At 39.3% G+C, this 62,424-nt stretch overlaps 2 protein-coding genes across 3 annotated transcripts; both read left to right on the top strand.

Moving 5' to 3' along the window:
- The first annotated feature begins 3,748 nt into the window (after window positions 1-3,748).
- On the top strand, window positions 3,749-10,267 carry LOC116035984 (cysteine-rich venom protein). Its single transcript, XM_031279383.2, has 9 exons — window positions 3,749-3,918; window positions 4,308-4,371; window positions 4,842-4,845; window positions 5,137-5,237; window positions 6,051-6,141; window positions 7,120-7,262; window positions 9,172-9,260; window positions 9,414-9,496; window positions 9,622-10,267. The coding sequence occupies exons 2-9, from the start codon at window positions 4,312-4,314 to the stop codon at window positions 9,756-9,758; spliced, it is 708 nt and encodes a 235-aa protein (XP_031135243.1). The 5' UTR covers window positions 3,749-3,918; window positions 4,308-4,311; the 3' UTR covers window positions 9,759-10,267.
- Window positions 10,268-12,309: 2,042 nt separating this feature from the next.
- Window positions 12,310-50,849, top strand: LOC116035974 (inactive phospholipase C-like protein 2). 2 transcript variants are annotated; one of them, XM_031279360.2, is made up of 7 exons: window positions 12,313-12,732; window positions 13,236-13,680; window positions 33,959-36,442; window positions 37,673-37,876; window positions 42,799-42,874; window positions 47,775-47,884; window positions 49,782-50,849. In XM_031279360.2, the coding sequence occupies exons 2-7, from the start codon at window positions 13,429-13,431 to the stop codon at window positions 49,983-49,985; spliced, it is 3,330 nt and encodes a 1,109-aa protein (XP_031135220.1). In that variant the 5' UTR covers window positions 12,313-12,732; window positions 13,236-13,428; the 3' UTR covers window positions 49,986-50,849. The 2 variants fall into 2 exon arrangements, with proteins under 2 accessions (XP_031135221.1, XP_031135220.1); XM_031279361.2 differs by lacking the exons at window positions 42,799-42,874; window positions 47,775-47,884; window positions 49,782-50,849 and adding an exon at window positions 41,427-41,623 and having other exon boundaries at window positions 12,310-12,732.
- Window positions 50,850-62,424: the final 11,575 nt, after the last annotated feature.

Raw genomic sequence — 62,424 nt, 5'->3', positions numbered from 1 at the left:
GTCATCTTAACATCTTACTGTCCAAACGAGGTGTGTTTACTGGTTTGTTACTTAGTTTGACCCTACTGGTAAAACAGCCACAAAGCGCACGCTGCTGCACGTCCCACTGGAGAACTGTTGGACAAGCGAAATGGGACAAATAATGTAAGAGGAGTTGTAAAGATGGCCGGCCAAGCATAATGTTTGTGCAAGTGTTGTGATGTGGAACCATCAGTCTTACATGAGTGGCTGAGGACTCAGACAGACAGCTGATTGGACGGGAGTGTGAGTGGGACAAAAGACATTCCTAAATGAGGCTCCTCGTCCAGCTGTAAAATTATAAAGTTGTTCAATCACAGCATCTATAATATTCAAGGTTTCATACAAAGAGAACAGTCCAGTTCTGTCATTGGACCTCACTGCTTCCACAGCTCCTCTGTGAGTAAAGATGTGACAGTGCCCCCTGGTGTTTAAGGCGGAAAGTAAGTATTTTAAATGGTGTGAACATGTCTTTCATTGTGGCCTTGCTTTTATTGTGCCAGAGTGATTGTGTCTCATTTGCTTCTGTGTTGCATGTTTGAATTAGTACCTGATAATAAAGCAAAATGATGTTATGTGTGATACATATATATCCTCTTAATATCCCCATGTTATAATTCCTCTGCATGCATATTTACTATTTCAATAACCGTTTTGATTTACTTTTCTTTTTTTTAGGGTGACTACTGTATGTAACATCTACCGATAGGAAAACGGCATCCTGGCTAACTCTGGTGCATTTACAGCAATGTTTATTAATGTTTGTAATGCCTGTCCCTGTTAAATAAACCAACAAATAATAATTGTAATTCTCGATTTTGTTTAAGTGTGCAAAAATGTGTGTATGTATATCTGCTGTGTAATGCTTCGATAGATATAAACATTATAGTTCTGTGACACTGACAGTGATGACGCAAAATGACAATTATGCCCGTAATGCTTGAATGAATGAGAAAGTGGTTTTGGACAAAGCACAAGTAGATTCAAATCTCAAATCTTAAAGTTTGTTTGTAAAACATAGTGTTTGGTTACATAATTATGAAAGTACGAAGCTAAAAAAGCTACTTCATAATTTGAGTGCTAGAAATGTATCAATGCACATTATGGACTCTTAGGCAGTGTGCATGCATTCAGCAGTATCTTTCTCTTTTTCTGATGATTAGATACCTAAGTTGAGCAACAGGAATGAACAAGAACAGGTTTTAAACAAAAGACTTCAACCTTCCTCGCATAATGTCCACAGAGCCACGCTGCATTAGGCTGTCAGTGTTCTGCCCCTGGGTGTCTGCCTGTAGCTGCACTCAGGGTTGTCTGGCATCCTGTTCTATAATTGCTACTATTACTTTAAATGGTGTGCCTTTATTCTTACCTCATGGGAAGAATTTTTGTTCCAAGAAAACCATATCTGAGAGTATACAATGCCATTGGTACATAAAGCACTACATCCATGACATCCATCATCTCAGGGAACGTTTAACACTGTTGACAGTGGAGAGCAGGCTGACGTGTGGTTTACATTTTGTATTGTACTGCTAATTTATTGGTACATGTCTGTATAGAGAGTTAACACCTACCAAAGTCAAATTCCTTGTGTATGTAAGTATACTTGGTCAATAAAACTGATTCTGATTCTGATTTACAGTAGCTGGCTTCATTCATATTGTAGCTTCATCAGCTTCATTTTTTAGCCACATTAGCGGTGTAGCTCTGTCCGTCGGTCAGAGCACTACTTAGGCATTTCTTCCGGAAGGATTGCCATGGAATTATGTACAGAAGTTCATGTTCCCCATGTCCTCCACCAGCTCACTCAGGCTGATGTGGTCCACGCTGCAGGAGTAGATGTCGTTCTCCTGCGGAGTGAAGTCCAGGTAGGAGGAGATGCAGAAGGTGAAGTCGCTGTTGGAGTAGTACTGAGTCTGACTGACCTCACTCTGGTCCACCAGCTGGCCATTCCTGGTCCAGGTGATGGTGACTGTAGGCGGATGGAAGTTTTCAATAACCATTAAAATATCTCAACATCTACCTGATGGATTAGCATAAAATGGTTGGAATGGAAATTCATGGTTCCCAGGAGATGAATCCCTATTATTTTGGTGATCCCCTGACTTTACCTTTAGCACCATGAGGTTCACATTCTTGGTTTTGAGTAAAATATCTCAGCAGCTGTTGGATGGATTGCCATCCATTACATTACTTTTTTTTGGCAGACCCTTTTGTCCAAAGTGACTTACAATAAGCGCATTCAAACTAAAAGGGAACTAGAGCTAGATGTCATCAAAAAATTTGGAAGGCATGTAAAAGGCTAAAAGACTGTTAGAGAGATACGTCACAAGTGCTTTTTCAAACTTCTGTCTGGATATTGAAGTCTGTGACAAGGATGAGTGCAGGGCCATTGTCTGGGAAGTGTGAGACGGGTGTGTCCAACTGAAACCTTCATTGCCCTTTGGGGATCTCATAAAACTTGTTTGTAGTTTCTTTTCAAATACCTGCAAAACTAATGACATTCCCATCAGCCTCAGCTTTACTTTGTGTTTAGCACCTATTAGCATGCAAACACACTAAACTAAGATGGTAAACAACTAATCTAGTCTCACAGAGCTGCGGAAGTCACTGTAATAGAGTTGAAAAGTTTTACTGGGACAGAACTTTTCCTTAAGGTAAATAAACCTGGAGTCAATTACAGATGAAATATTGAGCAATGAATTCATTTTCTGATGTAGCAGCATAAGGAGCATTAACACAGGTGCAATTAGAGTCTTATTCTTATATAAAAGGAATCTATATATAAAAACATGACAAAACATGACAAAACAAGACTCACGATTCCACGTGTAAGCATACTCCAAATAGCCGGCTCAAGTAGAACTTATTTTTGACCACTAAGACTGTTTGACTCCTGCTGCCCATTGTACTGTATGACAAATGACACAGTAATGCGTTAAGCAAACAGACAATAGCAGCATAATGCTTATTGTGCATTAAGACACATAATCAAGAGTCAACAGAGAGGAATGTGAACATGCAGCATGCACCAGGAAATAAAAACCAAAATATTTATTCAGAGGAAAGCTATGTTTAATTCTTCCTCAGTCAAAATATTCATTGTGTTGGATCAGTCATATTTTTAAAATAACCTTTTCCAACGTAAGCAACAAGTCCTACCTTTCATTTTGATTATATAACCTTTAAGACACATATATATTATATTTCACCTCCAAGCTTGTGCTGCTATTTCAAAAACAATCTTTCTGCATCTTTTAGCAAACAGGCAACAGCCACACACACACGCACAGACCTACTACACTGGCTGTTCACAATGATACACATCACGAAAAAAGAAAGAAATGTTCTATACATTTCTTTCATTTTTCGTGATGTGTATCATCATTTATGAAACATTCAGCTGTCCCATCCTGTTCTCCATTGTCCTGGTCAGAATTACCTTTCTGATATGCTGCATTTTGAGCCAAACAATGGGTGTGTCTTCAGTCCACATGAGCTGTATGACTTCAATCTATTTACATACAGGACCACACGGATCTCTCTTGTAATCTACCAATGCTCCTTTTCTTTTCTTTTATTTACCTTTACCTCATGCGCTTATCCATTCTATGCTGTGCAAACTTGAGCCAATGCATCAGAAAGTCGCTACACCCTTGGGCTTTACAATTTCTTGTTTACTCTCTGTCAGTTACAATCTTTAAAGAAAAAGCCGTTTCAGTGCTGCATGATTGACTTGTTTTTGTCCAGTATCCATTGTGTAAAGCCTTGCATACTGCTGCATCATTAGCGGCCAAAGGGGGATGCCTTAAATCTAAGCGTTAGCAACTGAGCTGGGTCTATAAAAGGAGGGAGAGGAAAGCGCCAACTCACCTCCACCTCCTGACGACCCAGCAGCAGGTATATGCCTCTCACTTCAGAGGTTTTTCTTAACATATTTTCAGCATTATTTTTTTTTTAATCTTTTGAAAAGGTTCGTTTAAGAAAATGATCAAGCACTATCAGAATCCATGTCACTTGAACAGCAACGTGTTCTTTATGTAAACTTTAGTTTTCTGTTTATTGCTTTTTTCTCTTTGTGTCTTTTTCATCTGTTTGATCCACATTCAATTTCAAACGGAAAGATCAATTCAAATAAAAATAAGAACACAGTTATTCTATTAATAAAGCTGAATAATATGCAAGAACAACATGAAACAAATGTCTTAGTAAGTCTTTTTCAGTAGTCTTCCTTTTTTTTTTTTTTAACCTTCCCTGTGAATAGTGAATACATCTTCCTTTTTGTCCAGAAAAATGTTTGCATTCCTGATTTGCGTCTTGACTCTGCAGCAAGTGCACTCTGCCTGCGTCGTGGTGAGTAGAATGTTACCAAGTTTTTTAATGTTATACGTTGTTAATATAATACTTTATTTTTATTACAAGTGTTTTCCTTAGTCTAGAAAGTTTACTCAAGTACAGTACTTGAATACAGTTTTAATGTACCAATACTGCACTGGAGTATTTTGATTTTGTAAGACTTTAGTACATTTTGGGCAGACATATTATTGGTTGCTTAATTGAGTAATTTGCCGAATAAGGTTTTGCATGCAAACTCAATGGTGAGCAAGTCAAACTTGATCCATTGCGACAACACCAGAATTGTGTATTCACAATATATTTTTTAAATAAATACCACTATTCCAGAAACTAATATCCTATATCACTGTGAAACACTTCTAAAAAGGTTAAGATTTGATTATTTCTTACTTTCCTGATGTCCTAATACCTTTACATTTCTTCTCCTTTTCAACTGTACCTTTCCGCATGCCATGGTGTGTCCACAGCAAGGTAAGCACAACCTTTACTGCATCGGGTTTGTTTAACTTTACAGAGGGATTTTAATTTTCCAGCATCAAGACCCTGCCAATAAGTCCCCCAATACGATTATGGGATTTGGTACAATCCTCTCTGTGTGTTCTTTTGTTATGCCAAGCCATTTCAGAGTAATTAAATCAGGATTTGTTTGTGATTCATATCATAGATATTAAGCCACCAGAGTAAATATCACTCTGTATTTTATCTTTAATATATTGTTTGCCCAATGGTTTTAAGTGTGTGTGTTTCTGTGTGTGCCTGCAGACATTTGCCCAGAAAATACAAAGGTTCAGACTGAGATCGTTGACCAACACAATGCCTTCAGGAGAGCGGTTCAGCCTACTGCTTCTGACATGCTGATAATGGTCGGTCCTGTTTTCTACTCGCACAAAAGTGGCTCCGATAACATTTGCTAATATATCCCAGCATTTGTTTTCCCTCGCTTATGGAAAGAAAAAGAAAAAAACAATAAAGCCGGCAAAGTTTTCTGCACGACGCCTGCAAATCATAAAAGTCTTTTGAAAATCAGAGATGTATAGTTTGATGATGAAGAGCTGACTCAACCTTAATTGTTCTGATGAAGTGAACTCCCGCTGATAGTTAAAGGTCAAAACCATTTACTGTTTACCGTACAAAGACGTATGAATGCTACGTGAAATGTGAAAATACATTTTGACTGTGGTCTAACATAGATAAATGTTACTCTAAAATGTCATTTTATGTTTAATACAGTTGAGTAATGTCAACAGCTTCTATTCAAAGCAGGAAGCCAAGCCCAACTACTACAATTTCATTGTACAAAGTTGAAAATCTGTCAGTCAACAAGAGTAAAGATGTTTTATTTCCTTACCAAAAAAAATGGATGGCAGGAGGTGTAAGGTTTCTGCACAAAAGAAGAAAAAAAAAGGAAAAAAACTTGTGTTTATATTGGAACTCAGTTTTGGCTTTGGGCTGTATAAGAAAAGCACACCAGCGGGTCTCAAAAGGGGAAGCGCCCATCAATCACAACCTTTTATTATCTGGGCTAGTCTGGTCTTTCAAATAACAAATGATCCCATTTTCAAAACCAATATTTTGCGTGAGAATGGATCATTTTCCCGCATTGTGGTTGTGGGTATTTTGAAATGAAACTCTTGATTTGTCATGTTGTTTATTTATTTTATTTTATTTTTTTACAGAACTATAGTCAGGAGGTAGCAGACAGTGCTCAGGCCTGGGTTGACAAATGTATTTTGGCTCATGGAGAACCCAGCACCCGCATGCTCAATGGTATATTTTTTCTTCCTTTATTCTTTCTCTTTCTTTTTATCCTTTTTAACCTGCCCCACATGTTGCTCCATCTTAAAGTTCTCATATTATGCTCATTTTCAGGTTCATAATTGTATCTAGAGGTTGTACCAGAATAGGTTTACATGGTTTAATTTTCAAAAAACACCATCTTTTTGTTGTACTGCACATTGCTGCAGCTCCTCTTTTCACCCTGTGTGTTGAGCTCTATGTTTTAGCTATTCCATCTTTGTTGAGAGTCGCACTTGCGCAGTACCTAGGTAAAGACTACTAGCCAGTCAGAAGCAGAGCAAGGTGGGCCCTGACAAGCAGGCTAGTGTGATCCAAAACAAACACGCGAGTCTGATCCCGAAACACAGGCAGAACAACCCAAACCAGATTTGCTGGAGCAAGATGTTTCAGAGTAGCTTGGTTTGAGGGCGTGCCACACTAGCAGCTAGGTGAGCATTATAACGTGTGTTAGGCTACAAAGTGACGCAAAATGACACACGTTTGTCTCTGAAGTAAAGGCTGGACTACAATAGAGCTGTTTGGAGCAGTTTGTGAACAGTGTTTTCTGTTGGAGATGGTAACTCCCTTTGTGGTGGACTTTGGGCTTTTTCACTTTGTAAACCTATAACAAGCACAAAAAAGATATATAACATAATAAAGGAAAAGGAAAAAGGCCAAAAAGCATAATATGAGCACTTTAAATAATACCTCAGATGTGCATTCAGTGTAAAGGTTCCCTGTGAACTGACTGACCTTATCAGAGTCACAGTGAACATTATCTTATCTCCGATCTCTATACCTTCTTTTATTAACAAATAGAGTAGGAAATGTTATCATTAAGGAGATTATAATCAACAGGCCTTCTAATGAACCCTGTTTTATCTAAATAACTTCTGGGATATGGAAATAAAACTGTGTTTGCAGGCACCCATTAATCAGTGCTGCCATGTGTTTCTCACCAACGAGCAGGATATCAATTGGGTGAGAATCTGTTCTATTCATCCTCACCTTACCCGTGGACGGATGTCATTAATGCCTGGCACAGTGAGGTGTCACACTACCTGTATCCCAACGGTTCCACCAACGGCCAATCTATTGGTCACTACACACAGGTAACACTTAGCTGTTGCCCGGGTAACAGTAATGTGTTGACGAAGATAATAGTGGAAAAGAAATTGCAACGGCAGCAATAACGACAGGTCATGTTGCTGCTTTATTAATGGATGGTTACTTTTAATTAAAGCATCTATAATCAATATTTTTATATTAAAAAATGAATCAAATGTAAAGCAATAGTGGCTCTGCAGTTCCCTTCAGCTCTACGGAGCGTTTTAGCGTCTTTCAGCTTACCGTTATGTTTTTTTTCAACCCACAACTTTACCGTTTTGGTTCACTCTTAAGGCCCTGACACACCAGCCAGACGGGCCGACCGTCGGCAGAAAAGCCAGTCGGACTGATCAGTCGAGTCCCGAGGTCCAAAAAATGCCTCAGAACACACTGAGGTGACGCCGACTTGAGCGTACGCTCTGCGCGTGCGCGAAACGTAATACGTCTCCATAGCAGCAGGCGGCGCTGCTCTGTATTGTTTCCATTAACAGTCTGATTATTTACCAGAAAATGAAGACCGGCAGCTGATTGGACGAACGCGTCACGTGGTTATTTTTTCTCCGGAAATTCACAGACAGACTGTCATGGCGACTTGTTCTGAATACGATCTCATATTGTACTAAAATAGTTCACCGAAATGTGTTTCTGAAAACATTTTAAGCGAGAAATAGGCCGTGCAGTTGCTGAATCTGTCTTCATTTCAGATTGACAAAGGTCAGTTTAAAAGATTTTCGTCAGATTTTGAGCAGCTCATCCGCTCGCCATTTCCGGGTGAGTCCCGACTGCCCTGTCCCCGACTGAACATGTTGGGTCGGCCCAAATGAATGCCGACGGCTCCTCGGACGGCCGACGGCACGGGACACACGGAACAGACTCGAGTCACGGACCTCGCCAGACGGCCCGACGCCCGATTATCGGGCTGGTGTGTCTTCTCTCTTACTGATCTCATGAGGTGTATATTATAACCTTTAAATTGCCTACTTGACTCCCCTGCTTGCGTCCCTTCCTAGCGTCTTAGTCCCTCCCACCGAGGAGGTATGGGAGAGACGAGAGGGAATCACGGGAGGAGATTGGAATCGAGGAAATGTGCTTTTAGAGGAATGAGACGTCCTTTCCTCTGAAGTATCACATGAATTTGCAGCTGTATGGGCAGAGTTAGCAACTCTTTCAGCTGCACGAAGGCTGCTCACGTGTATCCTCGCTCATGGCTCCTCAGTGATCCTTCCTCAATGCGCTCGCTCCTCGGGGCAGAAATAAGAGCTTTGAGACAGCCTTCACCGAGGAGGGACAAAACAACTTCCGGTTCAGCCGAGGACTGAGGAGTCGAGGAGCTAACAAATAAGGGTTATGAGATGCACCTATAGCTTCGTTTTCAGCCACATCAGGCAAAAAAGAGCATTTAGCAGTTAAAGAGACAGACAATTCCCTCAGGAGTTGGTAGAGCCCAAACACAGAGTTAACCCTTGTGTTGTCTTCCTGTCGACCATGAACTTGTTGTCCTTCCAGGTCAAAATTGAGTTTTTATTGCTTTTTTTCTATGTTTTTGTCGCTTTTTTTCTGTGCTTTTGACACTTTAAAAAAACGTTTTTGTCATTTATTTTAACGCTTTTTTCATGTCAAAGTTTAGTCAGGACACTGTTTTGATACCATTTAAAAAAAACATTTTCAAATGCTATTAAATTTAATAAAACACCCAAAATGCAATGAAAGTAATCATTAATTTTACCAGCGAAGAACGTTCACCCATGCATCCATGTTATTTTTGGGCAATTTCGGTTGAAATGAACCCATATTTCTGATATAAAAAACATTGAAAACGGGTCAAATTTGACCCGAGGAAAACACAAGGGTTAAAAGAAGATAGAACATTGGACTTACATTCCATCAGGTGACCACTTTTTTTGTTGTTGTCAGGTGGTGTGGAACAGCTCCTACAAAGTTGGCTGTGGAATGACACTGTGCCCGAACAACATCTATTTCTACGGCTGCCATTATTATCGAGCGTATGTGACCCTAATTCACCCTCCATACCCATAAAACCCCTGACATTGTTTCGCATGCAAAGCTTAACAGTGGTAGAAAGAAACAAATTATGAAACTGTCTATGTATTTAATGAGAAGTTAGTTGAAAATCAAGTTTCTGATTTGTTTTACAGAGGAAACTTCAAGGGATGGCCACCTTATAAGGCTGGACCCCCATGTGCTTCCTGCCCCAATGACTGTGAAGACAAACTCTGCAGTAAGTAACAGATATTATGACAATTACACACGGTTCTTTGTATGGAAATATATATATTACAAGGAATATTGTCTACTGAGGGGAAAAAAAGATTTTGAGCTAACCTCTTCATTGTTTCATTTCAGCCAACCCCTGTCCTCACATAAACAAATACATCAACTGTCCTACCTTGAGCGTCACGACTGGATGCGGCAATAAGCTGGTGAATGCCTGGTGTCCTGCTTCATGCAACTGCACCAATCAAATCATTCCAATAGGCTAAACACAAGCCCTTGAGTCTGCAAATTGTACTCAATCTACACATGTACATCTTTGTTGATTCTCTGTCTTAGCTACTTTAACTGTACTTTCCTGAAAGCTTATAATAATATACTCATCAAAATAATGTGGTTTAGTACTGATTGCCTTAAGTTAAAGGGATGTTTTGGGAGTGTTTTAAATGTTGTATCTCTAACCAACACTTCGTCAGAGTTTTGTGAAATAGTCCCAGTGCACATCATGTTGGATTTCACTCAACCTGCAGTGCCATGCATGATGTCATATGGGGATTTCTCCCACTCAGCGTTCAGAATTACAAGAAATGTGTCAACACGAAAGCAAGAAATACAGTTTTACTGTTAATCCACCCAAGCTCAAGATAATATAAACCACAAATATTAATTCTACACAATCATACAAAAAAAGACTACATTGGATATCAAGTGGTGTATGCTGTAATTGTGTTATGGTTGATAAGAGTTAAACATCTCATGGCTTTAGTTGTAGCATTTTAATGATATTCTGATATATATATATATGACATGAATGTGACAATGTCCAGTGGCCATTTAGTTTTTTTTCTTTTAAATTAAATTTAGTACAAATACATTATAAGTAACTCTTTCATTTGTATTGACATATATCTGAAGGGTCCAAAGTCACTTTAGTACAATGTTAACATTCAATTTCAACTGTCAGCTAGATCTTCTACATTGAAGGTTAAAAACAGTTAGTCAATTGATTCTGAATATTATTGTTAGACATTCCAATACCCAATACGACTGCAATCTATAAATGTTTGCACATTCAAACTCTAGCAAATATGTCTTTCTGGAGCCCTGCGTACACACACACACCATGTCCCATCTTAAATATGATCACAAGGTAGACCAAAGATAAGAGATTTTTGATCAAGAGGAGGACTTCTTAAACTCATAATCATTCCTTTAACATCAGCTTACATTAGCAAGATGGTTTGTCCTTCCTGCTTGGATGAAGTACAATTTGACAATACAATTCATACCTTTTTTTTGATACTCTGTGATATTGGCTACAGTATATCTAGAAACATAACTTGCTATCGTCATATATGACATTAACGATGCATAGATGTAAATAGGGTAAATGTAATTACAGCATTGGTAACTTTATCAGCTGTCAAGACTGCAATGTGTATTTCTTTAAATCTCACCTTGAATAAATGAGCAGCTATGCCATGTCATTGTGTCACAAACTATAGACTAACTCTACATCAGTGGTTCCAAGCCTGGGGGAGAGACCCCCACAAGGGGTTGCGCAATAAATCTGAGGAGTTGCAAGATAGACTCTCCTGCCTTTTTTTTTTAGAGAGAATAATTGGATAGTTTAACCTCTTCAGGCCTCTAAAATAAAATACAGAAAACTCTTTAGTTGATGTTTTCAGTTCACAGCCAGGAGATATGCGGGCAACAAGGGGGCACAAGTAGACGGGTCAAAAAGGCTGGAAGTCACTGGCCTAGATTTTAAAATGCAGCTAAAAAAAGAAACTTTTGACTAGCAGTGCATTGTTAGAAGAATAAATACAGAGGATAATAAGGAAATCTGCACCGCACAATAACCAAAAAGTCAATAACCCTTGTAAACCAGCAGAGGGGTCTGTTGTACAACTCACTACACCTCCTGCTATTGGATCCCAGTGTTCAGTTTATCTGCCTTCATCTGAACCAGTGGTCTATGAATAACATGCATTAAATCATGTATCAACAATGTTATGCCTCATCACTCACACTGTCTCATAGGCCTACACGAGGCTATAGTTTCAGGCTATATGAGCTACATGTAAGATATGTGTTTTACCATGTGTGACTAATATTTTAAAGCTCTTGTTAATCTCCACGAATTAATGATTTGTAATGATTCTGTTTGGTTAATGTGCAGGTTTCACAAGAAGCTGTTATTAAGTGAAGGCTATTTCTTCACCATTGAGATGTGTCCATCACAATGCACTGTCCACATAAAGAGGAAGACCTGACACAATGTGACTGAAACAAAGAAAAAAAAAGTCATGTGAGCCTTTCTGGGAGATAATGGCCGTCCTTACGAGATGCCATAGCTTATGAATAAAGCTGACATCAAGAGCAACAATATGATACAGAAAAGAAGATATTCCCTTTATTTAGTCGGGTATAGTGATTTAAAACTACAATGACCATCCTGATTTAGACCCAGTGAGGTCGACATTTTAACCTAATACAGGCTTTTAGTATAATTGTTCTTTTTTCTCTGTTTAATAGCGCTTGAATAAAATCTTTTCTGTGATCAGCTTTCTTATCTTCAAAAGCACCTTAGTTTCCTGGACTCAAGTCCAAGTGACCAAGCAGTTGGTCTCTTTTAATATGAATCACTTCTTTCGTCTACAATCAAAATAGGCTACGTAGCCTACTGAATAAAACAAAACTACAGAAGACATATTCAGTGATCAAATTGAAACATGTATTTGTGGGTCTATTTGCTTTTCGGAACAGTAAAAGGGGGCGTTTCTTGCTTCTCGGTGAAAAAATAATTAGGTTTGATTGACAACACAGCCTGTTATGCCTGTCATTCGTGCACGAAACATACACAACTTTGTTCCCTGGAAACGACTTCTCTGAGTGAAGGTCTGTCAAGATTCTGTGCGAGACACCTAACAGCAAATTAACGTTCAAGTGTTTAAAATGTAAACGGAATATCCACTGGCTGTCGAGATTGACTGGCGGTGGAGGGTATTTCTTCCTTTGTTTGCTAAACCGGCTAACAACAGAGGTTGTATTGACTGGACTTTGAGTTGGCTGTGAAAACTAACTTCACCGAGCTAGCTAGGGAGTTAGCTAGTTAGCTAACTAGCCCAGCCCAGCACACAGCAGCACATACAGCAAGCGGTAGTCTGTTTGCTCAGTTCCAGCAACTAAGGAAGACCGTACACACCGTCATTCCCATGGAAACACAAGGCAGTTCGAAAGGCAAGTAACGTTAACTATAGCTAGATAAAGCTACCGTACGTTACAGTAAGCGGACCATGCGTTTTGTGAGTTGATTGAACTGATAACTTAACATGCTTTTAATATAATTAACTTAACATACCCACCACTGATAAACTGAAGAGGGTTGGTTTACTACGGTAAAAAAAAAAAAAAAAAAAACACAGGGTGGTATGTGTGATGAAAACGTGCTCAAATCTGTCAACTTATTGAAAAATGCAACAAAGCCCTTGACGTGACATGTGAATATGTGAAGCAAGTCAGTTGTATGTGTTTTATCATGTTGCATTTGCGATGACAGCGTTCTCTGATTGTAACTTAACATCCGCTTTCAGTGAACACGAAATGTCAGTAACGTTAACGTTACGCTTCAGCTTCTTCTTCGTATGGCTTTAAAACGCTAAATAGCTGCTACTATTATCGTTATTGCTGCTACTAATGTCATGTTGACTAATTGTGCGAATCGCTGTGATTTCTCTTTACAGAGCACAGTGCACGGAGAAAGCCCCTCTGTCTGTAGGAACCTGACAGATATGCACCGAGAGATGATATGGCAGAATTGCGTGCACATGGCAATAGGCCAGGCAGGAAATTGGAGTAAAGCTTAAACATAAGGCTTTGCTACCCAGTAGCTTGCCAACCAGCGTGTGCGTGCGTGTGTGTGTGCTCGAAGTGCCTATGGCGGAGTTTGGGGATGACGGCAGCCTGCCTCCATTGAATCTTGGGGATACGGCCGTGCCCAACGACGAAGCAGCTGGCAAGACGCATTGCGAAGTGTCGGTCTTGAATGGAGACTGTGGCATATCAGAAAATATGGTCGGTTCAGGAGCCCTCGTTTCACCTGGCAGCCAAGCTCGGGTGGAAACAGCCAACACCTGTGTCGGATTTGATGCCAAATCTGAAATACCACGCAGGAGCAGCATTATCAAGGTAAACACTGAAGTTAAAGTCTCGTTGTTATGCCATTCATTCCGGTGGGCTAGCCTGCACATTGACGCTGAACATAGGGTGTTGGAAGTTGCAATTATAACCCTTGCTCTAATTTAACTGACGTTAGTCTCTTACACGAATATTGTGCCTGCTTTTCATTAACCTCGCCTATAACATGGTTACACGTAATATTTCTGTGAAATAGGTAGTTTTCACAATACAGGCCAGTAATGGGATCACCAGAAGCACATCCTGTACTTTGTCTGAATATTTTGCTTCTCCTTATTTGATCTTGCGTTTGCATAATCTGACCAAATGTGCATGCCTGTCGAGACGGAATGAGATAGGATTATCTTTATTTTACCCAGATGGGGAAATATATTTGCAACAGCAGAGAAGTACAGCAATAAAGCAATGGAATAGGTCAGATAAATAGTATACACAACTCTTGCATACATTAAGAAGCATGTGTTTGAAGGTGCTATGTTCATTATACTAATAATATAGAAGCTAAAACAGATATCTTAAACAGATATTTTAATATTACTAAATAAAGATTGCACATGGATGAAAGTGGACTGAGGTAATGGGATGTTTTTGTAGAGAGCAGCAAAGACAGGGAATAACATACAATACAATATAAGAGAGAATGAGAGGGAGTGCCCAATAAGTGAAAAGCAGAATACACACTTCAGACTGTTCAGAAAACAAATAGCAAGCAGCAGCAAATAATAGTGTTGATTGATAGTAATAGTGACTACTGGTTAATAAAATAGCATGCAGGGCTCCTGAATGTACAGTATGTTGATCTCACATATGCATAGAATAATGATAGGGTCTGCCTTAACATTGTGAGTGTTGCATACTGTTAGCCTAATATATATAGTAGAGAGTAACTCTCATATTGCTGGAAAAGAATCATAGGTGATTGGAGAAAATCCCTGAGCAAGGCACTCAAGTCTTAACCTGCTCCAGGAGCTGATCCTTGATGCTCTTATGACCGCTGAAATGTATACATGTACATATTTCGGAGGGATATGTAAATAACAACATACCTTTAACAGATTCATTTTTCTAAACCGTTTGGCATTAGACTCATTGTGATTCTGACTTTCAGTCTAAAGCTTTGCACTTTAGTTTACTCATTTCACGGGAATGGACGTTGGTAGTATTGCTTAAGGGGTAACAAAGATGATGACACTTCCTCGCATTGCATCAATCTACTGTATGTTGAAAGCCTTGGAGCCATTGTCTGTAGCTAATGTCAGCAACTCTGTAATGTATGTCTTGCCTCTGCTGCTGTAGCTGTCATAATGTCAGCCATAAAACTGTGAAAAAAACAAGTTTGAAAATGGTGAAGGTGAGTTACTTGGCTATACAAGGGTGCAACGGATCACAAAAGTCAAGGTTCGGATCCCGGTTTTGAGTCACGGATCGGATCAATTTTCGGATCAGCACAAAAAAGGGGGGACAATATATATATATATATATATATATATTTTTTTTTTATTTTTTTAAATGCTTTCCATGTATTACTGAAATAAATGTCATAAAACACAGCAGGTTCAAGGCGGGGAGCGGAGTTGGCTTTCCCGGGGAAAACAAAGGACTTTCACCTTGGAAAATCGTGTTCCTTGGGAGTGTTTTAATCCAAACCACGGATCAACCACTAGGCTGTACTCAACAAAGGATTGATTATTACATTATTCTTTACATTAACAGATTACCGTAGCATAGAAATCCTGAAAGAGATGTCAGAAATGTATGCTTCTTATTTTGATGTTGTTTACATTTGGATTTGAGAGGTCAGTAAATTAGTAGTCAGACCCAGAGATGTAATTCCCCCTAGGGCCAGCTAGATTTAAAATGCATGAGCTGTGTAAGGAATTTGTTGAGATGCACTTTTCAAATTAAAGTGTCTGGTGTGTTTGACCATATTTGGTTGCTTAATAGTTCATTACCATGTGCACAATCAATACAATACCATTATTAGGACTATGATTTGATGCTTCAGTGCAATTTCTCTGGTTTGGGTATAGTCTCTGGCAGTGGACAGGGTTTAGCTGCTCACCTTTTCACCGGAGGTTTTACAGGCAACACGTTCTTGGCACATTGTGGGTGTTGAACTTTGACGTGCCCTCTGCCTGGAGATTGATGGGGGTAATATTGACATTTCTGCCTTAGAAAGTTCCAAGTAATCTCTCACTACACAAGGATCTGTCTCAGGTTATAGTTAATTCCTTACAGTTCCCAGGCCATTTGAGCATGATTTGTTTTAGTGATGTGTCCACTCCTGTGAGCTATAGGCTCTGTCGAAACATGTTGAAGCTTATTTGAATAAGAGAAATGTCAATAGATTTTTGACTCCTTTTTGAAGACATTTTAGATTCAACTCAAAAAAACGATTTTAAAAGAAGAGACAGAAAAGTTTTTTTTATATATATAAAACACGCAACTTTTAAAACCCCTCATTGCTGTTTCTGTTAAGATCAATACCTCTGTCTAATTTGGTGAACTGGTCCAGAGGTTTCTACATGGTTGTCCAGTGCCAGCGTATCCATGCAGACAATAAATCATTTGGAAATGCTCAATGACCTAAATTCAATAAGTGCTACTGTATATCAGACTACACAATAAAATCATTAAAGGCATAAGTAAGTGAAATGCACAAGTCAGTTTGAAATTATTTTGTGGTGTTTGCTAAGCAACACAGCACATAGATGGCTCAACATCCAGTGAGTCACGGCAGAGATGAAAACTTCCGATTGGTTGAAGCCAAAATAAATGTCATGTTAAGTTAAGCATTAAGAGAACATGGACTGTTACCAAGGTTTGGATTGATGCAGGAAGTAGGTTTCTGAATCAAGATAGGAGAAATATCATTCCTAATAAATGTGTTATGTAATGCTACTCATACACCAACAAACCAAAAAGTAAGAGTTCACATTCTGAAAGTGATTTGGACGTCACTGATGTTGCACTGCCATGTTACATAAACACTTTATTAATAATGTGGAGACGGTGAACAGTCATGTCAAAAAAGGAAGTAGTATGTTAAATAGTAAATGTGGCGTTGGATAGAGAAAGTGATAATGTGATGTTATAATCCCTCATTTTGTTCTCGTGTGAAGCTAACACTCAGAATTTCCTATTTGAAGGCTATCAAGGAAATGAAGTATGCAGCAAGCCATGCCCTTGTCTTCATGCCAATATTTTCTTGAAGGCAGTTGTTTTTGTTTTTGACAGCTATGACTGATCGAATATCGCACTGAGACGGTGGTTGTGAAGGGTTGGACCAGTGTGAACAAGGCAGTCAGACTGGCAGTCAGAGCCCTCAGTTCTTGGTAAAGTGCTTCTCTGAAAAGAAGGGAGGATGTGGTCGGGACGACACCAAGCACATTCTCATATTAACAGCTATAATAGTAAGCGTTTAACAACATCACGTTTGTGTGGTGAGGGGTTACAAGCTAATGGCACATCTAAACCTTCCAAAATTGTACGTCTGAAAAAAGTGAAGCTTGCAGTACTTGGTTGTCAAAATAGCACCTTTGCAGATCTTTTAATTTGATGGTTGCTGAATACTGAACTTAAAGAGACACTCCACCCAAAATCTACACTCACAAGCCTCGTTGAGACCAAAGATTCCTGGCGAGACGAAACCGCTTTAGAATATAGGCTAAAACGGATAGGCTAGTCTGAACAGGCTCGTCTCAGCTCGACGCAAGCCAGCTGATGTTGTCACCTGTGACTCAGCTTGTCAAGCGGCCGTGGCTGGTTTTAGAACGTAAGGGATATCTATATTATATGCAGCTACAAAAAAGTTTCAACAAGTCTTTGTTGCAAATCTTTGTTCTGAACTGGGCTTAACGATGGTGGCAAGTTTTCAAGTACCAATACATTCATAGAAGCTCATCTAAAACCTCTCACTGTCCATTTGTAGTCTCTGTATATTTCAAACCGTTGTCTTTATGCAGTTTTTGCCATATACTCTGCGTCCGTGTGTCGCCCCCAATTAAACGCAGAGGCTCTTTTTCTTTTGCAAATTAAAAAAATTTTTGGGACATGCTGAGCATATGGATTACAATGGGGAAAAATGATGCTGCAAGAGAGGTTAGAGAATTATGTATGGATCTTTTGATTCTATGGAAACCATTTTAACTGTTTTGTTTTCCAGTTGACCACAACCTTTGACCACATCCTCTATGTAAAAGGTGGAACTAACCATCTTTAACAGCCATATTTCAAACTTCCACAGGGTAAATATTTGATACTCAAAAGATTAATTTTGGGTGGAGTGCCACTTTAATATAACCTTCTTTACATTACAAATCAAAATGTATAGTAATACATCCATTAAGGAGGCAACCTTCCAGTCCTGTGTTTGTCTGTATGTTTGTTAGTCAGCAGATCATTATAAAAACTTGAATGGAAAAATAATTGACTCCATAACTTTACATCACCATTGTTCTAATATTAAAATAACAAATTTAGAGATGTGTACAGCCTTGTTAGAGTTATGCACACCTTGAGTGCTTTTGTAGTTTAAATTATAACTGTTACATGCACTTAAAATATCCAATGAGCAGCATATGTTTAGGTTACAGAGCAACTATGTGATACTAACTAAGGCACTTATGCATAGCTTGAGTTATGGCTTAGGTGTTTACTAGTCCATTTTAAACGTTGTCTTCTCCAGTAAATTGTAATCATGTTGTATGTGGGTGGCCAGTGGCAGGAGAAATAATAAGCCCATGGCTACACTTCTCTTCCCACCCTTACGTCTCACCCTACATCCTCTTGAACAAAGAGGATCGCTCCATTGCTTGGTAAAAACACTTACTTCACAGCTCTGGTAGGAGAGGAAAACAAACGGAGTTTCTGATATCACCCTGTTAAAAGGGAAAACAATATGGTACTAATTATGGTGGACCAGCAGTGCTGCGAGTCAAAGACAAGTCTCTCCATGGGAATCATCATATTGTATCATATCATTCAGTCAGGCTCATTGGCAATTAAGCCTGCATTACTCAGACCAGTGCTTCACAGCCAAGGTGTGATTTTATTGATTGTTTTTAATGTTTTCTCCTGTTAATGTAACAGAAGATAAGAGCAAAATTAACAGTATACACTGAATTGGTTATCAGTTCTTTATTTAAAATAAGACTGTGTTGGAGAGTTGGATTTACTTTTGAATTCACCTCTTAAATGTGATATAGAGGGGAACTCCTGTAAGCGATAATAATGTAGTTGTTAGTTGTGTTGGTAACTTTGCCGTGAAGTCAACATTTGCTTTATGTGCCACAGAGCGATTATATACCATCTGTAATCTTTACGTCAGGTTTCAGAAAGCTTGCACCATACATCTTTGCACGCTACATCGTGCATACTCACATATACATTTGACAGTTGAAAGTCAGTGTTATGTGGTAGATTTACTTCAAATACTTATGAATATATTGATATGCAAGTGTTTTTGGGAGTGCTTTTCCCTGAAGTCTTGAAGTGACAAAATGTTATTGTAACTTTAAGTAAAAGGAGGCTTTCAATATGTATACTGTATATCAAGTACTCAGCGAATGTAATGCTAATGTAGTCATCAGTTCAGTGTTTCTAAATAGCTTCCAATCACACGTTTACATTCTGCAGTCTGACTTATTGTAATCAATAATTACTGGTGTATATGCTACAGTACATTTGTCTATGTGAGTACCTACACTGGAACAAAGTAAGTGTAGCCATGGCCAAATTTGTAGTACCAAATTAAGCAAGTAAAATACATTTTGGGAATGCAGAGGGAAACAGAATCTCCTCAAATTACTGTTCAAGTGGCCTTGAACAAGAAACATAACTTTATAGTACTCACACTGAGTGTCCATGTCCAGCCTTCTGCACATTGTTGTTTATTTAAGTGGGTAGCAGAAGTTCCCACTAAGAATGTGGTGATGTAGATGTTTTTTATTGCCTAGCATTTTCAAATTAATTATTCATAATGTCACTCAAGACACTGCCACTTAAGCGCTATTACGGACTTTCCTACCATCATTTAGCCTAAAACGTCCACCCACAGATTGTTGTTTAACCCAAACTTTCTTTGAGCAATGCAGCTTACATTCTTGATTGTAATCCAGTTATCCAACCCAATGCCACTGGCAGTTGATGTGGTAATTCCTTAAAGATCTTTTGACAGCCATCCTTGATGCAGGGTCCTGCTGTTGTCTCACATTCACTCATTGTGGCTTGTAGCAGTAGTGATCAGTCGTTTATCTGAATCATTGCTTGTTCATTTATCAGCTCAGCTGATTTACACGAGTGCTGTTTTCCTCACCCAGGTATTTCAAGGGTAGCTCTAATGATAGATTGTGTTTGTGATTGTTTTGGTGTGCTTACACTGCAAGTCTAAAAGTGCTTTGCAGGCTGGCCTAATTATAAGATGTAGTAGTATGCATTGTTCCTTACTGTGTACTAAAGCTGTTTATAAATGAGACCACGATATTTGGTTTACTCATTGTCCATCTCTATTATCACATTGGCTTTGCATTCACAGTGTGGCTCATAACCCTAGGACTATCTCATATATGGGTGTTTTGCATTGTACAGTAGGCAAAGGCATTTCGTAACCCTAACCCAGTAGACCCAGTAGCAATCCTTAAGTGAGGTATACAATGGGCCAAACAGCCATGTTATAAGGTGGAGGTTTGTTTTGCTGCTGAAATGGTTGGCTATACATGTTTGCATTGTAATGTCAGAGGAGACCAGCTGAGTATTGTTCCTTTATCTTGTCTTATTCCATCTGAAGTAAGCCCATCATACTGATTGGGAAGAGATGTGCTCACTAGGGCTGTTGGAACGAATACCGAAATTTGAATATAATTCGAATAGTAAAAAAAATCAATACTATTCGAATGCTGAAACTACTATTCGAATGTGACTTTTTTTTTTTTTTTATAAATATAGCTACGTTAAATATAATAAACGTTAGCTAATCATCCTCTTCTCGCCTTGGCCTACCCGCATGTGTGATTCATGTCATGTCGTATGAACAATAACTTAATAATAACGGAGTGAGAAACACAAGGCATTGTGAGGTCTAAGCTAACGTTACATACCAAGTAACGTTAGTACAACATTACGGAGCTAACGTTACGTACCGAGTAACGTTAGCACACGGGGGAGTGACAGGCTGCGGCTGGAAATCGTAAGAAGGACGGGAAATAGTTTTAACATGTCTTTAAAATCGACATCCACCGAGCCAAAATTCTTATGTTAACATTAGTTAGCTTGTTCTGGTTTCCTAACTGCGTCGCGAGGTATAGTAACGTTAGCTTAGCTGGGAGTTTCATGGAGAAAGCTAAAATTGATGTTAACTGCCCTACAGCTGTCAGTTCGCTTCCACGTCATATATTACCTTCTTACAGCGGTATTGTTAGTAACGTGACAATCTGCTGGAAACAGGTTGCTTATAAATCACTAAAATAGTAGTGACAGCACCGTTCGGCTTAGTTATTAATGCAGTTAGCATAGTTTGTTACTTACCTAGTTTATGACAAATCGTTTCGGCTGTGCTTCCTAACATGATATCATTGTGCTAACCAAGCACCGTTAGCCTTTACAACAGAGCCGCTTCACTACACTTGTTAGATAATGTTTCATTACAGAGTTCTCTGTTGATTTGTGTTTGTCACTGTGTGCTCGTGGTGGAAAATGAATGTAAACAAAGTTATGTGCAGGTCGCCTCAAGGCCAGGCTAATGTTAAAGTCCCTCTAGTGGACATAACGTGTAACAACAACCACATGCTTATAGTGGCATTGACAATGCATAAGCCATGCATGAGTAGTGTAGTACATATTATTTAACAGGCTGCAATTGAGCATTAAATATTCAAATATTATTCAAATATTAAAAAAATATCAAATGGAATTTGAATAGTATTATAGAGGAAGATTGACAGCTCTAGTGCTCACTATGATATCAGAAATAGAACTGGTAATGATTCAAACCGTCTCTCAAGGTTACTTTTTTTAAATTCACACTAGCCATAAATGTCAGGGAACCAGGAGACGGTTACATGGCCATTTAAAAGATGGCTTGCAGGACAAAAATAGACACGAGGGAGACCATTACCTTTCTTTTCATTTAGCTGATATCTGCAGGCCAGAGATCACTGATGATTTTTACAGGCTTAAATTAATCAGCAGCTTATTGGTAACACTGAAGTCATCCTTTCCAGGGGCTATGGACTCATAGCTGTACGTTGTCTTTTGTCCTCTTCCCTAATCCCTATCCAGTATTTAAAAGAAACATAACTACATGTTTTGTGAAAACGCCACTGTGATAACTGTTGAAACGTACCTATTAATATTACTGAATTAACAAATTAATTTATTGTAACTGTGGTTAATGGCTCAATCAATATTTGAGAACATGAGAGTCTTTCTCCCAAAGCCTAGAGCCAGAAACCTAAGAGCTGATAATGTAAACCCTGGAACAGCTCCATAGGGAACAGTTTGGAGGAAAACAGTGGTGAACAATGAACTCATAACACCTAAGGCACTTTTCTCTGGTTAATGGTTTAAATTTCCCTATCCCTTTCTCACAGCTCATTTGAGTTTAATTTGGCATAATTTCCCTTTTCAGAGCTGAAATACTGGCATTAAAAAAGCACATTTCAGTTTAAATTTCAAGGAAGGTTTGGACCATATTAAAACATTTTGTTGTCTCTTTTAACTGCTTATGTAATTTTGTTGCATGTTCTTGTCACTTGTGTGTATCCACCCACCGGTGTTATGCAATAGAGTATGTGGTCCTAAGAGGTCAGACAATCCAGTGACTGAAGCCTATTCTTTTAATGCAGATAAACAACCAAGACTTATTTGCCCGTTATATTACATCAACTAAATCCCCTCAAATTTACAAACACATGGTTTGAATACTGACAAGAAATAATTTTTGAAACAATATACATGAAATAAATACTAATAAAGGTAAGAAATAATAGAATAGAGAACCAGTTAACAAACCAACATGATATAATGTCAAAAACTGAGGGGAATAGATCCTGAATTAAGGTCCCCTTTTTGTTGTCAGCTGATGACTTTGAGTCACAACCACAAGGTTCCAAAGATAGAAATATTGCTTTCATTTATATTAGTTCAGAAAATGGTAGAGCTTTAAAAGTTTAGTCCCAGGGTAGTCCCCTTTCTTCACACTTGATTTGACCAACGACTGATATCAATAGTACGAAACAGAAGCCGCTGGGCTTTACCAGGTTTGACTGCATAGCAGCCAATAACAAAAAGTCTATGTATGCTAATTTAAATCAAACAACAAGCTCTTTACTTTATTTCTTAGATTTTAGTTAATGTTGAATCGATGCAGTGTGTTATGTACAGTTTGCAGTCTTATTTTTATGTGGTCCTATTTTCCTTCAGTCTTGATGGAAATGTTCATGATTCTGAGTATTTGTATACATATTCAAATTAAAACCATCTAGACAGGTCTCACTGCATTTATTAAAAATAATACATCCCAACAAGTTTGGGTGTTATGGTACATTTACTGTAGCCTGGATGCCAGCCGAACTTAGCCCCGCCCACAACATTTGAGGTCGGGAAGTTCGGTCTGGACTTGATCCGTTGTGGAGCAACTATGCTCGGACCAGAGCTGTTCGGACCAATCAAATTGTCAGGGCGGGCTTTATACGATGATGGACAGATGATCAACAGTAACGTAATCAACCACGTCACCAAAGAGCGCTTGGGTTGAATTCGTTTACAACAAAGATGGCTGCCGCTGGAGAATTGAGATGTGTAGATTCCGCCATCGCTTCTGTTATAGAAGATGTCGACAGCGCATTCATTTTAAAAGAGGAACACAGAACTGCGATCACGTATGTATACATATTGCCACACCCGTCCGCACGACACGGAAACTGCCGCCTCTGCCTTTGCTCTGTCGAAGCCTGCCTCTGACTTGCAGCTTCTGTGTTGTAGGTCTATCCAATTGAGTGCAGAGGCATTTTCTTTCCTGGTTCGGTTGAAACACGCCCCATAATCACAGCCCAATGGAGCAGTATCAGACTCATATTCTGACTAGAATCTGAGTATGAAGACGTCAGGCTACATTTACTGTACACTGGACCCGAATATATTCAACTATTTGGATATTTATTCGTTAGGTAGATATTCAGTTTTCAATTTGGGATCCGGATTTTCAATTCTTTTTTCTCCTCAATAATGTAGAATATGAGAATCTTTAAAAATGAATGCCTTTAATTAAACCGAAAGACTCATGTTCCAGCGCACTGTTTCCATTTCAGCTCAGCGTGAAAGTCTTTAGTGTGTTTTGCTGTCAGTTATGGTTGCGTTGTTTCTCTCCTCTCGTTTGATCTCCGTTTTCACGAGGTTGGGGCTTTGCACACACACACACAAACCCGGTGCAGAGCAGAGAGAAAGGTGCAGTTGCAGTGTGCACAAAGTGATTGTCATCACCAATTTTTTACACAACAGAATGTGTCCCTTGTAATTCCTCTTCTTTACTGTCAATAGTTGGGTTTCCTTGTGACTCATTTTGTTCTAGTTTTTGTTGTTCCTCCCAAAGCTCTTCCTGTCACCGAGTTACTCTCCCATCTCTCTTTCACACACATTAAATTTATTTTCATCTCAGCCTTCTCTGCCTTCTGAACATATCAGGTGGTGTTAACACAGTACAGTATTGTTATTTGTTGATGCAACTTGGGAAGAAATTAGTAGTGGTTGGTTTGATGTAGCAAATCTCCTTGCTAATTTTGTAGCAGAAAAGTTATCATGAACAAATGATATGGCATAGAGGCATGACTCAAAATCGTAAATCATCCCTAATACTTAGTCAAACCTATAGACAACATTAGATTTAAGCATATTATGCTCAAAGTGCATGAGTGTTAGATGCTTAATACTGGACCAATGTCAAATATTGTTGTTCCCATCAGTTACTTAGACACAAAAACTAGGGTCTAGGTTGAAAAAACGGTAGTTACCCTTTAATGTAACATGCTATACCAAAAACATGACCCCAAATCTGTGGTGTGTCTTTTTAAGAATTTAAGTTTACATATTCGGATACGTTGTAGTATGTTGCAACTTTTTTTTACGCAAGTACAGGTTGTTAGAAATTATGATATACTGTATCAGTACGAGAACCTTGCCATATAATGACTGAATGGAGAGACAATACGTGATAAAGTTGAATTAGCATCCAGTTGTAGAAAGGAGTGAAGATAATGTATGCAACATATAAAGTCCAGACTTACATTGTAGGCAACAAAAACTAATGAAGTTAAGTGTCAGTAATTGCATCTAATGTGACAATGTCAGTGTATTGGGTATAATGCACTCCACTTCATAATTTGCACAATATTTAGGCGTCCAAGTGTTAAACTAATGTTAAACTAAAGCCATAGATTTACCCAACCAGCAGTATGTTTAATAAGAAACTTAGATGTGGAAATTGTGAAATCATAATACTCTTCTTTAACTCACAATCAAATAAGACTCTCTTCAGGCTAACTGATTTCTAGCGGTGACCAGCTTCGTATGTCCTTTTGTTATTTACTCTTAGGTTGGACTATTAGTCCTAAAAAAAGGAACATATCCCACTGTTAGAGCTGTGGGATGTGTATGAGCTTCTTAGGTAACCATGCTGTTGCCTTAGCTTGCTTGGTAGGTAGTGGAGGAGACTTTAATGCAGTCTTGGAGCTAATCCAGAGTTAGACAAAGATTCAGCAGCAGAAGCTTGATAACAGGACTGAGTTTTTGTTTGTGCCACAGAACATTATAAATCTGTTTCCGGTTCCAAAAGGAATATGTGCACAAGATGTCGAAATTTAATTTGTAGTTTTATAACATAGATGTTGCATGTAATTATGTACAGGCCTAACTTATTGATCACTGAGTAATATCACTGAGTGTTCATAAACACCATTAGTGACTGTACATTAAAACAATAGAGATGTGTTTTAGGCTAACAATAGGGTCACATTTGTACAAGTCTGGTAGCCTTATTACTGATGCGATTTTTCTCATTGACTAGATTGAGGTTATTGTGAAAGCTAAAAAGTGTATTTATGCTGCATATGCTGTTGGGCATGTAGGTAGAACTGTGGAGCAGGAAGTAATAGGTCCCCTGTCCTGTCCTCAGTTGTACAGACAGTTCATAACTGCCCACTGAGCCAGAAAGAAATGCGGGATTCAGTCCATAAGGGGATTCAGATTCCTATGGGATCTGTGAGCAGTTGGATAATCTGTCTTTACTTATTCACTTGCGGTTTTATTGTCTCTTCTTGTGTTTGCCTCTCTCTGACTCCCCCTCTGTCTCCTTGACTGATTTAAACACCAAGTATATATTATGTAAATGCATAAAAGTAATATCCCCCATCAGGGTGAGCCTGATGGGATTAGCCTTGTTATTCTCTCTTTATTATGAAACACCTTGGCAACATCTAATGTCATTTATTTTGTGAACATAACTAAAAAGAAAAATAAACTCAGAAATGGATCATGAGCACCGTTGAGCCACAGTTATGCAAGAATTTTTCTCAGCAATGAAAGAAAGACTTTAACCCTGATTCCCCCGACATTATACTGTATAAACACATACAGTTTCACAGGTTTCAAAAAGTGATGAGTTGGGGTTGTAAAGTTCCTGAAATAGTCAAGGTAAAACTTTTAATGGAAATTAACAAGACTTTATGGTAGCTTATGGGAAATAACGGAATAAAATGGAAATATAGGGGTTATTTGCTCAGGCTGTATTTACCATGTCATATGCAAATAGAATATCACAAGCAGATGTAATCTATTAATTTGTCAAATATAATGTAAAATGTGCCATGTGGTGAGTTATCTAGCTAGCAAGTTAACTAATGGGGAAAGGTTCTTTGAAAATTTGAGCCGACAATGTGGGCTGTGTGCAAAATGTATATAGTACCAAATATCATAACAAATATTAAATATATTCACTTCAGTAATATAATTAAAACTTACCTGAAAGCATGTAGTCCTTTGGCTCACTGGGGATTTCCACCGAATGCAGAACGTCTGCGGACCGGCTCCGCTGCGTGTCGGCTCCGTGCTCCACCGTCCGTCAATACCCACCATGTCCGGATTTGTTGCGGTACGGCTGCGGCCATGACTGACAGCTGAAGTCACGAGGACCCACGAGATCTCGCGAATTCAGGTAGAATAGAACCACAAAACCAACAACAGTTTGTTTCCATCCAGAGGAGTAGAGGGGAAACAACTCTGTGCTGTGTTTTCAAGGTGTAGTGCAGGGAAATATATGATCCGTCGTGAGCACAGTGTGTTTTATTTTGAAAATGAAGTGGATGTTTTATTTTGAACATTAACCAGATGTTTTATTTTGCTTCTGTGCTTGACTTCCTGTCCCGCACTATCTGCCCTGTGCTGAATTGCTGCAGAGCTCTCCGGCGTCCGGCAAAAATAGAAGCTCTGCGTATCTGCTCCAGAGGGCCGCCGGAGCTGTGCCGGAGTCGCAACGCAGCCGTTCTGCAGTCAGTGAAAATACACACATTGACTTTAATGGAAACCTAATGACTCCGCCGCCGTTCCGGAGCGGATCCACAGACGTTCCGCAACCGGTGGAAATTGGGGGTTAGACTGCCCGGCATGCACAGGGTTGTAATTCTACTGAATTCCTATTTAATGGGATGGAAGAGTACCTCTGCTAAATGTCAATTAAATGGGCATACTTTTAACCACAACATGCCATAAGACCTATTGCTCTTTTAATGTGTACCCCCCCCCCCTCCCAAAAAAAAAAAAAAGTTATAACTATTTTTATATAGAAATTGTGCAAAAAAAAAATTGCCGAGCTTAACATCCCTTGGAAAATTTCTAGAAATGTACAGACCCTTTGCAACCTTACTTTGCAACTATACAGGTGACTTCATTATCACCAGTAAAGGCCCATAAATCCTTAAAAGCAGTTGGCCCTATTTTTACTAAAACACAGCAACCTTGTAGGAAAGATAAAGTTCCTAATTGAGGCTGTGTTTCTGACATGACTTGGTCTTTTCAGGTATTCTGATTTTAAAGCTTGTTTTGGCACTGTGCTTTGATCTGGCTAACACAAAACATCTTGATCAAAGTTCACTTTAAAAATAGTTTATTGTTGGACTTCAAGAAACAGAGATGAACTTAGATAAGTAATATTGATGTCTAGAAGAATATGTACCCTATAAAGCAAATATCTGATCAACTATAAATAGACAATCTGATGACCGCAATCTCGTCTTTAAAGTACCATTTAAGGACTAATAAAACTTGCTTATACTTATTGCATAAGAAAACACCCTGGGCCATCTGACTTTTACCAGAGACCGAAAAGGGATTATTTATTTCCTGAGTGTCCTCAGGAAATAATAACAAATGCTAAGCGAGAGATGGGTGTGGGCAGTATTGTTTTCTAGTTTGTGGTAAAGGAAGCAGAGGGAAAACCTGAGAAGAATGCCCGGCGTGGCGCTCCTGTTAATAAATACAGCAGGAAGCAGACACATACTATCAGTAAGCAGTGACCGTAAATTCACATTCTGGCCCAGATCATAAGGATTATCTTCAGTCATGCATTTAGTTTTTAGGCTCCCCTTTTATATAATAAATTCTCCTTAAGCAGCAGACTGTGTAAAAGAATGTGATGATTATGTTTACATTTAATTGACATGGTCCATACATGGAGAGGTGTAAGATTCTACCAGCAATGTGTTGGCCTGTGTGTTTTGCAATACTCCAACACACAGATGGGATTTATAATGATTAATTGATTTTGAAAAATAATTGCATAATATTTTTGGCCTTCTGTAATTTCAGAATTCCCCACTGACAGGCTTCCCTGGATCTGTTAGATAAGGTGTTTTGTATTTGAGATGTTTTTAATGTTGGGAAGGACTTTGTTTAAGCCTCCTTGGCATTCGTCTTCCTCTGTACATCATCTGTTTAGTTTTATTACTCTATCATCTACTCTGATGCCTTAATTGTGCAAACAAATAAACAATCTGACCCAGACTGTGCTGTCAGCAGCAGGCAGCACTCTGGGTCAGTATCAATTGTCTTTTCCTCCTCTTTTCTAATTACAAACAAGTATATATAAGATGTAGCACAGCTAATCCCTGTGTATTTCTAACAGTAACTGCTGAGCCATGGTAGTATGGTGAGACAATAGGGAAAACAGTAAGCAGACAGACAGGAGACAAAAATGAGTGATTATGATGAAACGGCTTCAACAATTACAGAAAAGCTGGTCTTGTGAAGAAATGAACGCTACAAATTAATCTATCAAGTCAGCGTTGTCGTTTCGTATTATAATGTCAGCTGACTGGGTGAAGTAAATGAGAAAGATGTAAATATCAGATGGAGGATGTGTGAAAGCTCTTATCAGTCCCTCCAGGATTTCACATATTGAAGTGTTGCAATGAAGTTGCGAGAGACAGTGAAAATTGCAAAAAAAAGTTGCGATTCTTTTTTGGTATAATTCTTTAAAAATAAAAAGGAAACTTATTTTGGGGAGAATAAAACTACTCTGGGCTGAGTTTTCCTAGTAACCTTACCAAAAAGGCTCATGATGGTGCAAATGTTGGTAAAATATGAAAATGGCTGGTGGATTTAAAGGTGCTCTAAGCGATGTTGGGTGATGTCACTTCTTGTTGACGTTCGAAGTATTGTCAAACAAAACGGAGGCTAGCTCGCTCCTCTCTCCTCCTCATCCCGTCCCCTCCCCCTCCCTTCCGTGTTCTAACCTCCCAACCCCCACCCCCAAATCCTTCTTGTCTGTTATTGGCTGGAACACTGTTTATGTTTCGTGGTGCAGGTTGGCACAGTTTGTTTTTGTTGCCGTTTGTGGAGCCTGGGCTGTCTACAGAGACCACTTTTTTACAGTGTATTCAGGGGACAGGCAGCTAGCAGATAGTGAGGAGATTAGGGCTGTCCTCAACTAAAGAAATTCTTAGTCGACTAACACTTATATGATTTTGTCGATTAATCGATTAGTTGATGTAATCGACAGAGCTGTGCTCTTTGAGAGGTGGTTAAGACTAGAAAAGCACAATATAAATGTAGTTAATGAACCATCTGTAAAACTGAGTTTCTCCACAATTAATCCTGCAAAAGCACCACTTTAAATCTTGTGCTTGCCAGAAATGTGCTCATAAGTTTCTTGGAAATGAGTAATTAAGCATGAATAAGCATAAAAAAATGACTCATCAACTAAAGAAATCTTAGTCGACTAAGACCAAAACGACCGATTAGTCGACTAATCGACTAAGAGATGGCAGCCCTAGAGGAGATGTTTGCTGTATGTGACAAAAAATGTAGCCTAAAAAAACGTGTGACACCTTTGTTGAACATATACGTGTCAGTGGCTTGTTAATCTTTACATTGTTAGTTCATTTCCTATCCTGGCCTGGCCTGGGACACATTCATACGGTTTTATAAAGTAACGTTACTTATTGGACTTTAACTTATCATTGCACTTACAATAACGAGCGTAGCTGTCCTCAATTTAGGTCATCATGTCGTCTCATCTCCGGTTTTTCCTGCATCCACCATGTGTGTTTGTGTGTGGGCGCGCGCGTCAGTTGCGGGGGGAACTGAGCAGTCTTATATGCATTTATAGTCAGGTAGATATAGCCCCATCAATCCTACACGTAACCCATCATTCCTATTATTAAACCCCTTTTTATGACTTTGTCCATCTTTCCTTAACACATGCTTATGAGTGCTGGTTCTTTCAGTATGTGAGGTATGCACATCTCAGTTTGATTACATAAGAGGTTGTGAAGGTTTTGTGCATTTCATTAAACACCAAAGGAAAATTAAGATCAGTGGTTTCTACTGATGTGCAGCATAAGGAATTCTTAACCTGGCAACATCATATAGTTGACAAAATGATGCATTACTTCTATAAAAAGTGGCACCATTAAGCTGCCACCTGATGATTAACAAGGGTTTGGCTGGTGCAAAATTTGTCAAATGAGTTGGAACAATCCAAAATATAAAATGATGTCCTTGTGCTGAAGAAACCTGCTGCAGCGAAAAAGAGCTGGATTCATTTAAAATGTCAGAAATGTGGCTGCTGTAGATGACTGGATATTTGTGGGCGATACTCTCCTTAGGGAGATTTCCTGTATAATGTACAGTGACAGGTACCTTGAGTCACCCAATAAAGTTGCTGCCGTGTGCTGTGCCGCTCAGCAAATGTTCAGAGGGAACAAAGAGGGAACAGGAAGGAAGGACATAACATGCAAACAGTATTTCGGAGCAGGCAGCATGTTGTGTTCTGTTGTATTGTTATGTAAGGTGGAGCTCTACTTTTTCTTCATGTTGAAAACTTGAAGACAGAATTTTTAATCCTGAAACCTGCTATAAAAACATTTGTATGTCTCTGCGGCTGTGGCTGGAGGCATTATGTTTTCGGGTTGTCCGTCTGTCCTATTCTTGTGAACGCAATATCTCAAGACCCCCTGGAGGGAATGTCTTCAAATCTGGCACAAATGTTTACTTGGACTCAAGGATGAACTGATTTTGGTGGTCAAAGGTAACTGACCTCACAAAATGTGTTTTTGGCATAACTCAAGAATTCCTATTCTAATTATGACAACATTTCACACACATGTCTAATAGGTTAAAATGATGAAGTGATGACATTTTATATACAAAAGTCAACTTCACTGTGACATCATAATGTTATGCAAAAAAGTTTTTCTGGCCATAATTTAACACCATAACCCAGGAACTGAAGGGGAGACATTTGGTCAGATACTGAATTGGTGACACTAATCTTGGGTGCCCACCTTGAAACTGTGGTGATTGTATAGATTGTTTAGATAGTTATGTGGTGCTGGGTTGAAGATGTGTGTGAAGCATCCATGTTTTGCCAAAAAATACTCTTAATTCCTTTTTCTTATTAAATTGCTTTAAAGTCTACACTACATATAGAATGAGTCTGGACAGACATGGATGTAAACTGCAACTTGACTGGTTGGCAGAAGCATACAACCACAAGGCGACAATTCTAGTTCAGGTCTTTTTGCGGTGACCAGTCTAGAGACTGGTTGAAGGAATGATAATCTAAAATTAATTTGAGGTAAAAATAAACTGTAATCAACACATGAAACCACATTTTGTTCTGTCATTAGTTTAAACAAACACGCATCCTCTTTCACTCTTTTCACAAGCAACGCATTATGTATGAATGTGAAGTAGTCCCAGTGTTACTGACCTCAGACCTAGGGGAATCTGGGCAGGTACAAAGCCACAGGCTGGATAGCACTGTGGGTTGGAAAGAAGTGGACATACAGAAATGATGTCTTTCTCAAGCGCTGGATGTTTATTTCTGAGCCAAATATCTCTTTTTTTGTTTTATTAGTTTCTTTTCAAAAAGTAATTAAATAACAATGCCAACAGATAGGCCTAGCACACACTAGGACACTGGGCAATTAACAACACATACAATTATAAAATACACTATAATTATATAAATATCTCAATAATACTATGAGATCCTAAACCATAACTTTAGCCATTACATGGACTATATAATATAGAAATGATCTATAATTACACTGAATACAATAAACAAACCAATATGTAAAGCATTGGTATAGATCAGATAAAATACAAAACCTATTAATAACTATTATTAATAATTGTGAAATAGATACCAGTCTTACTGTATAATATATCAAATATACATCAATGACACTATAGATCATATTACATCTTGAAACAATTGCTATAGCATATTCAAGTATGTAGACATAGGCTACATGGCTATCTTGTTATCTGTTAGATTATTCCTTTAAAGTGAACACATACAACAGATCAGAGGCTACATTGGATTACTTCTATGAAATACATTACAATACAAACAACCTTTTCATAGATCAAATACCAAGAATACTATATTAAGATTTAAACTGTTCACGTGTTGGTGTGATAATCAATCACTAACAGCGCATCGGTCTGCCGTTTGCGTGTGTGTCTACAGGCACGTGCACATCAACTGACGGCGGCGTAGCCTCCATAGAACATTGACAGGCTCTGGCTAACAAAATGTATACTGAACAGAGCACCGGCAATACAAACAAAATGATACAAAGTACAGAGAGACTTAATAGACATTACATATTACATTTAAACATACTGATGTTCAATCGACACGACACTATTTACAGTCCGTACAGAAAGACGAGAGAACAGAACCTTCACCGACGGTGACAGGCTAACTTCAACTAGCTTCTGCTAGCTCGCTAGCTAAAGCTGCTAGCAAATACATATAAACACCTCCCAATAACCTTTCTACACAGAACATGACAACATACATCATATAGACAACCGTACTGGTGATATACTCTTTTGATGCATATTAACAGAGATTGGAAAGGTTTAAAAATATACCTGTGGGTTGGAAAGAAGTGGAGATACAGAAAGTATGTCTTTCTCAAGCGCTGGATGTTTATTTCTGAGCGCTTGAGCTACCGTCTCCACGGCAACCCACTACGGTGAAGCAGTACAACAACGCCATCTACTGACATGAAGTGAAATACATGGAACTGTTATCTTAAATGTAATAAAATAAAAAAAAATAGGAGGGGGTAACTGTTTTATATGTGGCCATTTTATCTACCCATTACACTAGCAGGGTTATGCTTTTTCTTACGCCAAAGTGTTAGCAGTGCTGGAAGAAGTATTGAGATCTTCTACATAAGTAAAAATGTACCACAATGATAAAATACTGCATTGGAAATATTACTTAAAGTAAACGTAGATACATTAAGTATTAGCTGAAAAAAATAAAAAAAATAATATATATATATATTCCGTTATATTTATCATATTAATTTAATATTATTACTTATTCATTAACATGTAAGCAGTATTTAAATGTTGTCAAGGTATAGCTAATTTTAACAATTTTATATTTTTTATATTTCTTTCTCTTCAGCTGTGAAGGATTGCAAATAACTGTAAATGTGCATCAAACATTTACTCTTTGAAGACTTGATTTATTTGTTTAGCTAATGATGAGAAGTAAAGCACTATTGGGAAAACATCTATACAGCTGAAAAGATATACATTATATTCCTTATTGTTGAAACATAAAAACGATTAAAGATTTTCACTGAATGTCTTTTTAGTAGTGTCCGTCTAATAAATCAAACAACTTTATTTATCATTCAGTATCTACAGAAGGGTTTTTATTCATGCACTATTTTCTATTTCTCTGCAGGATAGCTCAAGACAGCGTAAAGAAAGAAAGAAGACTGTATCATTCAGCAGCATGCCCACAGAGAAGAAAATAAGCAGTGCAAGTGATTGCATCAGTGCAATGGTGGATGGCTCTGAGCTGAAGAAAGTGCGATCCAATTCCCGCATCTACCACCGCTACTTTCTCCTTGATGCTGACATGCAGTCTTTGAGATGGGAGCCCTCGAAGAAGGAATCAGAAAAGGCCAAAATTGATGTAAAATCCATCAAGGAGGTGCGGACAGGGAAAAATACAGACACTTTTAGAACTAATGGAACCTATGATCAGATATCAGAGGACTGTGCGTTCTCAATCATCTTTGGGGAGAACTATGAGTCCCTGGACCTGGTGGCAAACACTGCAGATGTTGCCAACATTTGGGTTACAGGGCTGAGATACCTGATCTCCTATGGGAAACATACCTTGAACATGATAGAGAGCAGTCAGAACAACATGCGCTCATCTTGGCTGGGTGAACTTTTCGATGAGGCAGGCGGTTACAACAGCAAACAAATAACCATATGTGCTGCTGTGCAGCTAGTCAAAAAGTTGAACCCGGGACTTAAAAATGTGAAAATAGAACTGAAGTTCAAGGAGCTTCACAAAGCTAAGGACAAAGCAGGTTCTGATGTGACAAAAGATGAGTTCATTGAGGTCTTTCATGATCTTTGCACCAGACCAGAAATTTATTTTCTCTTTGTTCAGTTCTCCAGTAACAAAGAATTTCTGGATACCAAGGACTTAATGATATTTCTGGAGGCAGAGCAGGGAATGGCACAAGTCAGTGAAGACACCAGCATAGACGTCATTCAGAAATATGAACCGTCTAAAGAGGGCCAGCTCAAGGGTTGGCTTTCTCTTGATGGGTTCACCAACTATCTTATGTCTCCAGAGTGCCATATATTTGACCCTGAACAAAAAACCGTATGCCAAGACATGAAACAGCCCTTGTCCCACTATTACATCAATGCATCCCACAACACATATCTGATAGAAGATCAGTTCAGAGGTCCCTCTGATGTGACAGGGTATATCCGTGCCCTCAAGATGGGCTGCCGCAGTGTAGAGCTGGATGTGTGGGATGGGCCTGATAACGAACCTGTTATTTACACTGGTCACACGATGACATCACAGATAGTTTTTCGCAGCGTCATTGACGTCATCAACAAGTATGCCTTTGTTGCATCCGAGTTTCCACTACTACTGTGTTTAGAAAACCATTGCTCCTTAAAGCAGCAGAGAGTCATGTTTCAGCACCTAAAGAAGATCCTTGGAGACAAGATCCACATAGATTCTCCAAAACCTGAGGACTGCTACCTCCCTTCTCCCTTAGAACTGAAGGGAAAGATTCTGCTGAAGGGTAAGAAACTGAGCACAAACTGCACTGCTTCAGAAGGTGAGGTGACAGATGAAGACGAGGGGGCAGAAATGTCTCAAAGGATGAGCATTGAGTCTGCGGAACAACAGACTATCGCACCCAAAAAATTCCAGCTGTCCAAGGACCTCTCTGATCTTGTGACCTTGTGTAAGTCTGTGGAATTCAAAGACTTTCCAACATCTTTCCAGAACCAGAAGCAATGGGAGCTTTGCTCTTTCAATGAGGTCTTTGCCAGTCGCTGTGCCAGTGACTTCCCAGGTGACTTTGTTAACTACAACAAAAAGTACCTTGCACGAGTTTACCCTAGCCCCATGCGCATCGACTCTAGCAACATGAATCCACAAGATTTCTGGAAGTGTGGTTGCCAGATTGTGGCAATGAACTACCAGACTCCTGGCCTGATGATGGATTTAAACATCGGCTGGTTCCGTCAGAATGGGAACTGCGGCTATGTACTGCGTCCAGCGATCATGAGGGAGCAGGTTTCATATTTTAGTGCCAACACTAAAGATTCAGTACCTGGTGTTTCTCCACAGCTCTTACACATCAAGATCATCAGTGGACAAAACTTCCCCAAACCCAAAGGCTCAGGTGCCAAAGGAGACGTAGTAGACCCCTATGTGTATGTGGAAATTCACGGAATTCCTGCTGACTGTGCTGAACAAAGGACTAAAACGGTCAACCAGAATGGAGACAACCCTCTGTTTGATGAGAGCTTTGAGTTTCAGATCAATCTCCCTGAGCTTGCAATGGTGCGCTTTGTGGTGCTAGACGACGACTACATTGGTGATGAATTTATCGGCCAATATACAATCCCCGTTGAGTGTCTCCAGCCAGGTTTTCGCCATGTACCACTACAATCTCTGACAGGCGAGGTTCTGCCACATACCTTGTTGTTTGTTCATGTGGCCATAACCAATCGAAGAGGGGGCGGCAAACCACACAAAAGGGGACTGTCTGTACGAAAGGGCAAGAGAAGTAGAGAGTATGCCAGCATGAGAGTGCTATTGATCAAGGCTGTGGATGATGTCTTCAAAACAGCCATGCTGCCACTGAGGGAGGCAACAGATCTCAGAGAAAACATGCAGGTAAGACATTTAAATCAAACTCCATTAAATGCTTATACTGTTCACTAGTAACCTCTGATGTGTGTACAACAGTGAGCCAAATTTTCTTCCATCTTACAGCATGGGAATGTTTTTCTCTGAAAGGGTAGACTGAAGAAAATGTAACCCCAGGTCAAGTAAAGATTATTATAACCAGATTTACTACAAAGAATCTTGAGCATCTTAAAAAAAAAAGGCTCCCACCCTGGAAAGATGTACACAAAACCACCGGGCCTGATTAAATCACATTTGATCTAATCCTTATGTGTTGCGCAATAGTCAAAACAAATGCGGGAATAAAGTTGAGAGACATTGTGATGAGATCCCTTTTGAAATGGTACATTTTTTGTGTGATGTTAAAATCACTGCAGCTACTACAGAAGATGAACTGGGCCTTTAGCCGGCTGTTAACATGTATTAACCTTAGCACTTGCTATTTTTAACAGCTCTCAATCTAGACAACTCCAGTCCCAAACCTTTCTTCTTATGATAAAGGGATCATGAACACGGCGTAATTTTCTCTTTCATGTTCACATTAATGCCTCATTTGTGGACTTTATTTCTCATTTGAAGTCTCCGTAAAGAAATTCAGTGAGTAATGCTGTACTGGAGTGTCACAACAATCTGTGGTTGCTCCCATGTTGTGTTTCTTCAGGCATTGTAGTAGGATTTATTTTGGTAGCCCTGTTTATATTGCAGTCATTGTGTAATGCTGAAAATGTGCTAAACAAATAAAGCTGCCTAATAACAAGCCACTGGCTTTGAGACTATAACACATCTTGGCCGTCCTGTCACAGTTTGTCCCTCCGGTCCTTTATGTTTATGGATTTAAATTTGTGCTTTCACAGGAAGCTTAGGATTTGTGTGATGTGTGTGTGTGTGTGTGTGTGTTTGTGTGTGTGTTCGTTCCATTTCCGTGTGAAACTGGTGTCAGTCCAAAAGGATTGTTTATGATTAGCTAACGTGTGCCAAAATAAAAGTTCTCTCAGGTAATGAGTGAGCTTCCAGCCACTTCCTTTGACTACTCCGTGGGGTTGTGGTTATATATTTAATGCAGATCAATGCCAGATTTTAGCGACATGGAATATATTCCCTTTCTTTTCAGACTTTTACTAGTGTTATGTCATTAGACATATGTTTTGCTTGGTATGCCAGTATAAACCAGTATAACTGCTTGCAAGCCCAGCTTTAATTTCTCTCTTCTCTCTGCAGAATGCCATTGTGTCCTTTAAAGAGCTGTGCGGCCCTTCAGCAGTGGCTAACCTGAAGCAGTGCATCTTGGCCCTTTCCCCTCGACTGACTGGACCCGACAACAGCCCCCTTCTGGTGTTCAACCTCGCCGACCAGTACCCTAACTTGGAATCCCAAGGCCTGCTACCAGAGGTCCTCAAGAAAGTCGTCACCACCTATGACATGGTGAGTAGTCTGAAAGACTTTGTTTGCACAATGATACCACCTGGAAGTACATGTGATGCGAGCAGATAGATCCAGATAAGTTACTGTCAAATTAAAAAAACAGGAAGAGACACAAATTACTGATCTGTGTGGGTAAAATATAAAACAGGATTTTATATTCAGTTATACAAACCTAAAATAATCCCAAAAAAATCAGAGAAACAAATTAGCACACATTATTTAATCTTAAGATGTTTTGGGGTGAATGTGCTTTTACTTTCTTGTCAGTCCTTGTGGTTCTCATGCAGGCAGCAGTGCACAGAGAAAAATGTTATTTCTCAACATATTAACTGTAGTTTAAGGAGGATTTGGCAGTGGTGCTATCTTTGTCTATCTGTGTATCTACCTATGCATCAATCCACTAAAGGAAAAAAAAGAAGACCTTACCAAGCAAACAAGCTTCGACTCCAATCAAATCAATACTGTGGCTTTTCTGGACACTATTGGAAGCATACAGAGATGGTTAGGTAACATGGCAGGAGCTCTGTTAAGTAAAAAAAATCAATGTTATGTTATGCAACATGCCATTGAGGCTATTCCCAGACAACGCCATTACCCTAAACACATCCTGAGCAAGTCGACTTTCCATCATTATTTCAGTCACTAGGCAGAAATCCCCTGGATAAATCCACTGGCTGAAGTAGAGCAACAAGTGAACGACTTAAAAATAATTTTGCATCCAGTAATTACAGTATATCTTATCAGATTGATCACCATCCTTTTGGCTGTAGCATCTTGCCCCTAGAATATTAAACCCTATAAGATGGGACTCGATAGACTCAATGCATGGAGACACAATTAAGTGTTATCTGCACCCAACTGTGTTATTTGTATGGCACACTTTATCCCTTGGGACTGTGGGAAATGAACATCTGAGAAGGGGTATGATGCTGAAATGATGGATTAAGTTGACCCCTCTGCTGGATTCAGACTCATGAGTAAAGGGTTAGTTAATTGGGCCTGATGGAAAGAGTGCCTGGAAAATTGAGTTGGAGGGAAGAAAGGAGAAAATGACAAGTGTTTGGAGACCAAAATCATAAGTGGTGTGAAGCTACAGGCCTGAGTGCCAGATGAGACAGAGAGCAAGTAGGTGCACAGCTGAAGGAGAGCTGATGAATGCAGAGGCCCACATGAAAGCAGGAGAGCCAAACTTTAACGAGTTGTAAATAATGTATGGAACAGTACCATCAGAAATCCAGGCACAGTGTCAAAATCCAGACTTTCGCTTCCTAATTGGCAAAAATAGAATCTGGGTCTCAATTCCTGCTCATTTGTGTGCTGAGAAGAAGGTGGAGAGACTCTGCACGATGCCAGCTTGTGGTCTTAGATAATATGCTCTGATTTCTGTTTTTGTTCATAACAGATGCAGTAAGGGCCATCCTGTAAATAGATGAGTTGGGAATGCACAATCTCTCAACACTGAACCAAGGGCAATACAAAGCTCATATGTTAGTCATTGATTTGTCTGACCCAATATTATTTTTTCTATGGCACTTAAATATGTTAGAACTATACATAGCCTACATATTAGTTCTATGTATTATAATTCATCTGCATATCTCCGATATCTTTTATCCATAATTAAGGTCTGTTGTGTTTAACATGTATCCCCCTTTACTTGTTACTAGTTACATACCTAATAGTATTGCTAAGATATTATCACATACAAAATAAATGAGCATTTGTGTCTGTTATATACGGGTATATTAATAATAATAAAACTATACATAGCACTTTCAAGAGAGTGGTCTTTAGTGTCCACTTACCTTAGATTATACCTTTAAAAACATTTGAGATGCGGTATCTGCCACCAAGACGGTAATCTCTTCTCCCATTAGGGAAGTAATCACAGCGTGTGCGACAGCACTAAGTGCCACAACTGCAGCTGTGGAGTGACACAAAACAGCCACAATCGCTTAGTCATGACCCATGACTGCTTTCAGTGTAACACAGTGATTCACTACATGGGTTTTTGAAACTGCATCTGTCCCCCGTACAGTTCCTGATATCAGGGGATGGACTCTATGTAATCATGCCCAAAAAAAAGGGCATGATTGTCTTTAGAAAATCTGTCACTTTGCCATGCCCTCTCTAACTCTCACAAGAGTTATAGATCTAAATTATGATGATGTAATGGTAGAGGTACCCATATCAACTAGGGGTGGGAATCACCAGAGGCCTCACAATACCATCACAATACTTAAGTCACGGTACAATATTATTGCGATTTTAAGCATATTGCAATATTCTGTGATATATTGCAATTTATTACCTTTTTTCCAACTTCAAATGTTTCCCAATTTCAAATTATGTCCCCAAAAGAAAACTTTGTCAACATCTGTTTTATCTAAAAAGATACATTTCTCCGTTTGTTCATCTCACTTCAATTTCATTGCTGCAAAATGGGATAGTCAAGCAGACAAACTGACCAACACACACATAATAAAAGATCGATACTTGGCGTCTGTGTATCGATACAGTATTGCCACGGAAAATATTGCGATACTATGCTATATCGATTTTTTCTCCCCACCCCTAATATCAACTAATTTCAATAAAAATGCACAGCACACCAACAAATTCTAATTGATCTCACGACTATCCAGTAGGACTTGATGGAATAAGAAACCCTACCACTAATTTAGAAGAAACAATATCCAATAGTAAAGCCTTAGTTGCTAATCAAATGTTTTCCTACCACAGTAGTGGTAGTAGTAGTTAAAGGATGTCTGGTGTTATTCAATATTTATCTTACTGTCAGCAAATCTAATGAAAAGATCAAAACCAACAATGTGTTAGCATCAAGCTTTTTGGTTCCCACTAATGACATTAATCTTTAACAAATGGATCTCAACACATATACAGTAATAGTACTTTAAAAAGGCTCAACTGTGCACTGTTCTTTTAAAAACAGAAATAACTAGTGCATGTGTTGGGGAGAAATGCATTTGGTGCTCGTGTGAGTATTTCCAGCTACAGGATAGTGTATGTGGGATTGACTCAAAATAAACCACAGTGCCCATGTTCATACTAATGCAACAGTGTGGCTCATTGATAGTTTTTGGACAACAGTGGAGCTCTCTGGCACAGAGGAATACGATTTATCAGACATTATATGCACAGACAATAGGCCTACTTCAAGTCAATAGGATCAATCAATCGCTGGTTCTGGTCTTTTCATGGGATTTCACAATAGAATATCAGACTTCACTTAATGAAACTAAATGGTCTATGGGATTTAATATGAGGGTGTTACTAATTATAACGTGTGTTCACCTGTATTTCTGAAAGAAGTTTCCGTCCTTCACATTTTCTTTCCATGCTGTTCCTGACACCCCCTGCACTCCCCCCTACTCTGTCTCTTCTATCGCTGGCTGGCCACAGAGCTGGCATGCTCCAGAGATCGATCTTAGGGGCATGATGTTTGTCGCTGCTCTTTTTTCAGAATGGCTTTGTAACACTGAGCTTGAATAAAACTGTGTTTTTCTTTCCTTCCTTTCCATTTTGGCAGCAGAGCAGGGCGGCCTGGCTTTGTGACACAACTTTGCGGTGCACTTAAGTCACTTAGGGAGTGTACAACTAAATGTACAAGTCAATTACAGCAATCCTGCATAAACAAAGGCCCCAGTGCCCAACAGGCACAAATTGAAATCAAAAGCAGTGCAACAATGTGGGTACATATACTGTATCATCTCCGTCACATTAAACAATTAAACTTGTACTAAGATTATTACTAAGACAATCGAAGAGAAAGATCCAGATGGCCTGTTAGTAGGGCTGCACAATTAATCGCAATTTTATCGAAATCGCAATATGGACTAGTGCAATATCCAAATCGCGGAAGGGGGGCCCGCAATATTTGTTAAAAACAAAATATGTGTCAAACCATTCTGAATTAAGTATTGTGGTGCTACAGAGAAGTCCCAGTCTACAAATCCTGTCCTACAGAAAACATCTTTGTTTGGTCCAGATCCTCGCAAAAAACACACTATAATCATTTACATTATTTTTTTTTAATTTTAACGAAAATGAGAATAAGGATACAAAAATCATCATTACCTCCAATATCGTGAATCATATCGCAATCGCAATATCAGTCAAAATAATCACAATTAGATATTTTCCTCATATCGAGCAGCAGTACCTGTTAGGCACCCTGTTCACTCAGTATGTATTTACCTCTCTCTGTGACAGGCTACATATGCATCATTAACCTTGTGAAACACCACTGTGATGTTGTCCCTGTGTAAGGAAGTCAAAGTTTTTTTAGGGTGGTGTTGGGCGGGTGCGTTGTTGGCATTTAACATGTAAATAGATCCCAAAGTCTGCCTTAACGGCCACCATGAGACTTTTAACAACCTGCAGGTCAGCAGAGTTTTTGCATTCACTTCGGGTTGAGCACAACACCACAGGAGCTAAACTTAGCATCTTTTACAGCTGCAATTTCACAGATAACACCGTAGTGGTCTGTCTTAAGATTACTGAAATGTTTACGTTTTACTCTCATCCTAATCATACCACCTTGATTGTCTGCCTTTTTTTATTTTAAAAGAGATGCATTTAAAACCAAGTACCAAGGGGTTGACATTTATATCTCCAGATGACAAGACACTGTTCCTGTTTGAGGAGAAAAACGTACCTTTTAATAAACACCCTAATTGCTCGTGTCTCCTTTCCTCTAATTTTGGCTTTCAAAAATGCAGTTCAGCAACCACGCCCACCACCATGCCTGTAATAACAACTTGTTTTTTTTCGGAGCCCTCCCTGGATAGGAACACCCGGCCACCAGACGGAGACTGCTCCCTGCTTTATTGTGGGTTGCCAATTTTTTTCTGATGTGGAAATAAAGGCAAATATAAACAATATGTTTTGTCTCGTCTCAGATGATCCAGACCAGCAGGACTCTGCTAGAAAACTCTGAGGGGGTGTATGAGAGAATTCTACAAACCCAAAAAGCAGGTAAGAGATCAGGTCAGATGGCAAAGTAGAACAACTATAAAAGGCTGTCTACCATTAGACAGCTCCTGAATGCTTGCCCAATGGACCCACCATCTCTCTGAAGCCACACAACGCAGATCACTCAATATGAAATTCGATAGAAGTGATTATACTTTGCTTATTTGCATAAGTGGAATTACCATTTGAATTGTGTTCCAAGTATGTGATCCAGTCACTGCTTCCCTTTGAAAAGCTGCAGTTCATACAGAGGTGTTTAATTCACGCCAGTAACAGCCTTTGTGCAGTATTTTAATTACACGGTTTGGTTTAGGGTTCAGAGAGATGAGTGAATCGAAACATCAAAGCTAACAGAGGCAGTCCATGTATAGTTTTTCTGCAGCAGACGCTCGATACTAGTAAGACCGTCATGTGTATTTAATGTGTTTATGCAGTCCTGGCTTTGTAGCCTATTGTAACAGAATGACCTAATGCAACCAGGGGTAAAATAACTTCAGCTTCAGTCAGCTTTTCTGGGAAGCAAAGTTTTATTGGCAGCTCTTCAGTGAAGGCTCTGCTGGAATTTAAGAATATGCACAGACACAGTCTCAAGAAGGAAAACATTGACTGAGGATACTGTCAAAGGACGGACAGCTCTCTTCCTTTGGTGTGTTTTATCTGTGCTCCTGTTGTTTTCAAAGGTCTTTATTCTGCGACAATTCTTGTTTTAATGTAGCAAGTGTTGCAGTCTATGCAGACGTATGGGTAAAAACCCAAATAACAATTTTTACATTAATCCAGCACTGTCTGGCCATGAATTTCATCTCGGTAGCATAGAAGGCTAATTTATCACAGAGTAATCCCGCTGGAAGCGCTAAGGGAGAGTGGAAGGGCGGACCATCGGCTCAGCTTCATTGGTTTCCAGATGGACGGACTTATAAAATATTTAATTTATATTGTCGTGGAACATCAGAGAAGAGGAGGACTGTGTCTTTTAACCAATGCGGGGATCAAAGGCTTTGTGCTGTTTTTTCCTTGGTGTTTTCAGTTCGACCACCTTCCAGCCCTTAACAATTACCAGTGGCTTTGAGGAAAAAGATGCTGTGATGTTGAGCATACTGGCATCAGAAAGATCCACCAAAGCCTCTGCTCACATCTGTGCAGCTGGGAGTTTTATTTTGACCGTTTTCTATTTGGTTCAGAGATTTTGCTGTAGCATTCGCAATTTAAAATGGCTAATGTATGAAATGAGTGAGTTCTACTTGCGTTCCGTAATCATAATAAGCCTCTTTCTTATTCTATTTTGAGCACCACCTGCTGTTTCGCCAGCCGTTTACAGATCTACAGCAATATACTGTATTATTTACAATATGTACAGTTTGCAAAATGATTGTCTCAACACATGAATTACTAATTGAGCATTGTTTGATTCATAGAGCACATGTGCAAGTGTGTATTGTCAACTGTTGTGGTGCCCGAGTTCTGCCTGTTGCTCATCTTCCATTGGACTAATATAAGTTACTCTTTTGAAATAAGTATTTAAACCTGAAGGAGATGTCTGCCAGACATTATAAGATATTTTTCTACGTTAATACTTAGTCATCTTAACAAAATGACATTTCATTATTAGTGAAGTCCTGTTTGAGGACAGATGACATTTGGAAACGCAACGGGATCTGATGTTCCTATCCTTTTGAGTCCTAGCCCTGATTGATAAACCCTTGCCAGAGTGAATCATTCTTTTTTATGAAACAATAGTCAAATGAATAACACAGCAGTGAAAAGGCTCAAATAGACCAAAACATTTTTTTACGGGGCTTTTGGTCTCCAGCACCATTATATATGATTATCTAAAATCAGCTGGAGAAAATTCAACAGCCAACAATTGCAAACTAGGACACAACAGATGGCAAACTGATGAACTTGAGCATTGATTTCTTTTCCTTCTTGAACTGACATCATTTTATCCCAGTGGTAGGTGTGTGTGTGCGTGCGTGTGTGCACTCATTTCAATATGGCATGTTGCATGGTTTTGTGTCTGATGTGTAGAAACTGGGTCAGTGTAAACCCAATTCCCACTTTACAGCAAGCACAACGTTCCAGCAGCAACAGCTATTACATTTGTGAATAATCCATCACATCGGCTCAGTCAGGGCCCACTTTCCCCTCACAAAAAAAGACCCACACAAAGGCAGTAACGGAGAACACAGTCAAGTGTTTGCAACTCACACAGGGATGTCACTACTCTCACCGGGTCAACACTCATTTAGGTTCCAGTTAGCATTCAGGGCAGATGGATGGCTGAACCTGCTGCAGACTAACAAGATCAGTACGGAAGATGTTCTTAAATGCCAAGTGCAAAATGATGGTGTGGAGCTGCAGTGACATTTTGCAGAATACAAAGGGCTAATGTTTGTGTTAAAATACACTTTAATGTGGATTGAACTTTGAACAAGCTTCTCTGTGCCATATATGATAGAAATGAAGATACAATAGGAGAAGTTAGAACTTTATTCATGAGGGAAATTGTTGTTCACCAGCTGCAGTACAAAGTTGGAAAATGTACACCTATGTAGAGTGCAAATAAAAACAATATAAACAATAAAACATGATCAAAAAGGTGGAATAAACCAAATGTACACAATCAGAAAATGTAAACAGGTTGATGTGAAGTGTCATGAATATAATAACATCATATTTGTCAACTAGTGAACAGTAAGGCCCAAATACAAATAAACACTGTCAAAAATATAACTAAAATCTTAGTACAGGTAAGTGTATATGCTTAATTTAAAATGATAATATTGCACTTAATGTTCCATTATTGTGTACTGTATTATGGCCCATGGTGTCCCCTAAGTCAGAGAGTTGTAACGATTGTAATCTAAATTGATTATCTTTGTTTTTTGTGTTGTTGGTCAGACAAAACAATTGATCTTAAAACGGCATCTTGGGCTCTGAGAAAATGTGGTGATCTTTTTTTTTTTAACGTTAATCGAGAAAATAACCAGTAGATTAATTGATCATATAAATAATTAAGATGCAGCAGTAGCTGTCATTTTTATTGATCAATCATGGTTAAAGCTTTTCCTTGGTATTCTATGTCTGATTATGTGGCATTCCATGGTATGATTGTATACGATCATCTCTTGTTGAAAGAATTATCAATCCAATGAATAATTCAGGTCAAGCTCCTCTGATCTGCCACTCCATACTGTAGTGGTTTCATGCTGTGAGACGTGATGTGAGCATCAGCCTGTATTGTACAGTTGTAGTCTTGCAGCATTACCTCACAGAGATCAGTCTGAAATGCCTTGCTGAGAATGAGCTTCCCCCTTTCTCGCCTGCCAGACTCCATAAAATGTTGCTAGGCAACCTCCAGCGTGAGTTAACTGTGTGTGTGCTTGACAGCACAGTCATGGTTCACGTGCAGAGCAGCAGTTTGGTAGTTTACAGAATAGCGACCTGAAATTGAAGAGAGAAATAATTGTACATGTTTGTTAGAACACAGAAAAGGGAGGGGGGGGAGTGCATATGTGATTTAGCAGCAGTGGTGTGATGTTAGGTTCAAAGATGATCAATGTGATAGTACATTCTGTCAGTTGTTGATTATATTCACACCTGGGCTCTGGTGGCAGTCTTGTCTCCACAGCTGAGAGGATCTAAAACTTCCCAACCCCACACCTATTATGGAGATTTCACACCAAGGGGGTCTCTCTCTTGTGCAGGCCATGTTTCCATGGCAACAGCACCAACAGCGGCCAGAACTGGCTCCAGCTGATATCAGCGCTTCAAGCGGAAATGTGTGCATCCTCGCTAGGAATTTCCACTGCAAACGTGTGTTACGCAGCTATGGGCTTTTGTGCGTAGTAGGGACTCTGCTGCATCTCCCTTTGGTTTATTTACCTCACAGGCTGCAGTTGCCTGTTGCTGCAGTGTCAGTGCTGCACTGTGAAGCCAACTCAACGTTAAACATGTCCTTACTCAGACTCAGTCATGCAAAGGGGGGAAAAAAGGGAGAGGAAGAGAGGAGGTGGGAAAGCTCCTCGGGAGACAAATCCCTCCTCTGTTCGATGCCTTGATGCTAATCCACAGTGAAAGAACGTCATGTCTGTCTGCCTACGCTGCCTCTCTCGTCTGCCTCTCTCTCTGTTTCCGGGGCTTTTTATTTTCGCTCTCATCCTCCCTCGCTGCTTCCTTCAACACTGCTTTCTGTTTTTTTTTCCTCTTCCTTTGAGTTATCTTTGTTTTTTTTAACCAATTCATCAGTTTTTGCCCACTTCTGTCACTTGACATCCCATCAACACCTCATTGGGATGTGCCATTGTGCTTTACCCTCCACTTACTAACATTTCACTCCAGGATATAGATTTCAGATTTATGATGGTGAAGCAAGGTGTTGCTGAAGGAGGGCACACTTGCTCAGAAAACTGTTAACCTACATAGTGAGAGTAAATGCAACAGTGTGAATTGTTAAAACAAAAAAAGGAGACCCAAGAGAAACAGGGTGTATCTTCCTTTGTTAGCTGTCAAATAACGGACACTTGCCGAATGAAAATCAGTTTGGTCACGCAGTTTGTTTTTTTCAGACCTGACATGCAGTACACCTGCAACAGCAGTCACTGCGATCCATTGTCACACTGCAGACGTACAGTAATGAGAGGGAAATCCTTCTCCACAGCCAGAGAATCTCTCTACTTCCACATACTCAACCCTTCTGCTGCAGGAGGAGACTGTGCAATGTTGACAGTGCATGCCAGTGCCTTTGCTCTAATGTGTTTCCTCGCTGTGACAACAGGCCTAGCACCCAGTCATGTCTCCCAGACTTTAGTCACCTCACAGCTGCTCTTCTGTTTCACAAACCACCATGAGTTCCAACCATAAAGACTGACTTGACACTCGTTCTCATCTGTCTCTCTCGCAGCGATGGAATTTCACGAGAACCTCCATGACTTGGCCGTGAAGGAGGGGTTGAAGGGGAGGAAGCTGCACAAGGCGGTGGAGAGCTTCACCTGGAACATCACCATACTGAAGGTGAGATTTTTATTCACAGCAGGCAGTACAATGCAGTAGAGATGAATCTTACCATCGGTTTTTTTCAGTTAAATGACAGTTTCTGTTAGAGCTTAGCAATAGACTGGTTTTCAAGCACAGTTGTCATGAGAACCACACACACACGGGCTTGAAAACCAACCAGAATGACTGAGGGATGTATAAATCACCTGTAGCAGCAGCATCCACCCTGAAAATCAGACTGAATTGCCTTTGGATTTCGCTTCATTCATTCAGTCTGACGTTGTATGTTAGCCGAGTCCTTGTTGAGGGAGAGGTTTTGCCTTAACCAGTCAGTAGGGAGTGACCTATTGGTCCCATTTTCTTTCAACACAGAAGTGACAGTAGTGGTTGCTAGTAGTTGATCACATTGATTTTTACAAAAAATGTCGATAAAGGTAAAATATGTAGCGAGTATCGCTTTACTGTTTTTGTAAAACACATGGTGTTCAAAGTGAGAGAGAGAGAGAGAGAGAGAGAATACAGCGGTCATCGAGCAAGCTAGAGAGTGAATTCCACTAATAGGCACAGTGCAAGACTTATTCCAATCACTGAACACATCTGAGATGTGTTCAGTGATTCAGATCAGTACTTTTCAAGCAAGTTGCTCTTTTTTTCAGTACTGAAAATGTCCATACACTGTATAGGCTACCATGGCATTGTGGTAATGTGTTCTCTGCTTCCCTGCTGCACATGCATCCTTGATTGTTTGTTAATTAAAACCCATCTAACATTTTTACAATATTATTATGTGTAATATTTGTTCTAATATTTCACAAATGAAAGGTCAAAATGTAATCAAAATTACCTTTTAACGGTATTTTTTTAATGTTGGTTTTTGGACTAACACCAGTGCTTAGTGAGTCACTATACTACCTAGTCTAAGCCAGTCTGCACACCACACATGTTATTTCAACCTCCACTGCCAACACAAGGGGTAATTATTGATAAATGACCTTCTTCATATTTATTTGTGGTATTTTCCAGTTATAATTAGGATTACCACACAAATAGCTCAGCTTTCATTTATGCTTTGTCACCAGGCAGTTGAGTTGAGTCAGGCAAGTGTGTGTAATTCCTCGTGTGTGCTGTATTTTCTATCCATGTTAATCTGTCGCTTTGCTTATATATGGATCTTATTGTTGGCAGGCGTACTACTTAAACAGACTTAAGATTTTGATAATTAAAAGTACATTAATTTATCGACTGCAGGTCTTCAAGCTTAAAAAATGGCTACTGTGCAACAGAGCTTTGAACTCAGTGACATTTTTTTCCAAAAGCCCTTTTCATACATGGAGTACACAACACTGCTGGCTTCATCTAGCTGTGACGGCTTCCCGTCATTCAGGAATGGGTGTCCATTGTGTAAATGTTCCTTGCGACTTCATGCATGACATTGTCATCATGACATTTTTACGACATACTGTACTATACTATGACATACTAATCTATGACTTTTTTACTTTTTTTTTTTACAACGTACTATGACTTTTTAATGACATTCTATTCTATGACTTTTTACGACATACTATGACTTTTTATGACATTTTTATTGCATACTATACTATGACTTTTTGTGAAATTACAGTCATGCTAATAGTAAGTAAATAGTGCAGTAAGTGTGCTCCAGTAGCCAATGAGGGCAAACAGTCTGTGGCCGAGGCTAGTGGAGTCCTTGATGATGCTGGCACCCTCCGCTTGTGTTGGACAGCCTGGGTTGCAGAAAGTGGAGAACCGGTGATGTGTTGCACAGTTTTAATGGCATACTGTAATGACTTTCTTATGACATTTATATCTAAATGAAAGGAGCCACATAACATATTTCTGAGTTCCCACTCTGAGAAGCTATGCTCTAACTTTTTGATCATTACCTCCTCAGGGTCAGGCAGACCTACTGAAGCACGCCAGGAGTGAAGTCCAGGAGAACCTCAAGCAGATCCACTATGCAGCGCTCACCTGTAACCTGAGTAAAGGCGGACCAGCAGGCGGCTCCTCCGGCTCAGAGTATAAAGGCAGACACAGCCTTGAGGCCATTGCTGAGAAAGCCACCGCAGATGAGGAGCTTACCGATGAGGACAACTAATGGCCCACAGTCCCACTCTGGTGCTCTCATGTCACCCACATCCAGACCTCGACTTTGTTCCTGCCTCCTGAGCTCAAAACCCAAAGCTCTTGCTCTCTCTCCTTTACCACGCTATACATCATCGCTCTACACACACCAGTGTTTTTTCACATTCCACTGTGTACATTCCTGTATCCAAAGCACAGCTGTAACCTCTCAGACTTCCACTATGTAATCATCAATAAAATGCCACCACTTCTCAAAGACACAAATCCTACCCAAGTTTGGATGACAAAAAAAGTTTGGAAAATTGCCGTCATTATCTCTTAAAGTCTTAAAATATGTATGAGCTGTACTGAAAAGTGGAAAAGTATCTTAGACATTTGCTACACATCTGATGCTGCCTAGCCAATATGAGCACACGTTATCTAAATAACAAATCTTGACATCCAGCAAAAACATAACTTTTGGGGAAAATGTTGAAAGGGATAATATGTGGAAACGCTGATGATTATCAAAGTGTCTGACATAAACCCTAACTTTCCACAGCATAAAGTTCACAAACCTTTTCATCTATAGTCCTAATGCATTCGTTTGTTGCTCTCCCGACCCCGTCTTCTCATTTCCTGGGTGAGCTGGGAGAGCCAAGTGAAGTGAAGCAGCCACGTGACCATTCAAGACATTGACCTATTGTTCAGTGACAGTGCTCTTCTACTCAGCGGACCGGGGGTGTTACATGAGGAGACAACAAAGAAAAGGGCCCTTGAATTGTAAGAGATTTCTTAAAGCACAATTTTTTGGCGTTATGAATGTAACAGGACAGAGGGAGAAAACGAAAAAGTGGACAGAAATGTCATGAATTGGAGTAAAGAGCTGTTTACAATACTGAACTTGTTCTTGTCTGCCAAAATAGTTAAGATGTACTATGTGTATATATGGAGTTTCCCGTTACCTTTTTTCCTGCAGAGTGCACCATTTTATTATTGTATACTTGGAAATATAAGATTTATTTTATAAAAGATATATGAACATGTCAGTGGAAAAAAAGATTTGTCTGTAGATAAGGAGGGGTTGTCAATAGAAAAAGTGACCTCAGAGTTTTGTCGAGACAAAAGGACTAATAATAGAATGTATTCAAACCGTTTGTGGTGCAAACAACAGCAAAGTCTCAACAACCAGCAACTGCATGAGAAGGAACCACAACAGTGTGTTGTTAACACACACTCAAAAACAGTTTGGACGTTGACACATTTCCATATTTCAGCATTTCCCTTGGGAATATAATCAGCATTTATTTTTGGGGCATGGTCCTCCCATTTCAGGTCGCTTAATTATTTTAAGCAAAATCAACTTAATTCTCCAAGTTTTCTAAAAACTCTTTCCATAGTTACTTTTAATAGTCTGCAACCCATAAAAGGTGCCAGATTTCTAATATTTTTTTTTTATTTTTTCAGCTGTGCTCTCAATCAATTACTGTTATTCAAAACACCCCCAATGAGAAAACAGCTAATCATTTGGTTAGTCGGTCAGTTATTTTACTGAGCAAATTCAATCATTCTGCTCGTCTCACAGGAAACCAACGTTAACAAAAACAAAGTTCATGCAGTTTAATCTATCAATATTTTTAAAGATACGTCTCCCTGCCTGATACTGTTCAATGAAAAGTGTACCCACTTACAGTGTTTTGAGGTTGTCTGGGGAACCCACTGTGCAGCACATTTCGGACAGCTCAAGTGGTTCCTGTCTAGGGTTGGGTACCGAGACCCGGTACTAATACGGTACCGGTGCCTTAACGACGGTATCTACCGGACCGAATAGCAACGCAGATTTCGGTGCCACTGATATGCCTGCGCTGCTCTCTGATGCTCCGAAACGGACGTTACAGGCAAGAGAAACATCGTCGCATGTCATGCTAGTTAACACTATACTCGACAGCAGCTAACGTTAGCCTACCGTTAGCTAGCAGCTGGATTAAACACGGTTACAATGCTGACAGCTAAACAGTGTAAAGTGTGACTGTATTTCACTGTAGAGGATCCAACAGCGGTTGGAAAAACAACACAGATGGCGCGTTCACTTGAAACTGGTACCCTCGCGGTGCATTCAAAGTTATTGTAAAATACCCTTTTCCCATCTGGTGGTTGTTTTTGTCGTTCCAACAGCAATTTACTAGTGAAATACGTTATTATAAGTTATAGTTATTACTATATTAGTAAATCATTTAATTTTGACCATATGGCCTTAGCAATAAACAAGCCGTTCTTTAATGTCGCTGACTGTTTAGTTGTTTAGTACCCTTTTTTTTTTTTCTTTCTTTTTTCCAGGCACCGCTTTAAAAGTATCGCTTTAGCACCAGTATCGGAAAAAACCCAAACGATACCCAACCCTATTCCTGTCAGCCAGACAAATCAAACGAGTCACAACACTTTGATAACCCTTTGTAAGAATTTAAACTCAGGTCTGTTGACAAGATGGTTGAGAAGGATATGAACTTCGGAGTAATTATAGCTTCATAACCATTCCTGGTGAGAAAGTAGTATCTGATCCAGCAGTATCTGATCCACAATTACCCTGTGATTTAATTGTGCCACATGCTAACTAAAACATATTGCATCAGTTGACAAGTAGGAAGTGAGAAAGACGTTTTTATTGCCTTTTAAAATGCCTTTTCTCCTCATGTTGCTTCAATTCCGCTCTTGCTTGTTATTCATTTAACAGTCTAAATGTGCGTCTTTTATTTCAAATCGAATATAAGAAAGTTATGATTGCTATTACTTATACTTACTTTCTACTGATTGGACAAACAAGGCTTTAATGCTGCAATACATGCTACCTTCAGGAAAGTTGTAACTTTCAGTTTTTCTCAAAACTGCTTTGAGGAGATGATTCAATGTGGTGGTCATTTTGGTGCTGTTAAGTTGTATTACATTATACTGAGAAGTGTTCCCAATATTTGTCCAAGTCTATATCAATGAGGGTAGGCTAAATATTAACTCAATAAAATTTAACAGCACCACACACACACTACAGCCTTGTTTCATCACCTCCGAGTTTTGACAAACCCTGATCATTAGAACCTGCCTGAAGATAGGATTTATTGTAGGACTGTTGTGTAAGATTATATTATTTCTACCTAGGTGTCCCTAATAAACTGGCAACTGAGTCAACGTGGGCTTGCAAAAGTAGGGCTCAAAGATTTGAGAAAAACATATTGAATTGCCATTTTATTAAATTGCCATTACTTCCTGTAAATTAAACTACGGGCCTGCATTTGTGCTCTACACAGTATTGATTCATTGGCAACTAATCATGTTAGCATGACGCGGTAATGCTTTCATTTACAGCTGTGCATTGTATCTTTGAACTAATGCTAACTAGTTTTTAAGGTGATACGCTTAAATTGATGTTATGTGCTGATACAATCTAAAAATGTTGCTGTTTTAAATTGATTAGTTGTTCAGCTATACATAAAAGCTATAAAATCCAAAAGTAAAAACTTGGTAGCAGATACTCAGTAAAAGGCCTACTTTAAGTCTGTACACCTTAGCTTTATAAATTAATTTGACATAACTGTAGCCACACTTCTTGCTTCAAAGTATTTCCATGGATTTTTTGGAGGGCATGTTATTGATCACCAGCAAGAAATCAATCACTTGAATTCACTTAGGAATTTCCACACATACGGTTATTGTTAATCTCTTGAGACAAGAGCATCTGGACTGTTAAATGACAATGCCCATCTGCAGCTCTTTTATTTCCCCCCCTCAGTCCTCACAATGTTTGGTTTTAAACACTGTCCACACTTCCTGCAGATCTCACGACAAGACAAAAACAAATGTCTCTGAATTTCAGTACTGTGCAAGTCAGCTTATTCCTAATTGTTGAGAGAATGAAAAAAATGAAGCATTTCAACTGTACTCCAGTCTTTATCTGTCAAGTCCAAAAAAAAATAAAGAAAAAAAAAACCTCTGAATAAACAATGTTGGATAGATTTGTTTGTCTAATGTGTTTTGTACAGTAATTCAACTATTTGTTCTAAAAATTGCACGAATAAGTAATAAATAGTTTCCTGTATTCGACAAGCTCATTCCTAAGTAGGATTGGGCATCGAGAACTGGTTCCAAATGGAATCGTTTAAAAAAAAATTACAATTACAACTAGAACAGCAAGAAGTTATGATGGGGTCCATGCCTCGCCGGCGCAAGTCGGTCCCAATGACCTGCGGAGCCCACAAACGGCAGGGAATATCTCAATGCTTGAGCTGCAAGGTCTGTAGTAAATTGCAATTGCAAATTTCCATTTGCATTCATTGAGCTACAGGCCAAAACGCGCCTACCTGGATTATAGCGCCCCCGTGGTCCGATCTTCACCAAATTTGGTACAGAGCCTCAGAGTGGCATGTCGAACAATAATCTCAAGTTTACGTTTACAGCATTTACTGTGGCAGAGATATTTCAGTTGTGAATTTCCCATTTAAATGCATTGAGTTATTTGCCAAAACGCCTCTACGTTGTTTATAGCGCCCCCTAATGGTCGATCTTTGCCAAATATGGTACAGAGCGTCGGAGTGGGATGTTGAACAATAATACCAAGTTTTGCGGTGATAGCTATTAATTTGGCCGAGATATGCTAAGTGTATTGTAGCTAGCTACGAAAATTAGTTTGGTTGTAAATTGCGCATAGTTTAATGTAGTACAATTCTTTTGATAAATTGTAGTCAGGTTCATCTGGAGATGCTAGGTGCCAAGTTTCGTGCAGATCGGATGCATGGCCTAGGTAAAAAGTAGGTTTACAATAAAGTAGGTTTTTCGTGCATAAAAGCACGTGGGCGTGGCCTACATTAGGAGATTCAGCTGGATTCAGGGAACACGTGGATATGACTGATATTTTAATGTACCGTGTACGGTTTGGGAGTTAGAGGGCCAAACGCGGTTTTCTTCTGCTATAGCGTCACTGTGATGGCCACAGCCGTGGCCACACAGCCATCTTAAAGGCGGTAACTTCATACACTAACATTTATCTTAGTTCATGCTGTTTTCCTTAAGATTGGTTTCTATATATTTTCAGACACATTATATATTTTGTTGTAAACAGTTATTTAGTTTAAATAATGTACAAGACACTGGATTTGGTTTACATATATACTTTATTAGTTTTGGATTGTCTTTTTGCTATAACGGTTTTCTTTTGAGCTTGCCAGTGTTGCGAATTCCACACCCTAGAGTGAGGCATGCAGGCTGCTGGGACAAAGGGGTAGTCTGGAACAACAGCAGCTTTAAAGGGGTGGTGGCCAAATTGGACTCTACCACTACTTGTTATGTCTGGGGGGGTGTAGCTTTATTTTTTCCCAAGATATTTGAATTTTGATTTGTGTTGTATCTAGTACATTTATTCGGTTAATGTTAATTAAGATTACATTTCTTTTGGAATAAGTGTTTAGTTGTTTTTTTTTGTTATTTGTAGTTTATGTATTAGTGTTATTGTTAGTCTTCCCCTGGGTGTCAAACCTGGTCTGATCAGCCAGTATATAAGTACCTTTTGTTTTTCTTATAGGAGGTCAGTTGTATTTTTGAGTTTGTTATGTTCAGAGCTTAAGTTCGGTATGATTGTTTGACCTCTTTTAGGGGCCCAAACTTTATCTCTATTTTGTTGTAATGATTTTGTGGGTAAAATAAAAAAAAAACTTTTTTGAAATCCTCTTGTGACTCCTCTTGCCTAACTGCTTGGTCCCTGACAGTCACCTAGTGGCGGAAGTGTGTATTTATTTATTTTTTCTCTGCTGAGGGTGCAGAGTTCTGGACCAGTCCTGAAAATGACACCACCCCACCATGCACGGTTTAGGCTGTAGTGACACTTTTAGTGGCGGAAAAATAAGAAAAATCGTAATAATAAGAATCTTAACGATTACAATAGGGTTCCCAGCTCCGCTGGATCTGTGAACCGCGTTGCCTTGCAAACGTGGTTCCCAGCCCCCTCGGGCTTGGGCCCCTAATGAAATCATTTCTTTATTGGAATTGTTTGGAAAATTTGGTTTCGAATCCCATCACTGGTTCCAAATTTAACATGCGCAAGTTTTGGTTTCCGTAGCGGCCAGGTGCTTGTTACGCTGCTGCCATGGAGTACAGTAAGCAGCGCTCCAAAGTGTGGCTGAAAAAGCCCGGTAAAACTAATTCACCATTGAATCAAAATAAAATGTTCTTCTTATCTGTGGAATAAGCATGTGACCCATTTCAAGTCCACCCCTCAAAGAATCGGAAACAAGAATCGATAAGAACCGGAATCAAAAGGAAGAATCGGAATTGGAATCAGAATTGTTAAAATCAAAGTGGCCAACCCTATTCCTAACCAATAGTTACGTCTGTTTAATCCCATCATGCGCTCCCTTACCGCCAACTGCCTCGCTCCCTCCTCCCTGCAGCAACCTAATCGATTCAGCTCGCTTCAGATGGATCTGCCTTCACACACAAACACTGGCATAGGTAACAGGCAGCGTTTTACGAACATGCCAGCTGTGTAGATACTGGACAGCACGCATAAACTTTAGTTAGCAAGACACAAAGAGTAAATTACATTTAAGGCCCCCGACTGCAAATGCTTGATCATTATTTGACTACAATCCAGACCTGGGAACAGTCTAGAGGACATGGATCTAAGGATCTAAGATTATGTATTTGTATAAAAATATAGATTAAAAACTTGCTGAGTTTGTTTTTGTTACTTATAAGTAATCACTAAAATCTTTTATCAGCTTGCAGCCAATGTAGATAAAAAAAGGAGTTAACCTTAATGATCTCTGCTCTCATCAAAAGTGAAAAGCCTAGCTGTCGTATCACTGACTGATAAGCCCTGCAAACATAAACACACAAGACATGTTCCTGAGGCTCTATTGCCTCAACAGACGGCTCTGCAGTTAGCTTAAATGTGTGTAAAGAATACGTAACCTGACCAGAATGGCCCTCTAATGCACTCTTTAACGAGCTTTTTTTGACGAGCGTTACTGTGGGGACACTGTTGATTCAGTGAAATGGATTTTATGAGCTATACGAGAGTTCAAATTGAGGGATTCTGTTTGCACCTTTCAAGCCGTAGATTGCTCTTGTTGGGAATCATTAAACATCGTTATGTAATGTCAACGCTGCAAGTCTTTCTCTAATGCTACATAGGTTTTAAACAAAATGAAATAAGAACTTTCTTTCTGACCACCATCAAGTCAACAGATCATTTCTTGAAGCTTAAAACTTGATTTATCCAAACACTTCGCGGGAACATAGCAGAAGCGCAGATTTAGTTCAGTAAACTGTAAGGGATAAGTATGCTTTGTTCAACAACTACATTACGTGCAATGTGAAAATGTTATGGTAGCGGCGGCTGTTCCAAGTCAAAACATGCACCTAAATGTAGGAAAGCAGACAGTATTATCAGTATTTAAAGGTTCGAGTTCGTAATTTGCAGAGGAGTCGGCCGGGTGTGCAAACAATATGAGATTCATTGTGGAGTGTTTCGACAGTAAACATCGTCTGGAATGAATCAGCCGCCGTCACAGACAGCAGACAAGGCCTCTTCGCCGCAGCACACATTCCCAGAAGTAAGCAACAGCAGTGCGGAGACGATGAATGGACGGACGGACGGATGGATGAGTCTGGGCCTGAGCCTCCGTGTTTACAGCAGAGCGGTGGCACTCAGATGAGCTGTTTGGGAAATGTTTGGACAACATGTAAAACAAAAGGCTGTGCAGGACATGCTGTCGGTAAGGTGCTTTCTGTTTAGACCATCCAAATGGATGTCACTGTATCCTGGGTTGACACCAGGACAGCCTCCAGATACCTTTTACAGATGAGGTCCCAAATGTAGTAAAGGTCACTAAATGCATCACACTCCACCTCCATCCATCTCTCTCTAACGCCTTTGTTTCTTCTTCCCCTCTTCTTCACTCTGTTCCCTCAGGTTATTGATCCATTCTCCGTCCCTCCCACAGAACGCACTGCTCTCATCTCCGATACGGGGCCCGCAGTTGGCCTCATCAGCCGGAACTGAAATGACATTTGAGCCCAACAGCGAGCGTATGAAAGTGTACAGTGCTGTCAGTGACCTGTGAGACGGGTCCGCGGGGTGTACAGTCAAAACAATGGAAAACGATACCATCGGCTACATGTCCCCATGACAAAAGGTTCAGGCAGTTCTCAACATTATCTGCAGTGGCAAGTTCAGCAGGAGATTGTCTAAAACATCAAATCAATTATGAAAATTGCCCTTAATAATTTCCCAGAACTCAAGGAGGCTTTTCCAGATATCTTTTAGCCGACCTTTAGTCCAAACCCCTATGATATTCAGTTATTCAGTATGTATATATATATATATATATAAACTGATTTCAACTTCTCAAATGTGAGGATTTGCTGCTTTTCTATGTCATATATATATATATATATATATATATATATATATATATATATATATATATATATATATCCTCTTATTGACTAGATATTGTCCCAGGTGCTGATAAGTGGAACTGACAACTACTTTGATCAAATAATAATAATAATAAGTAATAATGTTTTTTCAAGACATCCCCACAGCTGTCCAATGGTATAGTACAGGGGTCTTCAAATGTTTAAGCCAAGGACCCCTTAACTAAAAGAGAGATGGAGCAGGGACCCCCTACTAGAGATAATGTATAAAATGAAGTTGCATATTAAACTGGGCCTACAATTACATGTAGGGCAGCCTAACGCCTTTATACATACCTTTTTTTGCATACAATACTAATTAAAATAGCCTTATAATTGTTGGCATTATTTCATAAATCATGTTTTAATTTTAAAACATACATGTGGCACAGTGAATCCTCAGCATATACTGTATCTGTGGATGGCTACCTTAGTGACTACCTTACCTATAGGCCAGTAAGCCTATCATCAGTGGGGCTTTATGTTTGCTAATAATATGTTGGATTTATGTTAAAAAAAAAAAAAACTTTCAAAAATTAACAATAATTTGCATTGACTCAGAGGATCCAAAACACAAGGTTTATATGGGTATAAAAAGAGAGATGCTGACATCTGATTTGCAGCAGTTCATCATGGTTGGAAAGCCAAGCATGACACAAAGAAGAAAGTGCAAACTGTAGTGTGGACTAATGTCTTACCGCTACTCCTAGTCGTGGTATCTGGACATGCAGATAGTTCCCTTTATATCTGCACTGGTTTGACTTTGATAGACTTTTGCTTTTTCAATGCATTGAGCTTCACATTTAAAAAAGAAACATTTTACCCAGTTAAAATCAAAGCCGATATGTTGAAACTGGTTTGTCCGTGTTTGAGTGAACACCGCTTAAAGTGAGACTACTTCTGAAGGGGCATTAAAAATAATCAATAACCTTTATCTACCTCTATTGCCAACCAGAAACACTTTATCAATAGATTCTTTACGGAGAACAATGAGGGTACAACAGCATCATCTAGCTCAGCAACACACAAAAACACTGAATCTGTCAGCAACACTAGCGCGTAGTTCACTACCCAGCCTGATTGTAGGCTACGGACAACTTATCTTCACTTTAGCTGTTCAACTGACTTTAGCAGTTTCGATAACACACTCAACTGTCCTGCTGTTATTACAGACGTGTGAACTAACCACAGACAGTTGCCTTGTTTGTGTGCCGCTAGGGAATAAATACAGTATAGGAAAAAAAAACACTGGAACGGACATTTGGCGTTATAAAACTATAAAAACAATTATAGGGTAAACACTGTTGTCCACATACAGTACATTATTATTATTATAGGTATTTTTTTTTTTTTTTTTTTTTTTTACAATCATGATGACTACTGAAGATGACTAGCCTGACGTCTTCATACTCAGATTCTAGTCAGAATATGAGTCTGATACTGCTCCATTGGGCTGTGATTATGGGGCGTGTTTCAACCGAACCAGGAAAGAAAATGCCTCTGCACTCAATTGGATAGACCTACAACCAATCAGAGCAACGGAGACAGACGTCACAGAAGCTGCAAGTCAAAGGCAGGCTTCGACAGAGCAAAGACAGAGGCGGCAGTTTCCGTGTCGTGCGGACGGGTGTGGCAATGTGTATACATACGTGATCGCGGTTCTCTGTTCCTCTTTTAAAATGAATGCGCTGTCGACATCTTCTATAACAGACACGATGGCGGAATCTACACATCTCAATTCTCCAGCGGCAGCCATCTTTGTTGTAAACGAATTCAACCCAAGCGCTCTTTGGTGACGTGGTTGATTACATTACTGTTGATCATCTATCCATCATCGTATGAAGCCCGCCCTGACAATTTGATTGGTCCGAACAGCTCTGGTTCGAGCATAGTTGCTCCACAACGGATCAAGTCCAGACCGAACTTCCCAACCTCAAATGTTGTGGGCGGGGTTAAGTTCTGCTGGCATCCAGGCTAGAAGATGACATGGACCAAACTGAAAAAACATTATTTATAACAATGGCAATAATAACAACGTCCGTTGGTAGTAGGTTTTAACATAAAATACAGACCAGAAAGCCAGAAATCTCAGCAACATCACTAACAATATCAATCTGCTGCACATGTACTGTGGTCATTTTGAGCTCTAGGGAGACAAATAAGCCATAGAACATCCAAAGTTACCTGATAATCCCTGTATACTTCTACTTCATCTGTACTTTTTTCTGTGATTCTGCACAAGAATCTCTTCGCCTCGAGGCATCCAGGCCTGGTGTACATCAACAACACACACTGTGGCAGAGTTACCTCTTTTCACCACTACCCTTTATATCTTTTCTTTGTGAATATTTCATGCTCTGCTAGTCACTAAACTGCCTGTCCCAGAGCGCCGTCTTTCCCCTTTTGTGGAAGCAAGTGGTTGCTCTGCAGCAGCACTTAGTGCCTTTGCCGCAGATTGAGCACTGCCAGGATCATGACCAGGTCATGAGCCCCACTGTGCAGTTAAAGGAGAGACTGAGGAGGCATATACAGTACGAGCAGTGTTCAGAGGAGCTTCACTAAATGCAGATGTAGTGCTCGGCCTAAGGCTGAAAGACAGGCCTTTCCTTTCTGAGACAACGAGGAATCTCCTAGAAATTGAGCAGCTGCCGTGATAACACAGCCGACAATAACACGCTTTCCCTCAGCTGGAAGTATAGGGCTGGACGATTAATCAAAAATGTATCGACATCCAAATTCTGAAGCTGTTATCGGCGTATTTTTCCCATGATGATAATTTCGATAATATTTATAAAACTAAAATGTGACTTTTTTTGCAAGACATTTTCAATTCAAGCAATGTGTGCCTTTATTTCAATTTTATACATTTTCAATAAATAGCCATAATAGTTCCTGCTTTGTGTGTTTCCTTCAATTATTTTAAAAATCACAAAAATAAGCACTTTTGAATTAGAAAAAAATATATCACCTTCAATATTTGAGCCTATTTACAGAACAAACCTTGCCAAAGAACTATGAGGACAAAAAAGTATCATTCATTTATCGTTATCGAGGGAAAACATGCAATTAATCGTGATTTTGATTTTAGGTCATATTGTGCAGCCCTAGCTGGAAGGATTAGATACAGTTTGGCACGCCTATCTAAGAGATAGGTTCCTTAATGGAAGGGAAATGTATATCACCAATGTCCATCAGGGTACTCTGTTTTACAAGTTGGCTTGTTAAACCATGACGTGTTTAACAAGGCAACTTGTCCTCAAGCAAAGAGGATTTTTTTATGTTGTCAAATGAACATTGAACAGCTTCAGCCTGACCAACCAATGTTTCAGGTTGTAAACACCAAATTACCAGATGGATTCATATTTATCTTCCAGTTTTTATGGTTTGAATTTTGTTTGGTGATATCGATAGCCATTAGGGCTGTGTATTGGCAAGAATCTGGCGATACGATACGTATCATGATACATGGGTCACGATTCAATATATTGCAATATATTTCGATACTGTGCGTAAGGCAATATATTGGGATTTTTTTTATAGTATAGTTTTAGAAAAACTAATATTTAAAAAAAGACATGATGTGCAAACTGGCAGTTTGGGATTGTGGTTCACAGGTTCTTAGCGAGCACATTTTTATATGATAAAGTAGGCCAAAGTTCAGCCATAGCTACATTGTTAGCTTCTAGCAAAAAGTCAGGCACTGCTAGGCACTGTTAGGCAAGGACACTAGTGGTGTGTCTCAGCATAGCCATCTAGCGGTAGGGGGTTTAAACACAACATAAACATGAACCACTTTCTTACATGAATATTTTTTAATGTAAACATATTTTTAAATCGATATTGCGTTTTTGAAAATCGATACAGTATTGCAAAATAAAATATTGCGATACTCAAGTGTATCGATTTTTTCTTACACCCCAATAGCTATAGCCTTTAGATAGAGGTTCAGAGTATTTTTATGACAGATATTTTTATTTAGAGCTAAAACACTTGTTTGATTAGTTGATCAA

Source organism: Sander lucioperca, chromosome 10, assembly GCF_008315115.2.
Source record: "Sander lucioperca isolate FBNREF2018 chromosome 10, SLUC_FBN_1.2, whole genome shotgun sequence".
NCBI classification, from domain to species: Eukaryota; Metazoa; Chordata; class Actinopteri; order Perciformes; family Percidae; genus Sander; species Sander lucioperca.
This window is presented reverse-complemented; position numbering and strand designations above follow the sequence as displayed.

Excerpts from the sequence above, each read along its gene's own strand:
- LOC116035984 (XM_031279383.2), top strand. The coding sequence starts at position 4,312 with ATGTTTGCATTCCTGATTTGCGTCTTGACTCTGCAGCAAGTGCACTCT. Across the intron at positions 7,263-9,171 it reads CTATTGGTCACTACACACAG|GTGGTGTGGAACAGCTCCTA; the intron begins GTAACACTTAGC and ends TGTTGTTGTCAG. Across the intron at positions 9,261-9,413 it reads GGCTGCCATTATTATCGAGC|AGGAAACTTCAAGGGATGGC; the intron begins GTATGTGACCCT and ends TTTGTTTTACAG.
- LOC116035974 (XM_031279360.2), top strand. The coding sequence starts at position 13,429 with ATGGCGGAGTTTGGGGATGACGGCAGCCTGCCTCCATTGAATCTTGGG. Across the intron at positions 37,877-42,798 it reads TCGTCACCACCTATGACATG|ATGATCCAGACCAGCAGGAC; the intron begins GTGAGTAGTCTG and ends GTCTCGTCTCAG. Across the intron at positions 47,885-49,781 it reads GGAACATCACCATACTGAAG|GGTCAGGCAGACCTACTGAA; the intron begins GTGAGATTTTTA and ends TTACCTCCTCAG.